The sequence below is a fragment of the Accipiter gentilis genome, chromosome 11 (assembly GCF_929443795.1).
Source record: "Accipiter gentilis chromosome 11, bAccGen1.1, whole genome shotgun sequence".
Classification (NCBI taxonomy): Eukaryota; Metazoa; Chordata; class Aves; order Accipitriformes; family Accipitridae; genus Astur; species Astur gentilis.
Window position 1 is genome coordinate 35,489,080 of NC_064890.1, and position 72,089 is coordinate 35,561,168.

Below are 72,089 nucleotides of genomic sequence, written 5' to 3' on the forward strand. Positions count from 1 at the left end.
TGGTATCTGATCATCCCTGTTCCTCCCAGTCCGCGCACATCTACATGGCCCAGTCCTTAGATTCCTCCCGCACACGCTCCTCCCTCATCGTTCTCTTTTTCTTCCCCTTTGTTTGCTCCCCTCTGCATTTATTGAATCTTCCCACCCATGGAGCTTACCATCCATATTCCAACCCTCACCTTCTCTGTGCAAGCTGGAGGTCCCAGGCAGGAGCCTCGCCAAATGGAAGTTAGTCTTGTGTGGCTTCTTGGCACTGACACAGAAGAGGGACCAGGAGCGGCAGCAGTAATGAGGCGCTATCACTTTACCACTTAAGGGAACTCATACTAGTTTTGGTCACCTTTTGGACCAATCGGTTTTAAGTCATACATGTTTCTAAGTATGCCATTTTGCAACACGCAGGGTAATAATTTTAAAAAGTAGGCTGATTTTGAAGTCTGCTGAGAATAGACTTATAAATTTTCCCTTAAATCAAATACTTTGATGGATAAAAGGAGCTAGGTTGAAGCGTGCTCTGTTTGGGAAATGCTGGTATAAATACTGATAATCATAAAACAGTAGATAGCAGAAAAAATTAGAATACTTACTGTTTGGTCTTCCAATTAAGTTAGCTGATTTATTCTGCAAATTTTAAAGTCTAATTATTCTTGTCAGTTGACAATCCTGTTGCATATTAGTGGGTAGACTGTATATGAAATAAATATAAGAAGTGAAAATACAATATACATAGATTACCATATTTAAGAAATTGCCTGTTTCCAAGCAGACAAAGACAGAAAGTGCATGAAGAAAGGCCAAATACTCATTTTTACCTTTAGCAGTACCTGATTTTAAAGTCTGTAATTGTGAAAATAAACATTCTTTTTGTGCGCAGCTCAATGTTAGTCACTGTATCTGTGGACTACAAATATTGCTGTGTACCGTAACTTGGTATTTTGTTCTAAATCGTGTTCCTCTACCGATGATTGAAATAATAGCTAAGAAATTGGTTCTTAGGCAGAGCTTATTATTTGGTTGTTAAGCAGTAATACTTCCTAGCGTTGATTGTAAGAAGGGGCGATATTCATAAAATCCTCTCAGGTAGTTCAGGGGAACCAGCTCATCAAATTCTCTCCAAGACACCTCCGAATGTTTTGCCCTCAGCTATTGTCTAACAACTCCTGAGCAGTCCTACGCTGAAAGGAGCAGCCAGAAACTCTTTATCTGGGGGGGGCAAGGTGGCCTAACTCCTTGCCAGGCTCAGCATGCGTTCGGGTGAAGGTCAGTTCCCGCAGGGGAGGCAGAAGGATCGGCACGGGCCATTCCATCGGATTAGCCGTCTTGCTAAACGTGACCCTACCTTGAAGTGGCCTAAGGACAAAAGGAAAAAGGAAATATCCAAACGCCTTGCCTCTCGGAATCGATCACACCAGGCAACGGGGAAGCAAAAGACGTCGGGACAAGGCGCGTTCCCGTCCTTGCCCCGCACGGTGAACCACCGGCATGGAGCTCCAGCTCTCCGCGGATTTCTCTTGAAGACAACGGGCGGCTCGGCTCAGCCCTCTGAGAAGCAAAAGCTCGTGGTGGGTAACTGAAACGGCTTTTTCATCATGATCTGAAGCACTGCTGTGAAGCTTGAAATGGCTTCCCAGGGCCGGCTCGTAGCCGTAGCTGCAACAGCCTACTCGCTTCAATTTGCACGCACGCACTCTCTCTCCAAAACTTGGTTAGCAAGATTATTTTGATTTTAATGAGGGATTTCTTTTCTTAATTCACTTCAAGTAGCTGAACTAAATCATGGATGCGGTGAACCACCTGGGGAACTCTTGAGGAAGAATAAGTAAAGTACACGCAACCTCCACTCCCCACCCTCTATGCACACACGTGCTCACGCACACACACGTTATTTATGACTTTGTTTCCACCTGTGTTGACATGGCTGGAAATTTACAACAGCATTGAAAAACTTACAAGTAGTACCTCAGAAATTCCACATTTTACTGAGCTGCGTTATTATGGCCCATTTGTCAGGCAGCCAAATGCTATGTCAGCCCCATAATTGATTTACAGCAACATCTGTAAGAATATTTGAGGAAGAGGAGGAAACCAATGTCCGCTTTTGAATCCAGTGTTTCAAAGAAACTAATGGCGGTGGGAGATTCACAAAAAGAAAACACAGAAAAAACCCAACATGTTTAAATGGATATATGCTAAATGTTATAAAAAGGGGGGGGGGGGGGGGGAGAAAAAGAAAAAAAAAAAGTGCATTACTTGTCAGACAGGAGAATAACCACAGCCTTTCCAGGCATGTTTTAACTTAGCTATATAAAACACCTGGCCCTAAAAAAGCAGACCTTTTTCTTTTTTTTTTTTTCCTCCTGAGGAAAATATGAAGCTTAAACAGGAAGGCCACATAAGCTCAAAACTCCTTTGTGAAAGACCTCATTAGAAAAAAAAAAAAAAAAAAAATCCCACCAAATTTATATAATAGTTACTTTGTAATTGCTATGAACTGTATGAACAAATCCCTATTTTTTCATTTGAGAACATGCGGTGAGGAGAAAAGAGGTCCAACACTATCGAAGAGCTGGAAAGGTTCAGGTAGAGAAAAGAGGTAGGAATGCCTTTCCCAGATCCGCACCTACAATAACTTGCTTTTCTGTTTGCTTATCAACCATTTTCTCTGCAAGACAGCAAGATGTTGAAGAAAGCGGGGAAGAGAGCTGATGGTATTTGGGAACGCCGAATATTATTTCCATCACCCTGCAACACAGTGCTGTTTAAGTTCTTGGGGGTTTTTAAAAGTAAATGAAGTTGATCAAACATTATATACAATTCTCAAAGTGTACAGAAAGCAGAACATTTCTAATCACCCAGAAAAATATTAAGCCTGACTCTTTACAACTACAGAAACTTGTTGAGTCAGAACCACTAAGAAGGAAGAGAAACATGCTCTGGTGGCAAGGAGGATCAATCCGCAGAGACCTGCCAAACTCAGGGCAAATGGATTTGGGAAGAGGGATGCACGGTGGGGAGAGAACAAGCAACAACTCTGCCCACGCCAGCCTCTGCGTCTGGTCTGTGCTGCCCTGATAACCCAAAGGGGTCTGCATTCTGTATTCCAGTTCTGAAGGGAAAAGCGAGAATTCAAAACCAAAAATGAAAATAATTTTGCAACAACAAGAAATTTCAAAGTGAAAAATCAAAGCGTTTCCATTTTTTCAGATTTTTTTTGATGTTCTGATCTAAGCAATTTAGTAAAACGAGTTCAGTGACTCAGTGTCACAGAGCTGCTTTTTGATTCCATCTTCTCTTTTTTTAAAAAAAAAACCCCTACTTTGAATGAAAATGCTATTTCATATGAAACTGCCAGAGTGTGCTGGTAGGTGAAATAACACAATTGTTACAAGCTACAGAGCAATAAACAAGCACATTTTTAAAATGAGGCACTTAAGAACCTCTGTTTACATTAAAGCATAATTTTATTCATTAAGTTAATACAGCTTTCTGATTAGTCATATTTTCCATCATTGCCATCATTTTACTACGTTACCTACTGTGTGGTCAGTTACATGAAATTTCTTTCATGCTAAGTACTATTTTACACACAGTTTTTTGTCCCCTTGCCAAAATCCGAGAGCAGATTAACTTGTCCCTCCTTACAGCAAATACCCACGAGGCTGCTGCGAGCGCCCCGACACTTTCCATTCTTTAGCTTACATGGAAGGCTCTGTAGCCTAATTACAATGGAGGCCACGTTTCCCCTTTCCTGAGGGAAGGTTAATAGAGAAAGAAGTTTACGCTAATAGAGAATACGATCAGCGTGTGGCAGAAGCCAGGCTGTGGGCAGTTGCCTCCTGCAGCCCCGATGCTTTCTTACAGACCTGCAGCAGGTAGCAGTGCCAGTACAGTTTGTTTTAAGAGCGTAGATAGTTTCAGTTACCGGAGCTGGCTCGCTAATATACGTCTCCTACCATTTACTCAAATAGTAGCGTCTTCGTTGCTGTGTTAGCGAGCCACGGCTGTTAAAAAGCTATTGAACAAAAGCCTCATTTGGAGATGCGTTACAATTATTTTGTGGTACCAGTGGATCAGATATTTTTGTCTGTGAGCTCTGGTTTTCAACTATGTCAGTCAATAGTCTGCAAAATCTTTCTGGATGCAGTTAGGCAGGTCATGAGGGACCTCAGATGCCCAGGGAAGGACCAAGTCTTTCCGGTTATTTCTAAGAGTCTAGAATCACAATGAGATTGAAAAGCAGTTTCAAAAACTCCTCTAATGTTTCTGGGGAAACTGTACCTATCTCTTCAGATGCAATTCTCCCTGGCACCTGGATGGCTCTTTGTCAGCAACAATTCTGCCATACGTGGACCGAGCATCAGACAAGTATCTCGCCAAGTATCTCCAGCCCCAATGTCCTCTGTGTCCTGCAGAAAATGGCACAGCTGCCCCATTCAAGGGCTGATAGAGTGGCAGCTCTAGCTCCTCGATAAGCTTATTGAACTGTGTTACAGGGAGTAAATGTTAAAACCTGCACGAGTTATTCCTTTATTAGTATTCAAAATCACCTTACGATACGACAGGAACTCTAGCCTTCCGCCACTGCATTCCCTTTACAGGATCTCTGTGGCTCGGACTACTTCCCTCACACGTGGCGCGCCAGCACGTTAGCAGCAGGACAGGATTAGATAGGGTTGTCAAGCGCTGGCACATCTAAGAAACTCAGCATGAAACCCTGCCAGTTGTTGATGATGGAACCCCGAGCCCCAAATTCTCCGTGTTATAGCAACGCAAAGTGGAAGAGAGCGGCATAAAGAAAACCTAAGGACATCAGCGTCGATTCTTCCATTACAGTCTTTTTCAGTGTATTTCTAAAATAAGTAGACTGGACACCAGGATTAGTGCCAAAGATAGATTAACTGGATAGGAACTGATGTGGCTTTGCATCATTTTGCCATAAAAGAAGCTGAAGCCTCACCGTTCAAGAAGACGTTATTTCAAACGGCTGTATAATCAATACCTGAATTTTGATTATCCAGCAGTGGACCCAAACCCTAAGTCACAGCTTCCCCACGCACATCTACAAAGGACGTGCTGAAAGTAAGGAGGATGCACGTTGCTGTGTCAAATGAGGGGGTCTTCAGACCATGCTGCATCCAAGTCTTCCAAAGTAAAGCCCTCACAAAATCTCAAAGCCTGTCTTATACCTCTGTTGCGTAAGTAAAATCTTAATTTCCAGTGCCATCATACTTGAAATTCACAGGGTTTACAACTAGTCACTACTCTTTTTGGAACATGGCATATGTGGGTGCTCAGACTGCGAACTCATGCACTGCACTTGTTGGTCAACAGTCAAGCTGAATGGCTATCATACGAGAGCACTTGCTGATAAGTGCCATCGGTAGTCCATAACCGAGAGTAATTTATGGTTCTGTTCTCTGTTGTGTGGGAAATGAAATCCTGGACTCGAGTCACAAAGCCTAAATTTGTTTTACAAGCAGTGAACTTAAATTACTACCAACTTCACTCTCAGGTCCTGCTGTCCCATGGCATTCCTGAGTCACATTGATCACAGCCATTCTGACACAGTGGACCCCGTGGACCACACGACTCTGGGAAACTATGCATTGCACTGGCAATATTTAGTCTTGAACTCAAAACGCAGAATAACAAATGGATCTTGTTTCTCGCCTACCAGAAAAGGAGATTTTTAGATGCAGTAAGACATAACTCTCCCGACGACACGCTCTTTGGTGCACAGCTGGTTTTGGCCTTTTAAAGCCCAGAGGACAAGAGGAATTAAGTACACAAAAAAGTATTGTGAAGAGCACGGGAATGCATGTATTGTATTTGAAATATTTTGTATCCATCTTATCGATTATGCATTTACTGCATATTCATACCAAGAGCTTCCTAAAGCTGTGGCTAAGCCTGTCTCCCCATGCTTCCCCTCCTCTCCCCCAGCACCCAAACCCCTGCTGACTTCTGTCTGCAGCAACGCCGTGCTCTGTAAAATGACCACAGCCGTCCTAATCTGTAACCACAGTCACCAAGGCAAGCGAAGGAACTAGGAGGAGAGCGGTGTGGGTTCCCGAAGAGGGAGCCCAAAGGACGCGGGAGCAGCGCTGAGCTACGAGAGGAAAAGAAGCATGGGAAGGCGGGGAGGCCTCCTGCACCTTTCCGTAAGCGAGATGATGTGCACGTATGCCATTTCAGCGGAATTACGGACCCCTAAGACTTAGGCACAACAACCGCCAGAAGCGCTTTTCGCCACACGTAAGTGGGCAGACACTATGGCTTTTATTCCCCTCTGTAACGCTTCCCTAAAATATAATAAAGGAAAGTACCCGGTAAGCTCTTCATCTGAGTAAAACCATATGTACAAGAACCGAACCTTGTTATACATTGGTTTTCTCCCGTCACTAAGCAGGCTGAGGCTCTCCCCCTCATTTTCTTAATAAAATAATTTCACACAGCTGCTAGACTAACATCCAACTAGTAAAACACATTCTATATGACAAAGCAATACAAAAAGTGAGGGGGAAAAAAGGGAGAAGAAAGACATCACTGAGAAAATATAATTCTGAGATGTGTCACATCCGCAACAAGAAGTCTTGCAAATAGCAAGTAAAATTTCTGCTTACATTTGTACTTGAAAAGAAACACAATCCCCAGTTATGGTCCTGGTTTGTAAGGCTGGCAGAACACAAATGTTTGCAGTATAAATCTTTGCAAATGTTTAATGGATCTTGAATCTTAAGGCTTAGTTTTAAGCTTCTTTGAAGCAGTTCATAAAATAAGACCTAAGTGTTCAAGAGATCCCCGAGACTGAAGTAAGAAATGTTTGGTGACACTAATGAGTCCTCAGTTGGAAAAGCGGCAATAATCTTCAGCAGAAAGTTTGAGCCTAACTCTTTGCCATTGTGGCCCTGTCAAAATCCATTTACAGTTAAGTAAAGAGTTCTAAATTAAAGCATTTGGTCCTGAAATACCGTAGCACTCCTTAAGGTTTTGTGTGTTTGAAATAGTAACAGCCTTCAGTTAAACTATGCAGGTATCCCCCAGTGTCATCTCAGACACACCACTTCCATTATTCAGCTAGGAAACGCTTGCTCCAGAGAGATTCTGGTAAACAAGCAATTCCATTTATCTAAAACTATTAAAATTATCATTCAGGGCTTACAGAAACTATACTTCAGAAATTGTTTGTACGAGTTCATCGGGTAAAACATTTTGTTGTGTAGAGCACTAAGCGGATGCTGCCTTTAAAGAACATTTTACAAGTTTTAAGTAAGCCCATGACAAGACTCCAGTTGCTGCTGCTCATAAAACTGCAGAATGTCTGTTCTGTCATTCAGAAACACTTGTTTCTCATTCTAAGACTCTGAGATGCAGCATAAGCTTTGCTCAGTGTTGGCCACAATTTATTCCCCCAATCACATCAACTTATGATTTAGCTTTCAGCTGTGTAAATATCAGGCTACCCGCTCCCTAACATCTGGATCTTCAGAGGGGAAAAGGAAAAAAAAAAAAAAAAGGAAAAAAAAAAAGAAAATAGAGGGAAGAGAACTTGCAAGCCTTTAAAACAGATGTTCAGTTACATCAGTGGGCTTAAAAAAACCCATATTAAGATAGTGTAAGTATCTTGCAATTTACAGATTGCCACTGTATTTAAGCACAATCAACTTACTAAACATGAAAACTCACACTGGCAGAAAAGAGGACTCGAGCAGTCATTTCCATTTCTGGGTATTTAAGGCAACAAATAAATTCTAAGTCATTCGTATTTTTAGGATGCTAAATGAAACTTCATGGGAAGCATTTAAAATTCAGTCATTGACCCTGCACGTTTATTTGGGTACAGAGATCCATGTCCTTGAAAGATCAGGATCTTTATACTATCCAACAGCAAGTCAAAAGTATTTAAGGGAGAAGATGAAAAAGGAATAAAATGACATTGCCACTGTTCCCAATCTTCCCCCACTACAGAAAATAAATTTAAACTTGTTTTTCATGATGGACCTTTAACATGGAGTCTTAAGGATAAACATTAATTCTAGAGTGAAAGATGTACTTACTGTTTTTAACTTTCATTGTATTTTAGATAAGTCAAAAAGCAATATCTGGTTACAAGCTGTCATGGCCCCCAGCTCTCCTCCCCCTAAAAAAGCTAGGGTCACTGGGGAGGGGATGGGGAGAAAGAGTCGAGTGACTCAAATTTAAGATTTCTTGCCTTATTGACTTATAGCTTTGTGCTTAACTCGGGAAAAATTAATCTCTTTCAAAATGCACTTAATTATAATCAAATACCCATATCAATGTCTGTCACCACATCAGCACATCTGGCAGCAATGAAGACAAATTAACAATCAGAGTCAGAAAATCTGGCAATATGATCAACTAAAGCACGCAAAATCCATTCTCTACACTTAGACCACCAGTGACTAAGGATGGATTAACTTCCTGTCTCTAATACTGGCGCCTAAATTAAAGGGAAATTGCGTTGCAATCTGGGTACCAGGTTTCTGGCTACAAACAACAAAAAGCCCTTAGCTCAGCTACAGCAGGCAGCGAAACCTTTGCTCTAGCTTTAGCCATGATGTCTGTGATGGCCTACTCCAACAGCTGCTTTTAGTTTAGTTTAAAAGAAGCTATTTGGCAAGCATGTAAGTTTGCACCTTCAAAGTAGGCAGATTTAAAAAGCTGATGTCCTGTAATATTAACCATTTTGAGTCCTACTGTTTTAATGCAGTGATGACGACAGGATTCACATTTTTTAAAAGTAGTAGGCATCTGCACATAGAAAGACAAAATAGAGTGTTTTCACTTAGTTTTAATTACCATTTTATAGTAAGCAATCCTCTTTCTCTGACTTCGTATCAAGGCATTGGGTACGCTACCATAAATTTAATCCAGCAAGAATTCACAACTGCTGAACTTGACTGAGCAATTGAATAAAGCGCAGATCTCATCTATAACCACAAAAGGGCAGCCGAGTAAGGAACAGAAGCACGAGTTCAACCAAAGAAAACATTATCTTGTACTTGGATTACCTTCTCATGTCAGGCATGGAAGGGGTTGCAGAAGCAAAAAAGAGGGAGAAAGGGTATGGGAAAGCAAAGACTGGGGCACGCACTGCATATTTGGCAAACACTTAGCCACTTAGAAAAGAGTGATGCTGCCAGGCAGACATCCAGTGCCTTTTTTTCTTCTTTTACTAAATAGCTCGACAGCGATTTGTGCATCTCCTGTGCATATCCTCCACCAAATGTACATACGCTATTTGCACACGGGCACGGGCAGACTGTTGGCACTACAGCCCCGCGTGCGTGAAGACCCGAGAACGTGTGCACACGCATCTGATAATGGCAATTCACACAGTGGAAGATTTGCATACTTATTTTGGCACAAATAGCTTCAACCCACCCTACCAGTAGCTGTGGCGGGACCACACCCACTTCTAGAAGCTGAACATGGGGTTTAACACAGTAAATCTAAAGATACAAGTTTTAGTCAAATAAAGGTGCAAACATGCAACAGAAAGCACCTACATATGCAACACTATCTACAGACATAATTCACGCTTTTCATTCTTCATACACTAATGTGGGTCAGAGACCACATGGCAGCATATTTTATTAAAAGTAATGTGCAAATAAGATGCATGATACCTGCAAACAGCATGAAGTTTCCATTTGTAAAAGGGTACAAGTAACAGTACAAAATTAGAATGCTTACTACTCATTTCAATAAAATGGAAGTCTGACATAGAAATACATATGCTGTATTATTTACACCGTTAATTTACAAAAGATATTATTTGCATAAAACAAAGCTATAAAATAATTAGAAATATAGTATTTTATAAGGAGTGTTTTCCCTGTATAAAACGTAGAGCATTTTTGGCAATTATGCTTTATTTGAATAAAAATGCATTTATTTGTTCTGAATTCATAGCATCACATGGTTTCTTTCTTCCCTTCTTCCTTTCCTTATTCCCTTTTAAATAAAATTCCACACTGAGGTAGTAGTATGTCAAAGTATTTCTTTGGTTCCAGAAATCAATGGTAGGCCCAAAAGGAGCTATGTATCCAAATCACAGGACGGGAAAGTAGAAGTCCTAAAGTTTTCAAAGGACTGTTTGTAAGTATAAATGCTATTTTCTCCTCTAGAAACTGTCCTTTCCTTTCCATCTTCGTCTGCCTCTGCATCAAAGTCCAGCGAGGCATGAGGATTATTACGGGAGGTTTTTGGCTGGCAATTTGCTGGCTGTCTACAACTTGAAAGAGAGTCCAGCTGAGACCTCCATAAAGGCTTTCCAAATGTTCCTGAAAGACAATAACTGAGTAAGTACAGAAATACTGATGCTAACAGTTTTGTGTCTCACTAAGGGCTGCACATTAGAATGTAAGCCAAGGATCAACACAAGCAGAAGTTCATCACAGTGAGGTTTTACTTAACTTTTACCCCTTAAAAGAAAACATCCATGTGATCATAAGCATAAGGCAAGACTCTGCCACCTGAGACATTAAAAACATTTCCAAAGTAAATGTACGGCCACACACATCTTCATCACTTCTGTTTTCAGGACTACTCCCATGCTCATTTTTCTTTGGGGAGGGTGGTGAGGGGGGAGGTGGGCACACAGACCAAACTGCAAACATGACAAGACACTTTTGAATGCGAAAGTCACAACGGTCTCCCCGTTTTGTTCTTCAGTGAACTAATGGCACATGAAATCTGCCATGCAGTACAGCAAAAATTAAAAAAAGAAAAAACCCAACATGCATAAGGTTACACAACATCCTCCCACTGTGCAGCGTGAATGCTAAAACAATCTTTTTCTGGCTAGCATCTCCCATTAATAATAAAGGTCCCGCCAGCCAAATTCTCTATTCACACCTCTTCATCTCTTTGCCCACAACTGGCTAGAACAGACGTAGCCCAGAGAGCATTTGGCATTTCACTTGAATCTTTATTAATAATTATCTTGGTTCACTAGCCAGAAAGTAATTAGTCTGCCTGTCACTCTTCACCATTGGGAAGGTGTTAGCATCAACACCTCTGCAAGAAGGGCCTTCTCTTTTTTTCACTGAAGAAAGATACAGCCGTCACAAGTCACAGTGTCTGTAAGTGACACGCAAAAGACTCATTTTCAGAGGACAATGAGCCACAGGCTGATTTTGAAGAACTCTGTTTTTATTCATAACACTACAATCATTAACAAATTTTGCACTCAAATAGCCATACTTCTAGTTTTGCTTAGTTGCTAGAAGCGGAGGTTTCAAGTAAAACTGTAATCTGAGAAGTTACTAAAAATGGATTTGGACAAGGTCCATATTTGCATCAATGATTTGCAGAGCAATTTTGCTCCTAACACAACATGAAAGGATGTTCCTCACAGCACCAAAGCTACAGAAGAATCCTGTATTTAAAAAAAAAAAAAAAAAAAAAAAAAAGGAAAAATCCAAGCTGTGAACTTTCTGGCTCACGCATCAACAGTGATGTTAGTGCCAGCTGTTGTCTTCATTGTGATTATAGAGGCAAAAAGGGGGCTGAATTTGAAGACGATGCTGAAGAAGCGAATCCACCGCTAAAGGCAAGAAATCTATCAAGACGTCTTCCACAGCCACCACCACCAAGATCTAACCATAGGCTCTTTGAGTGAAGAGTGCTAATGATTATGAAGCATCCAAGGCAAAGTTGGGTGGTAGCTCAGAGACCTGACAGAAAAAAGTAGCTTTGCATAGATTTTTAGGGCTGAAAGGGGAATATGAGCCCCCGAGGCTGCATTAACTCCTGGGAGCCCCACATACAATGGAATTACTTTCTGCAGGAGAAGTGGAAAGCCCTATCTGCACAGTCCCACCACAGCAATAGTGGCAGACAGCCAGGAGGCCGTGTGTAGTCCCAGGGCCTCTGCCAGATGTCATGGCATCTGCAACGTTTTACAGTCCAAACATCTGGCTTTCGAAGGGGGGAAACTTCAGAGCTTGTACCTCCCTCCCCACCCCCTGAGAACAAAGACCCCAGTGATGCACATTCCCCCAGGTCCCCTCGATCAACCCTGCTGACACACCAGCCGGGAGACGACCCACAGTACCAGGGCTGCACTGAGCGCTCAGCTATCACAGGGATGAAAGCAGTATGTGGGTTTATATGTGTTTGAAACCAACCAACCAAACCAACACCCAAAATTTAGGGAGCTTCAAAGGTAAAGCAACGCTCTTCTCCTTCCTCCCACCTCTCCCTGCAATCTGGATTAAAATTGTAAACCCTGAATTAAGCTTCAGAACTCTTTTGCCATACGCATCATGAGAAAAGAAGACAAAGGAGGGGTAGAGGGCATTTTGCCACAGTGCCTTACTTTGAAATGAAATAAAATGGCATTATGAGCACTTAAACACTATTACAGAATTACCTATTGCAGGAGTGGGAAAGAAAAAGCTGAGAAATCAGTTTTGCTTAGTGTTGGAAGCAGGAAACAAGACAGCAAGAATACCAGCAGCTTGAATAAATGGTAAATAGTTCTGGCTCACTGTGTTATACAATATGTCCTCATACACCAGAGTTCAAGTCTCCCCACCTGCCCTGAGCCCTCCTGGGGCCTTGCACACCTTTTGCCTGTCAGGCAAGACTTCTGGTATGCCTGAAGTTTGTTAAGCTGTATTTAAGTAAGTATCCCAACGTTTATGGAAATCTGCCAACTATATTAAGATAAAAGAGAAGTATCACACCACTGATGAGATTTTCATGTAAGTGTGAGCTATTAAGATCTCCTGGTAATCTAAATATGCTCACTATGCAGTTTCACTGCAATCACTTTTCCGTTTCTGAACTTCAAACATTTGGGACTTTGGACCTAATGGTCCTCAGAAGTCAGGTTTCCTGAGAAGCAGAAGAGGGCTCACAGTTACACCCAGAGGTGAACCACCTCACTGGACTACCACGTTTGACCTAAGGACTCCTTTGATGTATGTCAGTTCTGCTTCTGACGAAGCCCCAAGCTGGTCCCTTTGCAACACAGGATAGGGCCCATCTCCTGGCTAACTCCCAGTAGGATCCAGAGGGCACCCTGAGTTCTGGGGCACCCAACTGTCCTCATGCACTGCAGTGGAAAGAGAGTGAGCCTACATGTACAGTTCAGTTGTGTGAGCCTTAAAAAATAGATACTGCAGTGCTACAGGTTACTCAGGGAGGAAGAAAACAAGACAAGAACACATGCAAAACATCAAGGACAACTCTCAAACTGTCTTTCCTCAGCTACTTCCTGTCTCTCCTCTCCTTCTTTCTAAAGTATTTATATTCCACACGCTGTATTACCTTACTAAATTCACAGACACATGCAAAATTGCAGAGAATTAGTTTTTCCACAACGCTAGCTATATAAGCACTTAAAACACTACTACAGAATTACCTACTGTAGGAGTGGGAAAGAAAAAGCTGAGAAATCAGGTTTGCTTAGTGTTGGAAGCAGGAAACGAGACAGCAAGAATACCAGCAGCTTGAATAAAAAACAATAGCTAGAACATACCCATGAAAGTGCTGTTACTGATAATAGATGAGGGTTCCAAACTTCTGTTTAAATCAAATGTGTCCGAGTTCAGACTTTTGCTTTTTAGTCCAGTTCCTTCATTTTGAGTATAAGCGGAGTTAATCAATTTGCTACTAGTAGCCTGCATCCCAATAATGCCAACACAGTGGTCAAAGGGATCTTCCAGTGGAGGTGAGTATTGATAGCATTCCTTTTTCTTTAAATATCCAGATTCATAAGGGTCCAGGCATGCTGTTCTTTGGTCAGGGCTGCAACCTAAAGAAAATGAAAAATTGTTTTTATATAGATTCATCATAGCACAAGATCAGATTAGGCCTGAAACCCCCTCAACTTACTTGTACTGTATGCTTCAAAGGCTTCAGAGCCATATGTGTTTCCTTTTAAATACAAAGTCCCTGAAGTCCCCAGATAGTGGCAGAGGAACGGATCTGCAACACCCTCCAAGTCTGCTTCACTGCCGTTATCTAGATGGCAAATGCCTTAAAAATAAAACCGACGTGTCAGCATATGGTCTTTTCTTAAGCTTCAGCTTACAGTTTCTTCAGTAAGTTAAGAACCCTGTCTGTTCAACTGAATTTCATAGAGTATTTGGAGCTTGCTTAAGTTTAACCTAAGCTTTTGATGAGAATTCTAACTCTAGCAAGTGTTCAATTAATTAGCTTGACAGAGTCCTCATTATACAGTCCCTGGATAACAGAACAAACCCAACCACAGGGTTCAGAACCAGGGACTCCCTTCCTCTAAAGCACTGGGAGCCAGGCTCATGCTGTCTCACACAGCCCCCTTTTGGAGCACAGAGTGCTAACAAGAAAGCCCCAGGTGGAGGAATCGGAGGGAAGTCACTGGTTGCTCTAACAGCTATACTGACTTTCAGCTCAATGGTTCCTGAAAGCTGTAGACATGGTCTGTGGTTCTTGCTCCACAAAAAAGCTTCTCCTCTCACTACCCTACAAATGCAGAATTATCTCACCACTGCTCCATTCCCACCTGCCCCCACTCCTGCCTTTATCTTGACCCCAACCCCTTCCCAACAAGGTGCCTTTTCCTCCCTAACCCAGGTATGTTCTGGGTTCTCAGGCGCCAGTATTGAGTACTGCAGCTTTTAACTTGCTGTCACCTTAAATCCTTTATTGACTCTGACCCTAATGACTTTTCTAACAGGAAAGTTTAATCAGTTATATTATACTAAAGTTACACTGGTATTACCACCCATGCCTACACTCCATTAAAAGCATCCTTTTTAAGCTATAACAGAGGAAGACATGCTGTTGTAATTCCTTTTGGACACTCTTGTTTTGGAAATGTGATCATCAGTTTAAATTTACCCTTGAAACTAGAGAAACACTTCATGATTTAAGCGAGGCCATAACATCATTTGGATGAACAGAACCAAGTTTCCATTATTATCTCGCTGAAGCAATCCCAAGCGATATATTTCACATCCTCTCTTAAACTTCAATGAAGAAGTTTCTTTAGTGTTATTTCTATTAGTTAGAAAGACAATAGCCAAAATGCAGCTACTCAAGCAACATGGAAAATCTGCTTAACATTTTACACCTACCATTACTGTCCCTCTGCTGCAAGAAATACCCTCCCACAGAAGATGTGAGGAACTGATGATGACTGCCGTTTTCAGATGAACCATATCCATCCTGCCTTTCAGCCAGTGTCCCCTGGGATGACAGGTAACTTGGAATGTCAGCAGGCAAATTTGTTTCATCTGTGGGGAAGCAAAACACACAAAAAGCCATCAGCATACTTCAGAGTGCGTAGAAGCATTTCTAAACCTGTCAGCAAAGTGCTGAAGGTAACAAGTAATTCACTCTTCTGACTGTGACTCAAAGCACACAAATGTTCCTACAATGAAGTCATTGCAAAGCAACCACAAGCATTTTTCTTCCTTTCCAAGGGAAACCTTCAGTTTACACACCTGTATTTGTGATGCTGCAATCTTCATTTCTCCTTCTGGTGTGGTAGATGATGACCACCCACACCAAGGAAGTGCCCACCACACAGCAAACCACAGCTATGATCACAATGCCAACTGTGGCCCATCCATCATCGTCAAGTGATGGGGCAATGTTTTGAGGAGAATCACAGGTGGGAGTAGGAATTACATTAAGGCGGATGTTGCCTCGCTCCGTTCCAAGCGTATTAGACATTTCACAAGTGTATTTCCCAGCATCTTCTACATCTGTATCCACAATAATTAGTAACTGATTGCCTGCAGCAAAGAAATGTCTTTCCGTTACCACGAGAGGGCTGTCATCCTTAGTCCAGTTCAGTCGGGGCGGAGGGCTACCACCAGCAATACACTGCAAGACTGCAGTTTCACCTTTTGTTACAGTTCGATCGAGCAAAGGCCGCAAAAATGATGGTGTTTCTAAAAAGAAAGCATAAGCCTTATATTCTAAATGACCTTGCAAGAATGGAAACATGTCCTTTTCCTTCACAGCTCAAGAGGAAAAGCTAAATTAAATGCATCAGTAAGGTCTAATGAAGCTTACTCTCATTCTCAGAAAAAACACACTCCAGGAATTTCAACTTAGAGCCTACAGTTTACTTGTCAATTCATCAGACCTAGAGACCTAGACGCTTGATTACCTTGGAAGGTAAAAAGGCCAAATCATACAGGCTCAAGATTACAAAGAACTACATTAAAAATGGTTAACAAAACATCAGGAAACTAAAAGTTAAACAAAATCTCCTGTCTCTAAACAAAAATAACAGCCCGCCCCGCAACCCTCCCTATATGTCAGACACTGTGTACACACTTAGAAACATAACTAACTTTTATTATTTTGCATCATAATAGTGACTGTGAGCTGGAGTACATATTTCTAATCTATAACTGTGTCAATACAAATTATTTCAGAATATTCTTATTTCTGTACAGCACTTTCATAACATTGCTATTTTTAATCAGCTGACAATTTAAAAGTGCTCAGCAATAGTTCTGGTCTTCAAGGAGATTATGCCATTAAGGATTCCCAGTGTCTTACCTAGTACTGTTAACGTTGCGTTAGCTGAAATGCTTCCAGCAGTGTTTTGAGCCGTACAGCTATAAACGCCTGTATCCTCGATCTTTACGTCAACAATAAAGAATACGTCATCTTCAGGCATGACATGCATGCGCCTCTTGCGCGCTGCAGGAAAATCTGTTCCACCATCTTTCTGCCAAGCAATCTGTGGGACAGGATGCCCAACTGCAGCACATTCCAAACGTGCCATTGCCCCAGCACGAATGGTTAAATCCATGGGGATCTTTGTAAATGAAGGCAGCACTAAAGAAAAGTTAGTGATACCAAAATGAATAAATGAAACATATTTTTCCTATATTGAACAGCATTTTCTTAACACCCTCCTTGGGCCTAAAAATGCCAGAGAAGCACACAATCTAAATTTATCAGTAGCCAGCAAAGAAAAAGGGAGGAAGCTGTGGAGTATGTGAGACGGCCTAGACCAAAACCTCATTTCTGCTAACAGCCTCCTACATGACCTTTCCATAGTACCTTGAAACAAGAGCATACTATTTACCTCCTGTGAAGAAAAGATTAATGTTTTTCCATCTTATTACATAGATTTTGTCAGAATTACTTCAAATTGGGTCTGTTATTTGGTTTTTTTCTATACTATGGTTCAGCACAACGGGGCCAGATGTAAAACTGAATGGTGATCTTGGAAGTAGATCTATTTTAAGAAATAATATCAGCTTATTAAGGGATCTTCTAAAAGAAAAGATTATGAGAATGGAAATAACTATGTTTACATATCTTGATTAAAATCATTCTACTGTAAGTCCACAAGCAAAAAGTAACATACTTACTGTTTACTGTAAGTTTGGCTTTGACAGAGTAGGATGAACCAAAATGATTTGAAATAACACACTGGTATTTCCCTTCATTACTGAATTCAACATTGCGCAGCCGAAGGATGGTAGTGTACTCCATCACTTCACCGCCCTGTGCCCGGAGGTGTGCATAATTCTCCATTTCAGCATCCTGCAGTAATTCATTGTCTTTCTTCCATGCAAAAGTCATTGGGGAATCACTGCTGCTGGCTGCCGAACATACAAAACTCAAATTGGAGCCTTTGATTGCTGACTGGGTTTCTGGCTGGACAGTGATCTGTGGTTTAGGAAAATCATCTGCACAGAAAGGAGAAAAAGTAACACAGAGGAAGAGAAAAGAAAAAAAACACAAGTATGTGAGGCCTGAGGACTCTTTTTAGAAAAAGTCTGTAAGCCTTGTTTTATAGGTTTGAAAGAAGAGTCAGATAAGTATTTATAAAATGGATACACAATACTTTCGTTTTAAATTTCGTTAGCCTTAGGGCATTTAAAGATGCCGTATTTATGAGTTTAGTGTGCCAAGTCATCTCTTATTGAAGAGAAAGCACATTTAAAGCAGACTGTATGTACAGTTTGTTCAACAGCAGCACTAAAGAGGAAAGAACTACCCCCTGACATCCTTAAGAACTATTCTGAATGTCAGTCATGAAGCCTACCCTTCATCTTTACAATACCTCAGGCTGCTGTGAGTGTTTCTTTATTGAAAGCATAGTTCTTCTGCCATCAGAAACTGCAAGTTAAAGTCACGGGTTTTCCCCATACCCACAAAAAACAATCACGTACAAAAGTCACTGTTCCAGTGATTTGTGGCTGTTTGGTCCACCTTACGAGCACAGGAGTGCTGAAGGTCCCTTAAGCAGGGCAGCACACAAGACTTTTAAGAGGTTAGTTTCTGGAGGTCCCTTTACTATTGGAAAGTTACCTTCGAAGTGCCATATTGTGAATTTACAGAATTAGTTGCCTTCTGAACTATTTATTCTGTCAATTGCGTGTACATTACATGTACAAAAGGGGTGAGCAATTAAATGCTTGGTCTCCCAGAAGCAAAAGCCTTAGTGCATTCCCAACTTTCAAGATGTCTCCTACCACCTGACAAAGACACAGGCCCAAACTTCACAGCGACTTCAAGAAAAGCTGCGGGCCCCAAACACTCCTTACTGCTGATCCTGCCTGCACTGCAGAGAGCCAGGTTTTACCTTGCCCCTTTGCCTGCTCACATCTCATTTGTTTGGGAACAACATACCAGGGTCAACGCGTTACTTCCTTGAGGAACCTCCAACGCTGCATGTCACAAAAGAAAATGAGATGTTCAGGCAGACAGGCTGAACTTGAGCTGCCCGCAGAACACTTCCAAGTCTGGAGCTGCACTCCAGCGACAGGGCAACGTGGATCCTCTGATCTGGGACCCTCAGCATGCGCCTTTAACAATCTCCCAGGCCGTGTGGTTTTCATGCTTCATGCCCATGCCTTAAGTCCTCCATGACAAACTATACTGTTTGCAAATTGAGTTGATACTTTCACTGACCTCACACAGGGATAACTAAGTAAAGCACTGTAAATACTTAAACTAGCCTTGCGAAAGGACAGGGGAACGTATTTCATTCTGTTTTAGCTGTACCATCAATGGAATAATAAAATATTTTAAAATCTTAATTATTTGGCAGGAAGAGGGGATGAAAAGGTCACTCAAATAAGCAGATACTGCAGAATACAGAAGAACACTCTAGGATAAGACTGGCAATGTGTTTTGTCAGAATGGAGTACTGTGAGAGTGTATTTGAATACATGCATCACAAACGTGCACACACATATATACACACAAATACATAAACACATATACACACAGATGCATACGCTCTCTCTGAGAAATATATTTCTCATTTTATAGAAGCCATCTGACTACTATACGTAGAAGCCACTTGACTACTATGTAACAGAAAACAAGCTATTCATGACCTAGATGGTACTCTTTTAGCATCACTGTTAACTTGAACTAATAAATACAGGTGAAAAAAACATCTATTGTATTTTTCTTCCACAGTTATCTTTAGTACAGAAATGTCTCATGATTTGTTTCAGCTTGAAAGACATGATCTTAGGAAGCACAGATTACACAGAATTTTTTTGATTATTTTTTTTTTTTTTTTAGTTTCACATTTATGGAACCCTTGCCTAGCACATGCTTTCTTTTAACAAATTTAGGATGACTCCCTCCTAGTTCCTAGCTGCTTTCAAAAATATAACTTGGCACAATGTGGACGATTTATATACTTACGTAAATTATACGTAATAGATTATTTATTTTAATTTCAGACAGGACTTAGCACTCTCCTCTTGAAAATTCTATAAAAGCAAAACTGGCCATTGTAAACTTATAAGGCAAGGTATGTACACCCCAACGTCTAGTGATGGCACACTTTAAAGATTTAATGAACAGTGAAACACTCGTTGACTGTATTAAGAGATTCTAGTTACTTCTACATGACAATTATTTTACGTGTTAAATGTAACAACTTACTCTTAGTAAATCTCTTTTTGCTAATATATCTTAGAGGGTTTGAAATTAATTAATTAAAAATGGCATTCAACAGCTAAAAGAAAGATCACGATCCCCTGTGGTTTTAACAAATAAGAGCTACATCTTTAAATCCCCCAATTTCATTTCTTGCCAGAATGAGCTTCTCATAAACAAAGACATATACTTCACATATACTCCATTAGCTATTGAGTAATCTGTGATTTCCTGCACTATGTGAACTTCTCCTTTTCAGCAGTAGCTAGATTATGCACCATCTACTCATTTAACATTAATATAGTAAACATTTGACTGCTAATAGGAAGGGAGAAAACAACATTTTTGTACACTTTTATATTCTGTGCCTGCTTACCCACTGAAAAAAGGGCATGAAATCTCATGAAATGAGTGGCAACAGTAAAAATTAAGGAGTCATATTTGCTATGAGAAGAAAGTTATTGAGAAGACAAATATGGTTACTGTTTTGTCTCCAAAGCATATAAAGTTTGAATTTCCTTTTGTAAGAAAAATAAAATGTATACAACAAAAATATATGAATCTAGTTAGCTTTTAATTTCCTGATATTTTCAAAGTTCGCATTTAATGTATCAGAGTACTCGCACATCTTTACTCTGAATGCTTAGCTTCACTTTGCTTTAAATAGCGAACATAACATAGGTGATAATCAGTGTTACTAAACACCCATAGAGAAATTTCATTTTTAAGGCGGATGCCATCACCTCAAATTTTCAAGTCAAAGTAAAAATATTTTACTAGTATTTACTATCTAGCATACTGATATACAAAATATCAGTAGCATAACTGTAGTAACTGGATGTTTCAAAATACAGTTTACATACAGGCAACAATTTACATGGTCCAAATAATTTTTGAAGTAGACAACAAGCACACAAAAAAAGGTCAGAGCTGAGGCCAGTATGGCCATCTTACCTTCACATTTTCTCAGCTCTGGAGTAACCTCAAGACTGATAAAGCATGAAAATAATTTACAAATCATCAAAACCAAAAATTGCATCCTCAGTTTGGCAAAATATGTCTCACTTAAAAGTGACAGTTATCTAAACAATATCCATCTTTTGAATCTAGAGACATATACATTTCCAACACAAACTATTGAGCTTTCCCTTGCATGCTGTGCTATGTACTATGTAAGCAAGCTGTACGTGAAATAAAACTCAGAAAACCACCACTCCCCATCCTGTACAAAGCCACAAGCTTTGAGCATCTACATCACAGTTGGGAACAGAGAAGGAAATGGTAACAAATATTAAATCCTCTCCATTTTGTTAGAGAAATCAAAACATAGCAAAGAAACCGCAACAAAAATCAATGCATTCAGCAAAATTTGTTCTATGGAATGAGGAATAGAGGCTATACTCACCACAGACAAACCCATCCAGGCTGACAGCAAAAATACTTCTCCCTTTTAGCAGCTGAGGATGGGCACAACTGGCATTTACAAAGCTCTGAAAGTTGTTCTCAGACATCCACTGTGGTAGCCATTTTAACTGGCAGTCACACAAGAGACTTGATGTGTTTAAATGCCTAAGAAAAAGCAATTACATTCAAAGCCTGTCTGCTTGGTTTTTTCTGTTTGTAACACAGATCTATATGACCATATCAGTAACAAAACTAAATTTTTAGGCTAAATCCATATATCACAAAAGAAAGACAGCAATATTATTTAGCTCAGATGTGGTGACACCATTGTCATGACTCCTACAATTCTACAAAGCAGACGTTATCCTGAACTCCCAGCTTCTACTACGAATATGAGTACGGGCAGCCAGGCATGTTTGTAGAGTCTTGGGTACAAAACTACAGTCAGCAGTAAGTAGAACACACGGAATGGGCACGCAGGAGAAGAGTCCAGAAGGGAGGCAATCTGGAAGCTAACATCAAAAAATTCTGAGACAATTTCATTCCCTCATTTCCATTTCAGTCAGAATTTATCTTGGGGAAGACATTTAAAAAGGGGAGCTGGGAGATGAAGAACAGTCAAGTGCTGAAATAACAAATGCAGAAATGGTTATCAGCTTATGTAACCTATGCGAATAGCTACATTCACAGAAGGGGAAAAAATGAGGAAGCAAAGCGATATTCTGTGAAGCATCTAGAATCAGGAGTTGAAGCAGGAAGACTTCTCGGTTTTGGATGAAAACTCAGAATCACCCTTTAAAAAGGTATTAAAAAACACAGTCAGTAATAAAATTCCTCTCTTCAAATCTTACCTGTTCTTGGAGGAAAAGCGAAAATAATTTATGGATCCAGGGAGAGAAATAGCTTCAAAGATAAATGAAGACATATGAATTCTTGTTTTTTTTCTTGAAGAAAAGGAAGAGTGTCTCTGTGCTCTTTTTTCACACTAACACTGCATGGATAAAACCTAGGGATGCCAGCTCATCAGTTCACACTGAGATGAAACAGGTCATCTCTCACTGAAGTTCTAGGGGCATTCTTGCTATTCTTAGGAGGCAGAGAACACACAGCAATTTTTGCTACCCTGATACAGTGGGTATCCATCATATTATTTTCAGATTTACTCTCTAGGGGCTGCAGAATAAAATTACTAGATGGGAATTCATATTAAACAATCCTACTTCTGGGAAAGTACTTTCTACCATCTGTCTACATCTTCCTCAGATATAACGGATGTCTACCAGGTGTTTCAAGAAAAGCACAGAAAAATACCCCCAACAAATCTTGAATAGTTATTTCATTGAAGTGTTCAGAGTCTGGTATCTCGTAGTATCTTACAACTCCTGGAACAGCATTAGCCAGTCATTCCATCACATTTGATCACTCTTCATAGGATCTGTATCAATCCCTAATTGTCAGCACTGTGCTCCCAACACTTCTCTTGTGCCAAAACTAGCAATTGCCCTGCAGATGGCTGAGTCAGTTCAGCAAACTAATCAAGCAACACAGCCAGATCCAACTCAAGGAAAAGGAAAGGCAGAAAACTCCTGGCTATGGGTAGAAGCATGGCTGCTGCTTTCTAAAGCAGCTGCAGCTACACCAGGATATGGGTAACATCAAACTGAACTTTGAATGAACCAAATATTGTCCTGATACAAGAAAGAAATATTTTACAGTGTGAACAATCATACAGTGGAACAACCTCCCCAGGGATGTGGTGGAGTCTCCAACACTGGAGGTTTTCAAGACACAACTGGAGAGGGTGCTAGATAATCTTGTCTAGGCTCCCTTTTCCACAAAAGGTTGGACCAGATGACGTTTTGAGGTCCCTTCAAGCCTGAGCTGTTCTATGAAATACACAAGGCTCCTCATTACTTTCTCTATGGCACCCAACATGGAGTAATACCATAAGATGAAGTAGAGCCAGCTGCTAGGGTGATACTTGATAGAAGTCTGGAGAACACAAATGAAAATCTCCAGACAAGCTTCCGGCAGTTTCTACTCATAATGAGAGCAGCATCTTTTTGTTATTCTTTAGTTTGTTGACAGATTATCCACAGAGCAGCTCAGGACAACAGGTCTGACTAGAGAAGGCTTATATGAATAGAGGAGACATAAGATATATGCTCGAGGAAGAATTAGCTGTGCTCAAAACACAGGGAACAGTGACAGCATTTTTCTGCATTGATCAACAGAAGCAGCAGGTAAGAGGACATAAAAAACCCCAAAACTCACTAGAAGAATACACTCTTCTAAGTGACCGCTTCATGACTTCTCTGAAGATCTGCCCCTTTGCTACTACAGGATAGAAGGACCCAATTACAAGCACTGACAACCAGGTCTTTACAAAAGAATTACAGCACTGCATTTCACTGGTCCAGTAAGCTTTAGCTCAGTGATAGCACTGCTGATCTTATAGCACATTACATCAAAGTCTCCCTTATCTAATACCTATTAGAGATCAGCCAATTTAAAATAAGGACTCTAGACACCAAATGTAGCAGAAAATGAATGCCTCCTATCCTACACTATCTCACTTAAATACAGTCATCACATAAAAAAAAAAAAAAAAAAAAATCAAAACACTGACATACCCTTTTTACATGACTTCAGAGAGATTACAGTGGGAGTTTATCACTGCATCAGCCAACATCTTACAAGGTTTTTATTTATATACTTATATGGATTTATGTATTTAATAGAGGTGATTTCTTTAGATAGAAACTTACAATTCTTTGAGTTTCTTCATTTGTGAAAATGCATTTCCTTGAACTGACATAATTGCATTGTTACTTAGATCTCTAGGGAAAAAAAAAGAAAAAAAACATTAGAGGCAGAAAGAGTAATTTATTAAACTGAATGTATTTAAGACTCAAAGAATAGTTTGCTACCCTAGTGATACACAAAGGATCCCCTAGCTCAAAAACTGAAGAGACAGGATTAAGGAGTTCTATAGCATGCCTAATACATAACACTTTCCACATTAATTCCAAAATTCATATTCAGCATAACTCCAAAATAAAAGAACCTTCTTAATATCACAGTAACAACCAGGGTAAGTTTATTTCATTCAAAGTCATAAGTAAAGCTTGCTAGTCCTACTTTTATTTCAATTAGTATCAAAATTCACTTTTTCCAATGTGGGGTTAAATGTGAATTTCTACTACTTACAAGTGTTCAAGTGCATCCAAACCAGAAAATGCTTTCTTTGTAATAGAGCGAATCCTGTTTCCTTGGAGTATCCTAAAAAATATAAGTACATGATGCAAAAAAGATGCAGTAACATGGAAGCATTTTTTGAGCTGAACAATTGCATTTTTGGCATTTATTTCTAAATTGTGACCAATATTCACAATTCAACCTTCCCCAATACAGCAAAATGTCGCACCTCTAAAAGACACTCATTTGTTCCCCTTGAGTAAACATCTAGATTTTATAATGATTTCAGAAGACATTTAATGTGTACAGTTCAGTGATATGGATTATTCTAAATGTATACACATAAGTATCTTTTTATTTCATAGATATGCATTTGAAAATTTCAATGCAATGAAGCCACTTCCATTGGATGCTGCGTTACTTTATCAAAGACTATTCCTGTCACTATGCCATTGTCATATAATGCACTTATTACTTCCTATTATGTGAAAACCTCATTCTTTTGAGAAATGTTTCCATAAATAGCAGTAATATCTAAAATATTTCAGATTAGTTTGAGTTGAAAAAAATCTGGAATTTCTTTTATAGAAAAGGAATGTTTTATAGAGAACAAAATGGTAAGAGAGGAAAAAAAAATAATCTCAGCTATGGAAAATAAAACATCATTAAGTGTTGGGCTTGTCCCTTGAAACACACACAACCTAAGCTATTTTTAATTAGGGAATGATGAGATACAAATATTGTAGCAATACTCACAGCTTCCTAAGTTTATCTAGGCCAGAGAAGGCACCATTCATATCTTCAATAGTCCATGATATTTCATTGTTTTTCAGATCCCTGTTTAAGGGGGGAGAGGAAATCAAACCACAAGAGCTATTAAAACGAACAAGGTACATACTTCTTCAAGAGCATGTATTATTTAAAATAATTTCTAAGATAGCTTTCTGGTAGGTTTGGTTTTGTTTGTTTGGGGGTTTTGTTTGTTTCTTTCTTTCTTTTTAAGAGCAGCTTTTCCTGATTAGCTATTTCATTTCAATTTTTAGCGAGAGACTTTGAAGATTATTAGTACTTTTTCCATTGATAATTAAGAAGATCACAAACCCAACAATTTTCAGAATCATTAGAAAACAAACCCACATCCCACTACAAGGGTATTCAGATACAGGACTATGGTAAGAGAAGGAGCATCACAGGAAGGGAAGGGATCAACTGTTGCCCCTTCAAAACAAAATATACTCATGCCTTTTTAAGTTCCTAATATTAACACACAAAGATTTATTAACAAGTGAAACATTTTTACATCATACACCATCCGCAACACTAGCTTAATTATCTGTGAAGCATAAACAGATTAGAGATTTGTGAAAAAACAGTGTGTCAGCAAAGAATAAACAGGGTAGGGCTAGAGGAGAAAAAAAAAAATCTAGGATGAAAAGTCTAACACTTAATTCCTAGACACCTTGCAAGTCTGACTTCTTCTCTTTATGATCTGTATCTCTCGGTATACTTAAAAAACATAGCATACACCCCTCTGAATTGCACCTTTGCTACATGCACAAAGTGTGAATATGTGAGCAAACCCCTGACAGCAAAGTGTTAGCACCCTTTTCAAAGCCTAGAGGGAAAGGCAACCATTTCATTCATCTGGCTAACAGATGGGTCAATGGTACGCAATTGGAAGATTTTAATGAAGTGGAATATAGATTAGTTTACTTCTTTCTTCCCCTTCCCTTAAGAAATGCTATTTCAAAAAATGCTCAAATGCTTAAAGCAATTGCCCAGTCACGACAAGCATCAGCATCCATAGTAATAACAGTTTTGAGTTTTGTCTTATTTCTACCATGAGGGAAAACGTTGATTCAGTTAAAGACAAAACTATGATCCAGATCCCTAAAGCTGTGGGTAGCAGTGCTGCCTGCTGCCTTTAAATGGAGACATGCCTTTCCTGTAACAATGCTACTTAAAGTTCATATCATAATTATCACCATCCATTGTGCACAGCCTTAACGAAAGAGGAAGTCCTCCCTCTCCCAACTATTCTGAAAAAAAATCCTACTGTAAGAAAAACACATGCTGATCTGGGAAAGTTAACAAAAAGGTTATTGTATATTTCATAAGGGAAAAAAAAAAGAAACTATAAACACGGAGGGTTTTTCTTAAGGTTTTTGACCTTAAAAATTGAGTTTGTCAACTTACAGAGTCTGTAGACTGGAAAGTCCCCGGAAGGCACAATCAGCAATGTAATTTACTTTGTTGTTTCCAATGTACAGTCCAACCAGCACGCTTAAACCAACGAAGCTTGAATCATCTAACCTTGCTAAGTGATTGAACGTCAAATCTCTGCAAATTCAAGGAAAAAACATATTCTCATGTTTATGCTGCACTGCTTATTACTCAATTCAACCCAGGTGAATTTTCAGGTGGGGAGAAAGTCCCCCCCCCCGCCCCTTACAACTATCACAAAACCTACTACACCATTTTTGACCACACAGCTTGCGTATCGTTTCCAACAATTCACAAATTACTGCAAAATGAATTTCTTTCATTTGAAAATGAGTGTTACAGCTTTAGTACAACTGCCACAGTGAAATGAAGCAGTCATGGTTGGCTTCAACTTCTTTCAACAAAATATAACTGTCTTACATACAAAAAAGTTATTGTCACCTTGGAAACTTTGTTATGAAAAATTCACAGATCAGTGGTAAGAAGCTCATGCTTTGGCATGTACCTGGCTTTCAAAACTGGAATAGAATAAAAGCTACTCACAGCTCACTGAGTTTTTGGCAAAATTCCCAGGCATCAGGACTGATCCTGTTGATGGCATTTTGGCTGAGATGGAGTTGCTGCAGCATCAGCAAGCCATAAAGCCAGCCTTTCGTTACCTCTGTTAAGTTGTTATGGTCCAGCTGCCTACAGACACACAAAAACGCACACAAACAGATAAAAGACATAAGGTTCAGAAACTCAAATGGGGTGCATGCTTTGCCACAGGTCTGCATCTGACTTCATGATACTGGCTAGATAGCTGCAGCCTCTATTTGCATTTAGAGCTGTATGCATGCATTCAGAATGTGCTGTCCTACACACTCACCAATGACTGCTTGCTGCTTTTCAAACCACACTAGAACAATTTAATTCAAAAAAATCTTTAAATTTTATCACGCAATTCTATTGATTTTGTGCAATTCTACTTAATATGTTATCAGCAAAAAGGTGATACTTACAAGACTTCCATGTTGGTCAATCCCCAGAAAGCGCCATCCATGAGCCTAGTAACGCCATTTCTCTGCAGTTTTAGTGATTTCAAAGCTGGAAGTCCTTGGAAAGTAAGCCCATCTATTTTTTTAATTTTGTTGCGATTCAGCTCCCTGCATCAATAAAATTTACAGTTACAGCAGAGTAAGTTCACCTGCATGCGAACAACCTTTCTTCCCTCTCTGGAAACAAACCTTATTTAAATGCTTTTCTTGCACATAAAACAACAGAGACAAGATGTAATAAAAATCAAACGTTTTACTGTAATACACTATGTTTAACCATGCTAACACTATTCTGCTGTTCTGACACTGAGGACAAGTACTTGGTAGTTCCTTGATTTTCAGATTTAAAGAAACCCTAGAATGTCATGGTTAAATCTGTTCACAAATTCAAAAGTGAAATCAAGTTCCTGATGTTTATCCAGCAGTAGAGCCATAAGGGTTAGCTTGTAATTGCAATCAATAATCAGTCAGAAAGAAAAAGTTAAAATTTTTAGTTGTGATAACTAGGCAAAATTAAATACCCTGGGTGATCCCTCCCTTTCTTAATCTGGAGCCAAGCATTCATTACACATTCCTCCCTCATTCTCCACAACTAGTTACAAATAGTTTCTTCCCTCTTTCTCAAGCGGTCTTGGCACTCACCCTTCTGCCACTACACACACCCCTTAGGTCAGAAGCTGGGACCTATGTGTATCCTGGAAGGGAGTTATAAGGCATAATTAGCTGGAGAGCAAGCTGCAGTGACAGTAGTACTCAATATTTTCTATTTTCCTGCTCTCCTCACCACTTTCTTGGCTTTGGTCCTTTTTAACTCCAAACCCTGCACCAGCCCCAAGCATCTTTCTGACTTCGAGCTAAATGAAAAGGGAAGTCTAACCTCACACAGGCACAAAGAACAATGTTAACTGTTTTTTATAACAGTGGATTTTAAACTAGCCATCATTTGCAAAATAAGCAGTTTATTTTTTAGCAACAACTGATGTATGGTATACAGAGACAGGATTAGACAGTACTCAGAAAAGGCCCTCATACAAGTAATCATCTGCCCCTTCAAGAAGGTCTTAGATCTATCAGTCTGTATCCTACCTAACCAAGAAGAATCCTCTCCTTCCAAAACTTACTTCCTCATGGGATGTAAGGGCCTAAATAATTCTCTCTCCATAATTATATCACAATTATTTTTCAGAGTCTCAGTCTTGTAAGAATTCAGCTTTGCTCTCTGGCAGCCTGATACCTGAACCCTACCTGATAACAGACACCCAACAGAGAACCTTACTCCTCCTCCTGTGTTTAAATGTGCATAAGCAGTGAGGAACAGTCAGGAAGAACAGCCTTCAGTTCTTACCCACTCCTCCTTCAAATACTTCTTTTGGGTGATAACACAAGTTTTTGGCCTTCATTGCAGATTAGCTACCTAACATAACTAGGTCAGCCTATTGATTAAATTGTGACCAAGCAGAACTTTTTTAGGCAAGAATATCACCAACTTCCAAAACTTCAGTTGAATCTGAAGATCAGAAAGTCTACTAAGATCATTATTAAATACCGAGCTTTACAGGACTGTTCTCACACTCTTTCTACTGAGGCCTGAGTCAAACTCTTCCTGCATTTGTATACAGAAAAGACACAGTCACTGTTTCCAAATGTGTCGAGCACCCTAACACTTCACTGTTCCTATGACCTTTTACTTTCAAGGTTAACCTAAGAGAGTTCATCACTTTTAACTCCTGACTACCTAATATGGAAAATAATCATTCAGGATTTGACAAAGTGCAGTCCTAGCCCACCCTCTTGTCAAGTTCCTGCGCTCTAGATTTACCCCCACCCAAAAAAAAGCATTTCCCCAGCCTCTTCCATATTAAAATAACTTTATATATTATTTATTCGGTAAAACATTTATAGACAGCATTGTGTCAGTGAAGCTGGTGGAGGTCTATTTACTCAAGCATATTGCTTACTGTCATACCTTCTGAAAGCAAATTAATTCCCTTCATTTCACCGTGAAAGCACAAAATAAATAAGAGACTGCTGTAGTGAACTATATAAGTTTACTTCACTTAGTATTTTTCCAATACTTTCTTAAAGGAATAGTGCTATTACCCCTTCGCCAGTGTTTTTGTGGTGGGGTTTTTTTTTTCCTTTTAACAGGCAAACAATTTTAAACACAAAGACTATTCACATCTCACCAATATATAGGACTAGTTTTGTTCAGTACAAAGCTGCAGTTAGTAAGGGTTGTAGTAATATGTTTTCTGTGTCTGTCTCATTCTGCCTCTGGTTAAATTAAAGGCTAAAGTTCAACCACTGCCAGTGCTTTGGAAAACCTGAAAACAATTAGTCAATTGTAGGTTGCACTTACAGGTGCTGCAGATGGGAGAGTTTAAACATCTTTTGAGGGATTGCTGAAATTTTGTTCCTGTTCAGTTTCAATACTTGAAGTGTGGTAGACAAATTGTCAAAAGTACCAGGCTCCATGGAGGTTATTCGGTTACTGTTAATGTACCTGTTGAAACAATGTCTAGAGGGTTAAATTTACAGTTATTTAATAAGTTCTTAATACCAAGTAGTGAAACACAAAGCTCTTGCGCTGCCTACTCCTTGATAAATGGAATTTCATTTATTGTATTAATTAGAGCTCTTGACAGCTCAGTCTACAGTCAAATAGTATTTCATCACCAACATTTTGCTCTACTCTGCAGGAGCGTATTATTGGCAGAAGATAGCATGTTGCAACCCCATTACTTTATTCTCACTCAGTATAGCACTGGCATTGCAGTATTACTGAATAAGGATTAAAGTAGATTCAAAAAAGTCCACCAAACTCCATGTAGCTCAAGACTAGCCTAACCATGAGGAAGGTAAATTCATTTTGTTCCATAATTAATTCTCTCAAGAGACACAGCTATTTGTTTCATCTCAAAATAATGACCTTCACTTTTTATGAACTAAAACATCTCATCGTAACAACTCATGTATTTAGGTTAGCAGCTTATGTTAAACTGAACAGGTGAAAGTAGAAATAAATATGTAATGCATGTCTAATTGAAAGAAGATTAGTACCCTAACAAACAGCTGCCAATCTAAGTTTTCCAATAAGTTTTTTGAAAGTAACCTGAAAAAAAAAAAAAAGCATAATACTTTTACTTACAGATACTTGAGCTGTAACGATGGAAATGATGATATTTTTAGCTCTGATATGTTGTTGTTGCTCAAGTCCAAAGTTTCTAGACTCTGAAATGGCTTCAGATGTTCAGACAATATGTTGGCAATCTTGTTACTGGTCCTGAAATTTAAGGACAGTAGTCAAAAGACTGTCATCTCCAGAGCAAACACTTGTTAAATACATATGACTCTGACGAAAGTTAGTTCTTAATTCCCCTACTTGAAAATAATTTCTAGTTAAAGAAAAATCAATAAAGAATGTTCTCTAGACATAACATTCATTTCTAGCCATCCCAAATCACAAATTGGAATGCTCTACATAAATGTGTTCATCAACATTTCTTAAAACATATTCCCAGCAAACAAGATGAAAAAAATTGCATTATAATCCAATTACTGCAATTCATGGCTTTTAAAACAACATATAAAACTCTATGGTCATCTATTTCTGCACAGTAGAAATATCCTGTATTTACATTGAACAGTATGTCACAGTATTGTAATAAAATGAGATTAGAGTTGCTCTCTATTTTAACCAAATTAACATGATAGTAGCTAGACGTAATGTTTTGTTTTCTTGAAAACTCCTACGGCATGAAAATCAAGCTGAATTTCCAGGAAAACAGAGCTAAATTAGAAAAGATGGATGACGGTGCGCCCCCTCAGAAAGATATTCTACACTTTTGCAGTTAGACCTAGTATTTAATCCTAAAGCTTTTCTAGTGTGTTAGCAAAGAATAAAATTTCCGCTTATTACAGCTCATTACAGAGGTTCGGGACTTCATGTCTGGTCAAACTTCAGCTAAGCGTCACCCAGTTCCACAACAAAAACTCTGAAACTGTTTAAAGACATGGGTATCCTAGTCTACCAGAAGGAACACCCCTTCTTTCACTTCCAATGAAATTTACTTTTTCTAGCGATCATATTTCATGTTCATACCCAGCAACCTACCAGTTTTTCCATCCCAGTTGCATAATGTACAGAACCATACATGCACATCAGCAACATTAATAGGGTTATTTGTTTGGGGCTAATGGTACATAGGGGAAAACAGATCGTGACCAATTAAATGAACGTAACCTGAAATGATCCTTGTTACCTTGGGAAGTTCAAGTCAGTTATGGCTGCGGTACATTCGGTAGGCTAGTATGATGAACGATCACAATTTAGGAGCTCTCCCCAGCTCCTAGAGATTGCAGGCAAAGGTCATTTCAGTAAAACTATCAACAAGAATGTTGATTCTGGAAGGTGTTTGCCTTTATTGGAAATACTTGCTCTGGATCAAATAGTAAGCCACACATTTAGGATAGCATGGACAATCCTCACATATTCAAGGCGTGTGGGGGGATTACTGCTTGAGACAAAGAAGTCCTGACTCAAAAACTGAACCAGAAGTTAAGATTAATGGGCCTTCTGACCACATGTGGGAATGGGTAAGTGATCTTGCAGCCCCTCCAACGCTGCACTTGTATCATGTTTCATTCCTCAGGCTGTCTGGTAGAGGTACACTGCATTTCTTTAACTCTTAGCTGAAAGTATTTATAATAAATGGAAACAAATTACTTTAATAAAAAACAACAACAAACACCACCACCATGTGTCAGCTCCACTGGCCAAATAAGACTGTGAGTTAGATAACAGGTCATAGAGCCTTGCCTTTATGCATTAGTTTGTTTATAAGGTAATTACTAACAAGGTATTAAAACTGCCAATTACTTGAGTGACGAACAAAATTTTCCTTGCAGTAAAAGTGTGCTTCAGCAGAAGCCAGCAATTTCCTGAACTGCACGCCTCCTAAATTGCAGTGTGAAAGTGTTCAGTTATAGAGACGGCTTGCACAGTGCTGTCTTTGTGTCAGCATTGCTCCATAAAACAGAAATTCCTCACAACTGGCAGGATAATAGCCCCTGTATTACAAAGTTTAGTTGGACCTAATGGAACTGAATAAAACTCTTATAGAGCCTTCAGATTAGCGCTTAAACTAACTGGCAAATTACCTGACACAGACCAGGTTACAAAAAAAAAAAAACAAACAAAAAAAAAACCAGCTTGTTTGTTTCAGGGAACACTTTTCTTTTTTGGAGATGGAGAAGGTCATACTGTGGGGAGAAAGCAACTTCTTTTGTTCACTGAAACAGAGCTACACATCAAAGTCCTAGCCCATCTCACAATGAAAATCAAACCAGCCCTCACTGCACCTTCCTGCTTATTCATATTTGTAGAAGCTGCTCAAATGCAAAATATCTGAATGGTTCAGTCCAGTTTCCTCTTCAAAAAAAATTTAAGTGCCATAATTCACACCTGGAAGGAGGTTATCTAGCACTGAACATATTTTTAACTCTTTAGTTAAAATGAGAAACTTCAATTCTAATTTGATTTTTCTTCACAATCATCACTTAAGTAAAACAAATAAAAACAATGCATTGGCTTCCTCATAACTGCCAATCACCGTCAAAATTAGTCAGGAAGGACATTTTTGAAAAGAAAGCCTATCTAATTGTCAAGGCAGAACCAAACAGTATCCTCTGTGTCAGCACAATGACATACAAGTTTGTTCTCGGGGGGGGGGGGGGGAACCACCACAAAAAAAACAACTTTCCAACAAAGTGCTGTTATTACCTGCTCAGACAAAAGAAGCTGCACACACCACATTGGTTTCATTTCACAGACCCTCAAGGGGAGATCAGAGCAACAGAGATCCCCCGCAACAAGAGAACCAGCGCATCAAGTTCTCACAGAAGCGGACCTGCAGCGATTTGACCACAATTTCTTCGTGTGCAAGAAACAGCAAAACACTACAGATTCCTTACAACTTCTCCCGTTACAACTAAAGCAGCAGGAGCACCGAGGAACACAGATAAAACCACCAAAAATACCTGCATGAATTTCAACATGCCTTTTGCAATTTGAGTGCCTACACCCTGACTTGCAGCAAAAAAAACCCCCAACAACCCAAGAGTGCGTGCAGATTGACTGAATTATTTTCACATAAGCCTGTGTGAATAGAAGCTTAAGACAGAATATCAGTTTTTCATTACAGGTATGAGAAACCTTAGCTTTCCCTCTCAGCATTCATGACTTTAACCACACCACTAGGCCAAAACAACTCTAACAGCCCTATCAATCACGATCCCAAGATGCATTCTACATAAACAACAGCTACAACATATCTGACATATTGACTTGTACTTCCTTGCCACTGGGGAAATACAAAGCAGGACAGCAACTTCCGTATCCATTTTGATAAGGATCTAGTTAACACCATTTAGATGTAATAGTTCTTCTGTGCTGAAAAAAAACCCCAATTTTTAAAGATCTGAGATAGTATCATTGAGTATCTCTTGATAAAGATTGTCAATATGTAATGTTTTCTACCTAAGAGAAATATCTATGCAAGCTTCATTACTCTGATCCCGTAACATGGAAACCCCAACTCAGAAACAGATTAAGACCTAAAGTCCTATCTTTTGTTTCTATTCAAAATCTCAGCACCAAAAAATACCCTTGCACTTCCTTCTCCAGCATAACTCTTTCTTTTCTTCCAGGTAGATCTTGATCTGCTGTATTTTGAGAACGTTCTAGTCTTATCTCACACCATGATACCGACAAGGAGCATGTGTAGGAGCCTGGAGGTGGAGCAACCTGGTAAAAAACAAGTCGTCTAGAAAGACAGTTTTGGAGAGCTGTCTGTGCAGCCAGTTCTCCGAAGCTGTTAGTTGCAAAATAACTGATTTAACATCTGTGTGACTCTGGACTAATACAGTATCTCCTGTCCCTCAACTGAGCCCTGAGAGGCAGGATATATTGAATACGCCTCACGAACAGGCAAATGAAATCGTATTAGAGTCTCTTGCTAGAGACTAAGAGGTATATAAAGAGAAAAAAGCACTCTGCTAGGGCTAGACAAATCTTTCTGAGCGGTGCTGAAGCCAAGACACTGGGGTTCATGGATGTTTAGTTTGACCGTCTTGTGTTTACATGGCTTCCAGATTAGAGCTGGCTTGGAGGCAGCCGCATCGGAGCACAGGCAAAGCAGACGTGACTGTCCACATCTGAGCACATACCGGGTGGTCTCCATTACGTGCCACTACAGCTCGCAGCCCCCTTTTTCACATTTCCTCAAATCTTTGTGGTTGCTTCACCTGTTCTTCCCTCCGCTCACCCACTGACATCATATGACTCCTGGCATACCATCTATTGTTTCTTGCACTCCGCCTCCTGTCCTCCCAAACTCCTTTGGACTTTTGGAGCTCTTGTAAGAAACAATGATGTCAAGACACTGAGTTAAAGAAAATTTAAGCAAAAAGAAAAAAAATAATTGATAGTAAAGATGAAAGATCAAAACTGTCATAAACTTCCTCAAAAAGTGCTGAAAGCCACATGCTTTGCGGTTTTTAGAATAAAGCTGGACAACTTTAAGGACCACATATCAGAACGAAGAGTCTCAGTAACTCCTACAAGAAGAAAGAGAGAAAAAAAAGATATTTTTTTTTCTTCAATTTCTACTCATTTTACTACTAAAATTAGCCATGCTGTAATGAACAATTACATAATTTAAGATATTGTAATTATGGTTTCAAGCTGAACACTACTCTTACAAAAAATCCCTTGATATGAATGGGACTACATGCTCTTCTCACCATTAGACACCCAACCACACTGAACTAAGAACATCCAGTGTTTCGAATCTTTGCAACTGTTAGATACAGAAATATTTCAAGTGAAACTGTTTTCCTCCAAGTTGAAGATGCCAGAAATAGTCAAGATTCTGGCTCACTTCCAGTCCTACTGGTAGGTCTACAAGTCTGATGCCTCCTTCAGACACAGGCTTCTTAACGTTTCTTGCAGCAAGCAGTTGTTCTTTCTTTTGAAGGTCTTCATTCCATGATCCATGCCTGTCATTGCTCTTTCAGGCCACATGTCAGCAAGTCTCTGCTCTTATTTTTTTTTTGTGCTTTTTGCAGCATACAGCTGTCCAAAACTTGAGACCAAAGGTTTGTTGATTCCCAAACCAAACATAAATTGGGAAAAGGGGAAGAGAAAGATGCAGAATGAAACAGCTCTGGGATCAGAGCTTCCAAACTTCCAAACACATGATACTTCCATAGCAATTCTCTTCTGATTCCAGTCATAGTACCAATATGTAATTAATTAAACTTTCCTTCCAAACTCTCTTCTTGATACCTGGGAGTCCGTTTCCCATTCCACTTTCTGGCCTTTCCAAAATAATCACAAGTTACTGAGCATGTCATAGCCAAGTGAAGGTGTAAGTTCATCACTTTATTTTAACAACAGTAAACAAAAGCAGTACAGGCATAGCTATTTCAGCATGAGCTGACAACAGGAATAATAACCCACTGCAGATTTGGTGAGCTCTGTGACTGTTAGTGAATGCTACAGTCTTGGACAATTATAAGTATAACCTAGATTAAACCCAGCATAGTGCCCTCCAGTATTATAAATAATCTTTCTAATCTGATGTACAGACTAGTTAAGTAAAAACACCTATCCTTTATTGTTACGGAGCCAACCCTCCCTTTTGGAGGGTACAGACCGAAGTCTAGGCACTTCAGACCGCACACCCTTCTACATCTACCCCCAATCTCAACTGTTAGTACAAGTTGAGGGATGCTCTGCTATCCACTTCTATTTCACTCAAGACACTGAGTCATTACATTTCACTGGTCTACTGCAATAACCACCTACCACTTCTCTAAGATATAAGCCCAATACCTATTCCTGACCTCTTAACTTCATTCTGACTTCCATCCTTCTCTGAACTGTATGCCCTACAACTTGGCACCTCCTCCTTGGTAAAATTTCCTACCGTTCTTCCACTTTGTCACATGGGAACAGTGTTCTCTATTTTTCTGATCCATTCTTATTCCTTTTAATTCATCTTTTTCTTTAACACTGCTGATCAGAAAATCATGCCAGTTTTTTCCACTGCAAATAGCTCATAAAATTTGCATTCTTTTCCATTCTCATTGCAAAAGCATTCGTTTAGGCTGTCACTACTTTTTATTTTTGCTACAACAAACTCTGGGTTTCTACATACTTCTTCCTTTTCCCATCATTCAGCTTAAATTGCTGCCATAAAAATCTAGTTTCCATGTCTGCAACTCTGACTAAGACAGGTTCCTTTTCAAATTCTTTCATTTACTTCCTCTTAGTCTCCACACCAAATGTCAAAGACTGCAAGAACTAATTCCAGTAAGTTTCTTCACTCTAGCTTTTTGCTCACAACTTCAGCCCAAGTCACACATGGCTTACCACCACTCCCATATTTGGGACTTTCTCCAAGTAGCCTTACGCCTGAAGCCCAGTCTGGCATTCCTCTATCCTTTCTTTCAATCCTTCTTCAAAACAAACTCTTCGAGGCAGCATCCAAATCTTAATCCTTCCCATAATAAAGTGGTAGCTGAAGAGATGACAAGGATGTAAAATATTTGACCAACATTTTCTTAATATTGGGAGCCAGACTTCAGTTTAGTATGCTAGCTTTATAAACACACAATACCACCTTCTCTGGCAAGCATAGAAGGGAAAGGCATCCACTCCTCCTGAATGTAAGCTTTCATTTCCAGGAGTTGCATCTAAACTTCTTTCTTGTGACTAGCTTTTTCTAAATGCAAACTGAGACAGTGTTTTCCCGGATTTTACACAGAACTTCCACTCCCAGCCTTCTGTGAGATGACAAAGAGGCAGATTTCTCGTACCTACCTCTATTCCAAATTATCTTGCAAACAAGGATTATGAAAAATCTTCTATCTTTACAGAAGGCCCTTCACAGGCATTTTTCTCATCAAGATACTGCCACACAGTGCAAACTAACACTCTTATTTCCACATTGCCAGCTGGGACAAATGTATAATCTATTTTACATGTTTGGTTCAATTAGTCGAATTTTACTTCTCAGTATGACTATCTGAAGCATGATCTGGGATGTCCACTATCACAAAACATCTTTAAATACATTCTTCCATGTTTTCAACAGAAATGGACACATAATACTAAAATAAAATCCCTTCTAAATAGTATAAGGGATTAATCACCACTTTTCTTCAGTAACTACATTTGTGCATAAAGTTAGATAGGCATTTAAGCTGTGTGTTGGTTAATCAAAGCCAGGATGCGACAGCACACATTCAAATTTTGGAAGAGTACCTTTTTGGCGACAAAGATTTATTTTTATTTTTTTTTAACAAAGAATGAAAACCAGTGACCAGTATATGCTCTATTATTCCCCCCATATGAAGAAGGCAAGACTGTTTTGTTCTTCCTTGTTCTTCCTGGTAAGGAGAATGGAAGCAAGCAGGAAGCTGCCTAAAATACAGATGAATTTACAAATCTTTAGTCACAAGTTCAGCGTCTTGTTTAGCAAAGATCTAAGATAAGCCACTTCAACTTAAGAGTTAGTTTACTTAGTTTTAAGAGCTATAAAGAAAAATCCTTTTTCAGATTATGTATTTAAGTTAGGTAGCATGAACAATCCCATTCACCCCGAAAGCCCTGTAAGTAGATAGTGACACTGCAGTATCATAAACTCCACATACTAAAGGTTTGAGTCACATTGGAGTTAGCTCTGTCTCCACTGTGTGACAGCACAATGCTTTACCAATCTCAAGAAACAACCGCGTTGTAACTAGCACTTTCATCAACAGGATTTTATTCAGATTAGAGCAAAGCATGCTGTCCATTGAAGAAACTTTACTGATGACTGAAATCAGGATTAATGAGCAACTAAGCAAGGTAGCAGGAAGGAGCTAATACAGGAAGACACAAAGCTGAACTTGGGCTCTTCTGATAAACTCTGAAATTTCAAAATTAAGTTATTTATGAAGCCTAGTATACACTAAGACTTGCAGATCATCTTCTCCAATAAATTCCTTGCTGCAGCTGTGTGGGTTAGTTGAGCAACAAGTAGAACCTCCCATTCAGAGCACAGACTACCGTCTGGACCTGAAAAAAACTTTTTAGGCATTCCCTGGGTTTTTGTTTGTTTTCAGTGATCAAATAATTTTTTTTAAACAAATCATTGTTGATGGCTTAGGTAATTTTGCCTTTTTTTTTTTTTTTCCTTTGAAAAGAATGACTGTACTTTTCCAGTACAGCAATTCACTTCTAGCTTTTAAATTTGCTTTTCAGACGTGTTTGCTGAACACCAAAGGCCTGAGATTAATTATCAAGTCATCGTAACCAAGTCAGAGTCATTTTATACTGACTGATCAGAAAGCTACATTTAAAGTTCAAACAATTTTGCTTACTATGAAAACTTGTGACCCCTGCAATCACGTAAGACTGGCTACTTTAAAGTCCTTTTGTCCTGTTTTTATCTCCTGACCAATCTTTTTTGTTAATACTTTTTTGTTCGTTTACTTTTTTAAACATCCAAGACACAAGACACCTGTCTTCAAAGACGATGCATTTAAACTCGGCATATACCGACAGAAAGACATTACAAACTGATGACTGTAGAAAGCCTTCAGAAAAGTGACTTGTGGATTCAGTCCAGCACCTAACAAACAAGTGGGCACATTTCAAGAAACCTCCTCAATACTGGCAACATTCTTCATCATCTCAGAACTCAAAAGTGAATGGCCGTGCGGCTCCCTGTTTTAACTGCCTCAAAGGCGTCCTGTGCAGATGGGGTTGGAGGGTCCCCTCAGCAAAGCAAGGGAAAACCTACACGGTGCGTATTCTGTATGCCTCTTACGAACAGAAGATTTCACATTCTGAAAAAACTGAAGTGGGAACCTAATACAAACCACATATTAATGTAAAACTTGAAAAACATTACTGAATTGTGAATCATTCACACTCCTTTCACTTCCACACCATGAACTTCGTATTGTCCACTCCGGCTTTACTAAGACCAAATATTTTTTTGTGTTCTAAACTAACATGATCAGTCTTTACAATGTAAGCTACAAGGACATTTCCATCTAAATCACCTGAACCATATGTACTAGTGCTTTTAAATAAAATAGTCTCTATTCAATAAAATGTAAAATCAGAAGTTTATATTTAAAACACTCCATCGTTTAAAGCTAGCCTAACGTTAGAATTTCACTATATGCACTAGAGACTTTGGCATGTACAGCTGTTCTAGTCCCTACAGGGAGCATGATGATTACTATATAACATATCCTCGATGTGGGTAATAAGAAACATGTTTTTTTAATCTTAAGTCTAGTTCTACATATACATTTTGATAAGAACAGTAAAATTTAGTTGGGGGGGCAGGATTCTTTAATACTCAAAGATGTTCTGTCTCTTTAAAATCACTGCTGCCTTCCTATTTCCACAGTACTCAACACTGACGATGTTGGGTGATGTCTACGATTATGTATTTATAAAAATTCTGCAAGTAAAGTAGCATGCATTTCTTATTTAAACTGTATATCCTTAAACATCACCTTAAATAATGTTGCAGAATTTGCAAATCAGTGTTGTTCTTCCTTACAAAGCACTAAACACACTAAAAGCAGTTAACATTTTCTGAAGTTTTAAAGTAAAACCCCTATGCAAATGGTAGGTGGTAGTTAAACACCATGCAGGACTTCCATACAAGGCTACTGTACTTATATTACTCGGTTTCAATCTATTTCTGGATTCAACCTAGGTGCAATACTTTACAGCAACGACAGACCTAAAAAGGCAATACTAGTTTTCTTCTCATGTATCAACATCCCAGATTTTCAGGATAAACAGGACAGGACTGGTACATCTTGGAAAAGGAATGCCATTAGAATGGGAACCAAATTGCTTGTTCTCCTGGAATGAGGGCATTAGTGCCCATTTCTCTACTTGACACAAAAGCAATCCACCTATCTAGAAACAATGAGAAGTAACTTGTTTATTCTCCCAGAGCTGCAGAATTTTCTACCACAACCATTCAAAGCAATTCTACATTAATTTAACTGTTTTTACAAGCACTTCAGGAATGCAAATTAGGAAACGTCTAACATATTTTATTTGTAGGGACAGATAAATACACCTACATTACTGTGTGTAGCATCTGTACACTATATATTTGTGGCAGTCGGTTGTTAAATCCAGTACTCTCCCCAAAAGCTTATGTTGTCCAGCACTTGGGGGGACCTGGCCTCCTGGCTAGAGCTACTGTGCTGACTGGAGAGCTGGCAGTCTCTGGCAAATGGTTGAACTTCTCTCTTTCTGCCTTGATAAACTGCTCTCTTCCTGCCTACTCTCACAGAAGTCAGAGAAGAGGGCTGGGTGGCTGAGCAAAAAGAACACCCTGCAATTTTAATTTCCAATAATTGACTTTAAATGGTTCAACATGCTGAAAGATGCAATCAGACCTTTGCAAGTAACACCACTGTAAAACAGGCATGCCCAAGTACATTGGCTAGATATTTCAAAAAGAACCTAACTTTAGACATCTAAAAGTTAGTTTAAAATAGGTATCTAGATGGATATCAGTAGGAAAACCATCTGAACTATCTTAGAGAAGACAAATCACTTCAGAGAGCCTTTTCCTCTCCACTCATCCTGAAGAGGATCTACAGTTAGTAACTCGTATTTACAATGTCAAAACCTTTCAAGAATTTAGGGTAGAGAAAATGAATCCTATTCTTTGTCTGGAACATATTATATCTCTTAGTGTCAGGCAAGCCACCACAGCTTCCCAGCCTAAAGCCTCCTGACCAGACTTAGCCCAATGTACCACCCATTTAGTTCACAAGTTTCCAGATTCCCAGGAGACTCAGAAGCTCTCCTATGCCATGTGACAAGATACATACTCATCATGTGAATAAAATCATAATGAGAGTGTGCCTGCATATGCTTGTCTACTCCCCTCATGCAGATATAGGGTCTTCCCATGGTGGTGGTGGGGCGGGGGTGCCTGCTTGATACTTTTCTCTCCCATGGTGTTCAACTCCCAACTGGCATCCATAAAAACAAAATGTTGGCATTGTTGTTTCATGTTACAGACAGAGCGTGACCATGAGACTGGGAACATCTACTGCTCTGGGGATGTTTACCCTGCATAATTCAACAGTATGCAAACATCTAAGCTAGATAAATATCAATTAGATAGCGAGAATTGAGGTAGCTCCAGAAATGGAAACTACACTAACATGATAATCCACCCATGCTTGTTTATATTGCTCAAAGAATTTAGACATACAGTGCTGTATGGAGATACCTGCACTATTTTTCACTGTAGACATATCAGCAGTGTAATTTCCTCTGCAGGGCAAGAAAATTCTTGCGGAACAGGTAAAATTCTAAGGCTCCACAGCTGAATGACAAGTACTACGGAGTGAAAGCACTGGCATTCCTTGAAGACTCCTTGGAAAAAAAACGAACTGGCTTCTCAACCAACAGTAATGAACCAATGCATATGATCTCATAAGAAATGTAACCAAATCAAGTTTCAGAAGACTAGCACCCTCCTTTCTGCTATTATTTGAAAGTCGGAGCAAAGACCCAACAAGGAAACAGTCGTTTGTTTTGGAAAGGCTCCACAAGCTCCTTTCATATAAAAGTTTAAAATACTAAAGAAAGTCATCAGATATTTCGAGTACAGTTATTCTTTGAAGAGTGGTTCTAAAAATTATATTCTAATTGTTCCACATGTGTTCTTTTTGCATGACTTAGCTATATTAACTTGGTTTGATTCAACTCCTCCAAATAACATCCAACACAGAAAAAAATAACTCAACATATTTTTTCACTTCTTAAAAAAAAAAAAAACATTAGATTGAATATTTTTCCATGATACCATTATATTATTTTTATGCCAGACAACTGCTGTATGTCTATTCCTCTTTATTTAAATCTCATTCTACATAAAAGAATATAACATATTTACATAAATAACTTCCAACCTCTAAGAAAAGGAGGCTGAGGGAAGACCTTTTTGCTCTCTACAACTACCTGAAATGAGGTTGTGGTGAGGTGGGGGTCAGTCTCTTCTCCTGAGTGAGTGATAGGACGAGAGGAAACGGCCTGAGGTTGTGCCAGGGGAGGTTTAGATTGGATATTAGGAAAAATTTCTTCACCAAAAGGGTTGTCAAGCATTGAAACAGGCTGCCCAGGGAAGGGGTTGAGCCACCATCCCTGGAGGTATTCAAAAGACGTGTAGATGTGGTGCTTAGGGACATGGTTTAGTGGTGGACTTGGCAGTGTTAGGCTATGGTTGGACTCGATGATCTTAAAGGTCTCTTCCAACCGAAACGATTCTATGATTTTATGATTCTATTCTGTGTTTTAAAGAGAAACCTTTGCAAAAGAAACAAGATGCTTTATTTTTTGAACAATGCAATACCACTCTATAATTTTATGTTCTATATAAATCTGTTTTGAAACAGAACAAACAATTGTCTTAACTATTATACACTGACATTCATAAGTTAACATGAAACCTTCAAATTACTTAATGAATTATTTCTACCATATTGATATCAAGGAATCTGTGCTGTGGTCATAACATAGGTATTAAATCTCAGCTGGAGCACACCTACTCAGTAATCTCCCAACACCACACAGAAGTAATGGAAATTCGAATAAGAACAAGCTAGCACCCAACCACACCAGCTTTAACTGCATTGGTAGTATGATAACAGCTTTTAGAAATACTTTTTTTTTTTCTTTTAAGTGGCAGTATATATAGTGCAGACCACAGATCTAACAAAGGTTTTTCCATGTTTCACCACCGGAATAAATGAACCAAGCTAGTGACCTAAGGAAATGGAACAACCAGTCCTGCAGTGACTGATTTTCATTTATTCTCTCGAAGGAATACAAATATCTTTGCTCAGCTGCAGGATGATTTTAGGTTCATCTAAATTAGTTAACTTTCCATGAGAAGGACTAGAGGAGATGCTAACACAAATTCTCAACTTTGTATTCATCAGAAGTAAGGCAGGAGGCTATATAATCCACTTCATTATGTTAGTATTTCCAACCTTGTGGTAAAAAGAACCTTAGCAAGGTGGTATTAAAAAAAAAAAAAAAAAAAAAAAAAAAAAGAAAAAATTCTTCAGATCAATTAGATGCTTAAACTACAGAATGCTATGCCAGTGTAAAAATAATGTCAACACTAACGCAAAATAGAAGATATGCTTAAATTCAACAGCTATTTGTCAGACACCATCTGCTTTTTCTTTCATTCTTTTCTGATTCTGATCTTTAAGAAACCACATCAGTATCAAATGTCACTTAGTTCTTATTCAAACAGAGCAGTCCAGACACAGCGGCTGCACCAGCTGACTTAGCTGACCTGGGCCTAGAGTAAAAACAAACCCCTATAAATCACCAGATGTAAGCAATTGAACAGTGATCAATTTAATTAACTGAACAGCTTTCCGAAGTTTACTGTATTGTTTTAACCCTTCAGCGTTCTTCCAAGAAAGGTAACTTGCAATTTGTATTCGAGGGCAAGATTTGGCCAGAGGGCTACATATTACTAGCTTTAGACACTTTAGATTCCCATTGATAAAACACAAATCCCACACATGAAAAACATGTCTTTTCTTTTTTCCAATTAATAGTATGATAGTAACTATTTTTGTTAGCAGTTCCTTCAACATTTTAAAGAAATTAGATTATAGGGGGGGAAAAAAAAAAAAAAATCAAACTGATTTCAAGTGAAAACCTCAGGAATAAAATTTCCTTTAAAATCAACTGGTTTGGTTATGGGCCCTGTATGCCTTTTGCAACTTTATACCCGTATTACAGATCCCACATCAACTAACCTCCTAATTTCTTTCAAACAAAACAATGAACATAGACATAATCATGTGTCACAATTATATGTATTAACTGCAGCCGTAAAAAAATTATGCCACACATTCAAATGAGCTCAAAAAGACATTTTAAAGATATTGGCAAAGCATATTCTAACCTAGATACTTGTCCTGAAGCTGCATCTCGAGGGGATTTCCCCATACTGCCCACTGAAATTAAGGGAATTCTGCCATGATTTAATGCAAGTGGGATTTCAGCCAAGATGCATAATGATAGAGTATAACTCTTGTTTTAAAGTCTACATTGTACAAGTTTGTGTAACATTTACTAATGTTTGTACAGTGCCTAGCACAACAGGGCTGAGGCTTCTGGGCACTACCACAACATAAATTAATTCTAATGCAGTCTTTGTATCTGAAGGAAGCATAAAAACTACAAGGATTAAGCTCAATTATACACATTTTAAACAACCTGCTAAATAATATGACATAATCAACTTCCTAACCACAAGCTGCTCTATTTCCAATTATTTCACTTTAATCTCTGTAATGCACATATTTCCACAAACTCTGTAGAGTTAGTTCCACTAACTAGGGACAAGACTAAGATCTACTTACAAAGACAGAAGAGTTATATTCGCAGAGACTGGTCCCAGATCTGGAATGATCTCCAGTTCATTGTTGTTCAACTTCCTATTAATATCAGAAAAGGGAGAGTCAGCTTTGATGTTAATCAGAAGCAGGTACATTGGACTTGCTAAATTGCCAAACAGTGTCACCCCAAAATTCAAAAATAATTCCAGTTTCATTTAATGTAACATATCACAACAGCAAACATCTCTTTTGTTCAACCAATTATCCCTAGAGACATATCTATACAATTAGCATACACAAATACTGGTTGGGTTTTTTCGGCTTGGTTGGGTTTTGTTGGGGTTTTTGGGGTGGGGAGGGGGTTTGTTTTTGTTGCTTTTTTTTTTTAATTAAGACAAATTAACTTACACTTCCTGAAGACTATGGAGGTGATCCAAGAGACTGGTCTTGATTGAAGATAATTTGTTGTGACTTAAGTCCCTATGAGGTTACAAAAATAAACAGCCTGTCAGTTTTGCCATAAAACATCAGGTAAAGCAATACAATTTTAAACCAAATTATGTTATCATTTGTTTTCAAGTACATAAAAAGTTCTTTCTCATATTAGTAAGATTAGAATAGAAACTCATTTGAGTATACAAGGTATAAATAAGTGTAAATACCTTGATCAATGCCAGCAGTGTCCAAGAATTTCCTATACCTCTGAAGAATTTAGAACTGCTCATTGGGATGTGTATAAGACCCATGAAAAACATTTTAAGATTTTAACTTGTATACACCAACAACCCCTCTCCCCCCATCCCTTCACAACAAAAGATCTGGCTAAAGCAACCTCCTGGTTACAAGGAAAATTCATAAACCAATACCCATTGCAGTCTCATTCCTTGACTCATAATCATAATACTTGTATCATTTACTCAGTTACTTTTCTAAAGCAATGCACAGATCATAAATGCACAATGAGGACTGCCCATAAATCTCAATTATATTTTCATGCTTTCACACAATTCAGGACTCCATTCCTACATAACCAAATTTAATGGGGATCCTAAACAAGCAATATCAGAAGAAAACAGACATGGGGAAGCCTAATTCTATTCTGAGTTTTAAGATGTCGGTATACTAGTCACATTAATACTGCACTTAATCATACTTGAAGAAGTAGCTCGAGCACTTAGCTTGTGCCACTCTGTACTGGAGATCCCAAATATATATTGATGCTGTTTATAAGAAATCTTGTTAGCATCTTTGCAGTGTTGGCTGCAAAACAAGCCAGAGTACTGAGAATGCAACGCGTCTTCTTGACCGCTGTCAAGAATTTCACTTCCCTACAGACACCATGCATCTTTACCATATGTCCTCTCAAACGTTTAGCAACACCATAGTTCTAAGAAACTTTTGCTGTAGACTCATAAGTACTGGAAACATCACAGAAAGAAAAGTACAATAGAAGGCAGAGAAGGTAATTACAGCCGCTCAAAACTCGCACATCTGTAGAGATCTGCACAAGTGGTACAGATTCACAACTGGCCTTGTAACCATGGCCAGCCCTGTTGAAGATCTCCCTTCTCAGTCACTCATCCACCACAACATGCGCCCTCCTGCTCCCATACTACAGCCTGTCACTACCTCACCTGCACCAATTCAGCCATCTGCAAAGTGCTCCCTACATGTTCTAACAGTTTATCCAAGCCAGCAAACAAAAACTGCACTATTTTTAAGGAGTTCTTAAACTCACTCCAGTAAGAGTCTGCAATGCAGACGCATGAAGAATTTCATCAGCATGCTTCAGCAGTGAGCTGTTGAAGCATCAGGTAAAGGCAAAGAACTTTCTTACACTTCATGACACTTTTCCCCGTGCTAATTAAGCACTGAACAGTCATCCACCATGCCTGGGGTCCTCGTCAAGCCACGCAGGCATGAAGTGTGTTTCAAGTTGAATCTATGAGGAAACTCCCAGGATTCATTACTTTTTCTGGATAATATGACTTAGTACAGTCACCTATACTGAGCATGCCAAACACAAGCCTGACTGCCATGGATGTGTCTACTCTCCATCTACAGTTCTGGAAGCGAAGAAACCTGATGATCGGCGTATCCTTGCTGCACACAGACCAGAACTGGCTTAAATCAAGCCAGGTTCAGCGTCCGTGCTAGATGTTCTGCTCTGTGACTAAGCCCTGAACAACTGAAGATCCAGAGAACTCAGGTGTCTCTGCACCCACCATTGCATATCCTTGGACACAGGTGAAATGCTGCAACCCAGCCAGGCATCTAGGTTTCTTCGACAGCACATGGGGACGGTAAAGCCACATTTTAGACTCCCCTAACTGTTTGGTGCTTTATGCAGTACTTGTTCAATGTTGCCAGGACAATTCCACCATCCCTTTTGTCCTCCCCTGGAGTCAGCGGTTAAAAAAAAAAAAAAAAAAAAAAAGAAAAATCAAACATTAAAAATAATCCCAGGCACGTACGGGCATTACGAGGGGTACCACCAGTACTCGTTTACGAGGTGTGCTCTGAGCCAGCCAACTGGATCAGGCCCAGCAAGCTGCGGAGCTGTGGCACCAGTGCCTGGCTCACAGCCACGGGCAGGGAGAAGATACGTGCTACGTTTCCCAAGCCCGCGCAGGGCAGGCCCGCAGGTGCGAAAGGCATTTTCCAGCACAAAAAAGAGGGGTTGAGGGCTTAGGGCAGGGGGAGCCACCTAGAGAAGGGGAACACTCTCCACCACCTTCAGGTGGCCACGGAGGGGATGTTTCTGAGACCCAGCTCTGGACTCAAACACCTAATACATATCTACGCCTTCTTCCAGGTGTCTAAACCCCTACAGATTTTCCTCTTAAAGATGGAAAACCAATACAGTGTTAACATTTTCAAAAACCCACAAAAGTTAGTTTCATCATTATGATTTTGAGTTCTCCTGTAAATGAGGTTAACCACACTTCAGTTAGAGGACTACATCTTTCACTGCTTAAAAATCTAGTGCAAACATTCCTCTGGCCGTAGACTGGAGAAAAATCCCTTTGTCTGAAGGACATTAGCTGCATAGATTTGAAATTCTCATACTGCATTCTTAAATGTCAATAATGAAAAAATATGCTGTTACAAAGATCTACACGGGAATCTAACTTGGTCCTTTAAAGCAGACAGAGTAGAGACAATTTTTACCCTCAAACTTAATTCAATATTTGGCTTTAGTCTGTAGGGATTAAAAGAACTATGCAAATAAACAGCCAAAATTTAGTGAAGTTATGGCCGTTAGTACCTAATATGTTACTGTTCTTCATGCTTCAGACAAGACTGAGGAATCAGTAATTATTTCAACAGAGAGTTTCAACATTAGTGCTAAAAACCTGCATTTCTTCATTTCATCTAAAAACCCTGCAAAAGGTTTATTTAAAACATGTTTGCCTAAAGGACCTACCAGACAGTAACAGACGTGAGTAGATTTGTTCTGCTGGAGTTACAACATGTTAAAAAAAAAAAAAAAAATCTGGCAGAGTCCTTAAACTATAAAAATCCTGCAATTACAACCACTGCTGTGCATGATCACCACACTGGAGCCAGACACTTTCACTCATAGCTCAAGCTCACATCCATCTGGAGTCTATCAAGGCAGCCGTGAGCGTAACAACTTACACTATGTTTCAAACTAATTTTTTTGTGTGTGTTTGTTTTTTAACACTAAAGATACCCTCAGATTTTCCACATAGCACCTACTTTAAAAAATACATACATACAAATTCCTCATTCCTGGTTTACTTACAGCAGGTTGTCAAACACAAGTCACAAAAAAAGCCAAAGCAAAATGACAACAACAAAAAAACCCTCCAGACAATACTGAATTGCCTGTTTCACACAGCTGTATACATGCTTGTCTACCAACCGTTGGATAAAATATGAATTATAAATATTTTATTAAACACCATTTGAGTACTACTGGCATGAGAAACTTCAGGACAAAAAGCCCTGCAAGTTAGATTTTTAAGTTAAATCAGAGTGGTTGGAAGTGAACCAAGAGTTAAAATATTTGTCTTTTACCAATACTTTAAGTGAAGCTTAAGCCTATAGTTTTCGAAACTTCTAAGCACTGGATCTGAGGCATTTTTCAAATATAAAAATCTATCATCCCTGTCGCAAAGCTACAAGTACATTTCAGTCCAGTACATTTCTCAATGTATCTTAAAACAAGTATGAAGAAAAGATTTGAAAATGAACTGGTGTTTTTCCTTCACAGAAATGGAACTGACAACATTAAAACACTAAGATTATTACTATGCATTTTCCATTTCTGAATTTTCCTTGTCTGTTAAAACCACTTCACAAGTGGGGAGAAAATCTCCTCTGTGATTACTTTTGCTACTAGAATTTCAAAAGCCACGAAACATATAGCGGTGAATGCACTCAGAAACTTCAGAAACCAGACTTATATTAAGAAATTCTTTATAACAATAAAAAGTATATATACCTGTTCTTCACCTCAGATTTCTAACAGAAGTGATCAAGCATTTGAGTAGAATTGCCTCCACTTGAAAAAGCATGCCATAGTTTTTGAGGCCCTTTTAAGAACCCGTTTTATGAAAAAAACTATTTTCTATATTCCATTACGTTTGCATGACCATCTTTCGTAACTCGCAAGTCTCTGCATCAGAAAGCTGAAACGTAACTCTGAACATCGATGCTCATGTGACAAAAAATTGAAAGGAAGGCCTAATGCATAAAGGGAGAGGGCAAGTGTTTCTTCACACATTTTATAAATATAACTTTTAGACTCTAACTTAATTTACAACACTTAGTCACAATTATCATCTTCTTCCTTAGAGAACTCAGAAACCTGAGCCCCAAGTCAAATTTTAAAATGCAAATCCAGCAACAGCTTCTTAATCAGTCCCACTGGGGCCTATAGAGCTGCTAATTCAGCAGAAATCGGGAGAGCTGAAAAACAAAAAGCCAGGCTGTAGCTGTTTTAAGACACTGATCCAAAGTGACTCATAAATCAGCTTGCTATGTTCAAGTTTTAGTCTGGAAAATATTGAAAAACAGCTGTGAAAACCATACGGCCCTTTTTGCTGGCAATGCTGGTAGAGAACTAGAGGATTTATAAAATGTAAATACTAAAGATGTAATACAAACACAAGTGAAAACCATCTTTCAGACTTTCCCTCCCACCCCACCGACAGTTTTAGCATTCCTCGGTGAACCTGGCGAGGGGTACGGCAGTGCCACCGGGAGTTTGCACACCCGGAGGACACCGGCCAACGCTCAAACACTCTTCCTCCCTCCCTCCGCCTCTGCTACACCAGCTCCAACAAAGCCACGCTCTTGCAATCCCGGGACACACATCCTGGAAGTAAATGGAAATCTAACTTCCAAACTATTTCCACACAAAGCCATTACAAATGTTTATCAGTTTTCAGCAGACTGTTATCTTCCATGAAGGCGGGGTTACAGAAGATGGTCTTTTCAGCTAAAATAACAGTAAAACTGGCAATTATAGCCTGTTTACACCCCATTTTGTGAAGCCACTTCCGTACAAAGCAGTAGCCTCACACTTGCCACCAAAAAGAAGGTGACATAGCTCAGTACTCAGGCTCTTTTTTTTTTTTTTTTTTTTATTTTTTATTTTTTTTATTTCCCTCCTGTCCACTCTGAGGTCATGCAGCCTTTCCGCATTAGACACTCTCATTTTATTTCACTGGGGGACTTGACCACAAAAGGCATGAAAGAGTGAAATGGAGCTTCAAAAAACCCACTTCATCCAACACGCTCTCCATCTGGGCAAGCAGACAGACGGGCAGAGGAAGGTGTAAAGCCTAACACGGGCCTAGACCTTCTCAGGCACAAGAGCTTTCACTCTCCTGCTTGGGAGATCTCGCCTGTGTACATTAAGAACGTGGTGTAATAGTTGTTGTTTTCTAAAGAGGACTGGAAAGCCTGCAATTAAACTACTAGCCTTTGGCTATACCCGCTATGGACTTCCATGGAAAACCCAGTAAACATACACCAATAAAATTCATAAACAGTCTTTTACAATTTTTAAGTGCGCAGTTTGTTGCAACAATAATCCAGGCTAGTCAAACCTTTTTTGCGCATGTAAAACTGAAACGCATTATCATCTTAGAGATTGCGCAATCCCAGCTCCAAGTGCTGGGGTAGCTGGAGGTAACAGACAAGCCGCACTCTTCCTTGTTCTCTTATTAAGAAGAGGGGAAGGAAGAAAGAGCAGGGTGCTTCTAAGGCATTTGACACAAACAAAAGAAATATTTACACAAAAGCGGCCAGACCACATGGTTTGGTGACACCTACAAAGATGTACTCCTCTGAGTTTAAGAGCGAGTGACACAGCTGCCCAATGAGTAATCACAGCAGGGTTTCTTACAACAGACCAAAGGTTATTTATACAAGTGGAACTTATTTTCTCACACTTTTAAAGGAATGTGAACTTACATAAGGACAATTTACACTACCATGGGAATTCTAATTATAAAAACCTCCCTTGTGCTAACAAAAAAGCCCTGCAATGTGTTTTATTGCCTCTCAGTAAAATAAGTGGGAAAGACAAATTTGGATTACTGCTAGTGCAAAATGCTTTTTAAAGCAAGTCTCAAAATGAAAGTTCTGTGACTTCCCCCCCCCTTTTTTTTTTTTTTTTGTGTAGCATGCTGTCACACCTGAATTTTTACTTAACAGTGCTGAAGTAAGCTTAGCCAAGAAACTAAGCTACGAAGCTTAGCTGAGTATCAAAAAAAACCCTTAGGTTTTGTCAGAAAACTTATGTTAGTGTACTGAAATAGTTCAAAAGAACAGGAGGGATGAAATTTAATAGGAAGCAAAACCAGTTGTTGAATGTAGAGCAGATCCGGTATGCGATTCGTATACTTCAATCACATAAGGAGGGAAAAAAAAAAAAAAAAAAGTTTCTTTCCCCTCACACTTTCCTATACCAGTCCTGGAAATATTCAACTCCCAGAGCCATTCCTATGTTCCGTTCCATATGGTGTCAATACAGCCATCCACATTTCATGAGTAAAGCAGCATGACCTCCAGACGAGGCAATTGAACAGAATTAGCCACAACTAATTGAAAGTCTTCCTGTTTACTTTAAAGTCCTTATCTCAATCTGCTTTGGAAATGTAATAGAAAATTAATACGACTAATATAGAAGATCTTTGAGTGACAAGAGATTAAAAACAAATGTAAAAAGTCCCTCAGCTCTTCTCAGGCTTTTAGAAAGCTCCCGTAATTTATGCTTTGCCCGTAGAAGTTTGTCACCGAAAGTAAATTTGCCACCGGCGGCGTTTCAGCACGCCGTACTGCGGGTTCCCTCAACCCCAGCCGCCGGACCCGGCGGGGCGAGCCCCGGCGCTGGTAACACCATCAAAGCCGAAACCACCGGGCAACCGCGGCCGGTTTTCCCGACACGCCGGTCGGTGTTAACTCGACGGCGGCTGCTCGCTGCCCGCCAAAGTCGTCGGAACTTTCCCTCCTCCCCCTCTCAGAACGCCGAGGAGCGCTGCCGGGCCCGCTGTCAGCCCGCCCGACGGACGGACCGACGCCGTCCCGCCGAGGCAGGCAGCCGCCGGCCCGCGAAACCCCCGCTTCCCTCCCCAAAAAAGCGCCGGCCGGCCGGCACCGCGGCCCCCCGCGCCGGCAACCTCGACCCCCGGGGGTGAGGAGAAGATGGCGGACGGGCGCGGGCCACCCCCCACCCCACCACCACCACCACCGGTGCCCACCGCCCCGATACTCACAGCTGCACCGCTCCCCGCGGCAGCCGCTCGGGCAGCCGGCTCAGCTCCAGGCGGCTGCAGGCGACGAGGTGGCCGGCGCAGCGGCAGGGAGCGGGGCAGCGGGCGGCGGCGCGGCTCGGCCCCCCCAGCAGCAGCAGCAGGAGCAGGAGCAGGAGAGCGGCGGCGGCGGCCGCGCGGGGCATGGCGGGCTCGGAGCCGCTGCCCGCGCTCCCTCACTGACAAGAGCCGGGCGCGGAGCGACCTCCCGCCTCTCAGCGCGGGTGGCGGCTCCCGCTCATACCCCGGAGCCGCCGCCGAGGGGGGTGGGGAGGCGGTGAGGAGAGGGGGAGCGTAGAAAAAAAAAAAAAAAAAAAATAAAAAAAAAAACCTACGGAGAGAAAGCTTGGGAGGGGGGGAGACAGACGGACGGACGGACGGGGGCGGCCCGCCGCCAGCCACTCGGCAAACTTTCCGCCGCCTCAGCCCGCCTCCGTGCGGCCGGGGGAGCCCCGGGCGCGGCCCGCCCCGCCGCAGCCCCCTCCCCCTGCGCATGTGACGGCCGGGGCCGGGCTGGTCCCGCCGGGCTCGGGTCGGGGGAGTGAGGGGTGGGCCGCCCTCCCGACCCGGGTGGGCCCTCCGGGGAGCGGGCGGCGGTGGGTGCCGTGAGGAGGAGGAGGAGGAGGAGGAGGGTCGGGGCTCACCCGAGGGTTTCCCTTCGCCGGTTTTGAGCGGGAGTCGGGGCAACGCAGAAGCCGCTGCGGAGGCCCCGGCGGGTTCCCAGCCAAGGCCGGGGTCACCGGCATGTAAAAGGTGAGGTGAGGTTAACTCCTGCCTTCCGGGTCCTGCGCGGCTCGTCCAGACACCGTAATTAAGCCCCATTATGTTCCCCACAGGATCCCAGCTCCAGAGGTTCGGGGAAGTGGGCAGGGCGCGCGGATTCCACATCTCTGAGGTAATCCGTGTAATTCAAGTAAATACCTATTGTTCGAGTTCCATATGTAAGCCGGGACCCTGCGATGGAGTCGATTACGGCGGGCTTTGCACCCCACTGCTCTGCAGCAGCCGACCTGGGGCTGCCCACAGGCACCCTCCGTCCTCTCCCACCTTCCCACCCACACGTTTCACCTGGAGGGCTGTCGCCCACCCTTAGACACTGGGAACCCGGAGCCTCAGAAGCCTGACAGCTCCCGTACCGAGATTTGCAAGGCCGAGACTTCGTCCCTGGTCTTGTTGTTCCCATGCGTATCTCGGGACGTGTCTTAAACTGAAGAAACGCAGCTACGTGTTAGTCGGGAATCACGAATTTGCAAGCCAGGCAGGCAAGTCCTGGGTAACTACAAACAATCCCGTGCTCCTGTCAACACGGCTATTTCGGGGTGCGCAGAGCTGTGCCCTGTTTTATCGGCTTGCGCTCCGTTGACCGCTGGTGCTCCTGAAGGAAATTACTGCGGGAAAACAAACGCTGCAGGAACACACTTTTTTTTTTCTACACGTGAAAGCGAGGAAGCAGAGAAGCAAAATACAGGAAAAAGCGCTATATTTACAACTTACTCTCATTTATTTGTTGTAAATGAAAACTGTCTTGGCGGCACTGGCGTGTCATAGTTGTTCAGTTTCTCTGCAGCCGCTGCCGCCTTCCTTTCAAAAACGTTAGGGTGACATTAGATGAACAAAGCCCGTGAAACACTGAGCTGTCCTAGACAGCCAGCAGGACAGTGCCAAACTCAGATTTTCAAAGCTATCTGTCCTTAGCCTGTACCTGTTCCCACTGAAGTCAGTGGGCAAGCTTCCTTCTGTTTCAAAAGTGCCAGCATTTGTGCTAGCTGCCCAGTTGTTTCACGTCATTATACCAAGATACAGGGGCACTTGATCGTGTCGTGGTCATAGTTAGGTAAAATGTGCTATACTTGCTACTATTGCAAAGTAATCAAAAATTCAAGAGGAAGACCTTCATGTTTATGTTGCTCCCGAGATTTATGGAGCACTTTACTAAAATTAAAATGGATTTAAAGTAACTAAGCCCTGTACTACAGTTCCCAGAGCGCACAGCAAAGGACCTCTTATTTGGGAAAAGTGAGCTTGTCTTGAGTGTTGGCAAGGGCAGTGATTCACTAGTAGGTGGCAACAGAGTAATTAAGCTGTCAGTTTCAACATCCAAGGGAAAGGAAAAATAGAAACAAAGCATTTTGAACTTATTGTATCGCAGCAGTCAATAATATACACGGTGCGTATGTGAACTGCAGAACAAAAGAGAACCTGAGAAAAGAAAGCAGGGAAAAAAAAGTGATGAAAACGTTGAAAAGGGCAAGAACTTCTGGTTTTGTAATTTTGAAAACCACTCATGCAGTCGTGGAATACGGTGCCCTTATAAAAACCTAATGCATATTTAGTGCTAATAATATATGAAGCTGCTTTAAATTAAGCAAGGTAAATCAATTCAGAAAATTAATCCATTTGTCTTTGCAGCTTCTTTTCTCAAAATACTCAATAAAACATTTTAAAACTGATTATATTATGAATTCTAAAATGCTTATATGCTCTACTTCAGAGCCCCTGAGGGAAAGTCTTTCCCCCCACAGGGGGATGTGCTTTCTTCAGAAGTCTTCGGGACCGATTCCGCACCTGACGCGAATGCTGCAAGCACTGGCATCCCCCAAGCCCAGGGGTCTCTTCATCATGACTTTTAGGTTGGGAGTGCACCATGACTGTACATATGCAAATACTGTTGTCTCCTTCACGGGTTTGGCTCGACTGTATCTGCCCTAAGTAAGCTCGTATCAAAATGAGAGGTCTCGCGTTCCTCTACCCTGTTATCTCCCCACGTAGCAAGGGATTTCTGCTGACCCTCATTTGGCATCAGCGTTAGTGTAAATGCGTATTCAGCAGGATTAAGGGACTGATTTGGCTGAAACCCCACCAAAAATCATAACAGCCCCCCCCCCTTCCCCCCACTTTAGTTCCAAGGTGGAGTAATTCCCTCGTCCAGTTTTCCATGTAGCTGCACAAGGAAGAGGACTTGTTCGTGGTGGTTACGCAGACAGGCCCTTTCCATAGCAGCCTGAATATAGGTCAGCCTGAGGGGATGATGTTGAGGAGGGGGAAGCATGGCTGCAGAGAAAAATTCTTGTAAAACTAGACCCTCAAGCTCTCTCTTTGGCTGTTGAGATCAGTTTCCTCCACCAGACTAGGGAGCATAGCAGTCTGGGTGAGTTGGGAGTGGAGGAAAGGAGGTTGCATAGTGAACTGTGTGTAGACCCTTCACTGCGATGTTACGGGTTGACTCTAATGGTGTCTTTTTCAGTCCCTGATTATTTTAAATCAGATAAACACAGGTTTACAGATTCAAGTCCAAACATATGTTCTTTAAAATATGCATTCACTTCAGGCGAAAGACACACCCAGAAGCTGTCTAAATGTGATTTTTTTTACATATTATTAATGCATTGAAATCAGGCACTGCTTTCAAGTAACCTACCTCCAGAAAAGGTCAACCTTAAATCAGGCTGGTTTTAGCAGATTATTAAAAGTAATTTACCTATTGCTAAGTTAAGCAAAACCAAATTTAGATACTATACATTTTCTGTTCTGAGGTAAAATTAGAACATCTTTTATGACATTAGGCACTTTAACAGCTTGATTAATCTAAATTCAGGGGTTTTAGTCAGTTTTCAAAGGAGTCTCAAGCCACTACAAGAGACAATCACATCTAGTTGTATATAGCTGTGTATAGTTAAATCTGCAGGATTTATGTCAGAAGGTCAAAAGGAGTGAACAGTTACACCTACTAAGAGATTATGTCCATTAAGGCCACCCTGGAAAATAAGAGTCTCCCAGTGTATTCCTGGATCACCAGGTAATCTGAATCTGTGTCTAGTATTCATTTCTTATTTTCTACTTTTCATGGTAAATAAAGTGATTTGGGCAGTGTTCAGCAGCAAAAAGCAGAAGCAAAGCAGAACAACATTGCTTATGCTCTGACACATCTCACTTCTGATAAGATCGAGATAGAAATCAATGGCCCATCTATCCACTTCCCTATCTGTAAATGGCCCTGTAGGAGTATTGGCAGAATTAATGTCCTGTCTCTTTATTCCTAAACTTTCCCAGTTCCATTTTATTTCTGCTCAGAGAAGAACGTTTAGGACTATCTGGGAGAAGGAACTGAAGAGTTCATCCTCTCAAGATTATCATTCCCTATTGCACGTTCCCCAATTTATTCTATTTAAAAAAAAAAAAAAAAAAAATCTTAAGGCTAACAAAACTTTTTTCTAAAGCCACAGCTGGAGAGAGAGATGAACCAGAGAGACCCATCCTGCTTAAAAAACAAAAGTGGAGCAGGACATGCTTTTTGTGGAGGCTGCTTGTATATGTGAAATAGCTTGTGATAGGCAACAGAAGGTTTTGTTTCAGGCACCTGTCTGGAAGTTACTAGAGACTCCCACGAAAACTCCCTACTGGATGCAGAAGACCCTTTTCACTTCTTCACTTTGTGTGTGTGAAGAAGAATCTCATCCAATATCTGGAATATTTCTCATGGAAATGACTCTAAGGTTTCCCACCCTCCTTTTCTTCTGCCCATTGGGTATAGCAATTGATATTACTTTTATTTTATAACAGCACTAAGACTTCATGACCACTTATTTCAATTCCTGTGACTAACCACTGCAATTTCACTTGCATTTGAGGGAAACAATAAAATGTTCTTAAATAATTTCCTAGTAATTGTGAATCTCCTACTAGTGTGTCATCAGTCCGCGGTGAATATACCAAGGTGCATACAGAAATTTATTTTTGGTAGTAATTATACTTGACTTTATGTGATCCAACACTGAAACCATGAAAACCAAATTATGCATAATTTGAATGCACTGATTACAACCAGAAAAACCATCTGAACTCTTTCTGAAAACTTTGCCTAGGGCAGAAAATGTTCAGCTTTTATAGAATTCATCCAAACAGTGAGCGTTTGCCTCCACTACAAATAAACTTAAACATCCTAAGGCAATCCACATTAGTGACGATTGTTAATGTCTTCAAGTCATGTCCTGCATGGGACTAAGTGGGAAGTTAAGTGCATGATTGGGAGGACAATTAAACAATCAACATCTACAATGATGTAACTTCAAAGAGGAAAAAAGAAGAGTTAGTTTTATGTCATTAAGGAACACTCAAGTGGAAATGTTGTCAATTTGAATAAAAATAAGTAGATGTAATTTCAGGACGGTGCTACTGTAGTAAAACACCTGCCAGGTCTGTTCCACTCGTTGTTTTAGTTTGTTTGGGTTTTTTGAATAACCTCTTAAAATAAGTAAATGATTTGCGGTAAGAAAGATCAAGAAGTGGCCAAAAAGGGAATCCGAAAAGAGATGCTGTGTCAAAACTGGCGGTGGCTCTCCCAGACAGAAATGTGTTCCCCTCCTCCCCTTCCGTGGGGTTGGGGGGGGTTACCGCACCTGAAACGCGAACACATGTTCCCTTCTGCAACGGGGATGGAAATTTCTGCCAGGGGAGAAGCGTGGGTGCTTTGAAGGCTGTACCTGCTTAAATCATCACGGACAGATTTGGTAAGATTTTTGTCAGTGTTCTGCGGCCCCCGATGTTAAGTATTCACCACGTCTAGGTGTGTAACTCTCATTGAAGCCAACGGCTAAAAGAATCTCACGGTGAGAAATCAATGGGAGTTAAGGCCTAAATCTTTGAAGAATTTAGGTCTGATTGTCTGTTCCAGGGGGGTAACAAGCTGCAGCTGGGACTCATCTTGTGTAATTTTAGCAAATTGGAAGTTTGGTATCTATTCTAAAGCAGTTGTCTTGGCTTCTTCTGTAGTCGGTGGAGAAAGACACATCCAGAGAGTGATTACTACCTTTCTAAAATAGGCAATCAAGGCATTTGGAATGAATCAGCCTCTGGAGGATTTTCTCCTTCTCCGTTGACTAGAAAAAGCCTTATGAGTAGTTTAGATTAGACCCTGGATTTTTAGATGATTCCTACTCTGTGCCTTCAAACGTACACATTGAATAGCTAAATAGACTAACATGTAAGCATGTTTCTCAAATGTTTTCTATTATAGATACCTTAAATGTTGTTGTAACAGTAATAAGCGAAATTTCTCACAAATTGAATTGTCATAGTTTTTAATTTCATTATACCCCTGTAATAGTTTCCTTTGTTGTCTGCTGATGTAGCAAGTTGTATTAAGGGTTTCTTAACAGATCAAATCTTAGGAGATTTAGTAAAACAAAGGGGACATCGTATGCTTGAGTGAAGGATCATGTACAAATACAAAATGAGGACCCTGTGGAAAAGGACGAACTAAATGAGCGTGTGTCAACAACGGAGCATCGGAGAAGGCATTTGGGGGGATATCAGTTGGAGTTTTCTATGTGAGGGAAAGAAAGAATGTTCTGGTGAGGGCTAAGGTGAACTACTATATCCCATCTGGGGGTCAGATATAAGAGGAGAAGAGTGGAGAGCAATGGCGTGGAAGGGAGAGGGGCTGCAGAAAGCCGGTTACAGGCTCAGGCGGACACAGTTTACAGCTCGCACCAAACGCCTATCCAGCATCGCAGCGCAGCGAGCAGCACGTGAGATTTTGCACAAAGCTGTCCCGTCGCCATCGTTGGGAAACCAGTGAGTCACAGCAAACTGCAGTGTCGCCTGGACTTGCTCCCCCCCTCTTTCCGCTGCCTGCTGCCTTCTTGCTTTCCCAATTATTATACAAAACAAAATAAGCAAGCGCTGTCCCGGCTAGAAGTTGGCCAAACACACATTGCACCACTCGCACAGCTGCTCAAGCGGTTACTTGCGATAGCCGTGTTTGCCAATAAAGTCTGACTTTCTGAGCCGGAGCATCAAAGAGCAGGCTGGATCAGACAGCAGCAAACACAGCCTGCTGATCTGGGTGGGCTGGGCGCCAGCTAGAGCCCAGCGGGAGCTGCAGCAAGCACCAGCGCTGTGCACCAGCTGGCCAGATTGGCAGCACCCTCTTTGTATTCGTCTCGTTAATATGGCAGGGGGAGAAGCTGGAAGGGATAGCGGTGCGAGTCTTCTTCGTGGCTCTGACACTTTGGGGGAACCTTATGCAAGCGAAACTTGCTGTGGCCTCTTTTACGTCTCTCACAGTCAGGCAACGTGGTTCGGGAAGCCTCTGAAATGCAGATGTCGCCTTCCAAATAGCCCTGTTAGCAGCCGGCTAACACTGGGACACTGACGTTTGTCCGTTTCCTAATGGCCGTGACACTTCTCTTGGCCCTCGGTGACTTTCTGAAGTGGGTTTTCTGCCAGGGTAAGCTAAGAGAAGCAGCAGCCCACGTTTCTGTGAATGTTGCCCGTTGTGAAGTTTTTCCTTTGTTGTTTTCCCTCCCAGGTTTGCAGCCTAGTCATCTCCTCTCAGTCGTCGCTCCCTTTCGCTGGCCTCTCGACGCTCTCCCATCTCTCAAAGGAAATATTATAGCGGCGCAGAGAGTTGCGTGTGTTGAATCTTGAAATACTTTTCTGCTCATGGGCTGTCATCTCCAAACAAGAAACTTCTGGTTCAGGGACTCTCCTTGCAGTTGTGCTCTCTATTGCTGTGGCAGCCTATGGAGAGGAAATAAATAGGACAAAAGGGTGCAACGCTTGTGGCATCGCTACGAGGCAAATAGCTCGGTGTGCAGTTCTCTTTGGGCTGTAGTGACCTTAGCAGTAGAAAAAGCAACCTTCTAGAGAGGTGCCAACAGCAGTGCCAGCATCCCACCACATCCCGGGTGGATACGAGCACACGGTGCCGCGGTGCCTTGGCCCACACGTACGGTGTCAAAATCAAAGCAGTGCTACCGCGTACATGATCGGGCTGGGCACAAGTCTGGCAGCAGTGATTAAGAAAGCGTGGTTTTCATTGAATTGCAGACACTCGATAATCGAGTTATCCTTTGAGGGGTTTAGAATCAGAAAAGTCTCCGTAAGGTTGGTTAAGATACTTCTACAGTAAGTATTTCCCAATTTGGGGGAAAAAAAGAAATTAAAAAAAAAAGCTAGAAACTAAACAGGAAGAAGTTTGCTGACCATTTAAACTTTGGGAAAATTACGTCTTATTTTAATCCTAATGAAAAAAAAAATCACCACTAATACACCACGTTATCCACACTAATATTTTTCATTCTGATTTTTTGTTAGAAAAAAACTGCTCATGAAAACACGGAACTACTTTCCTAGAATTTTGATAAAATCATACACACACTCACCGAGTACCACATGTGAGTAATATTTCAGTTATCCTACTGATGTCACTGAGATGGAATTAAAAGTGCTGAAATTTTCAGTGATGGATATTTCACCGCAGCTGTGAGCAATGTGTTCCTCAGAGACTGTAATTCTCCCAGGGCAATGTTAAACCCTTGGACTTGCATCTTATTAGTAAAATAATACAATTTAAAAATAGTATCAAAAGAGATCTAGCCAAGAAACTTAGCCCTGTGTACATTTCAGTTTGTATATAAATTAATCTCTTAAATTATAAATAAATGTGCTTTTTACACATATATGGCTGCGTGTCATAGAAAATAAACCGTAAAGTACGTTCGAATAAAATCTACAAGAAGGCGTCATTCAGAGTTAAAACTAAAGCCGTAATCTCCTACATGGCTTTTGAATGTATGTCGTCTAAAAAATGGCAACAGTTAAATACGAAGTGGTAGGATTTTTTTTAATTTTTAAGTATAGCTGCTTGACTGCTTTTGCCTTTTAAATCTCTTAAACTTACTCTAATGCTTTCTGAATACTTCATTCTCTAATTTCTTTTCTTAAACAGATGAGTTTAAATGAAGTATATATTCAATGATACAGTGTGTTAGAGCAGCTCACACAGATTAATAATCCTACTGAAGAAGCTACTGCTGCCCACTCTGCAAATGCAAACAACCCTTTGTGGTTGTCATCGTTATTTGGTGGCATACACTGATTTCCAGAGCCGTGACGGACTGTTGTAGAACGCCCTGCTTCAGAGGAGCACTCCGGCCTGTATTTAAGAAGCAGGTTTGGACAGGGACAGGAGAGCCCGGTGGGGTGGGTGGTGAGAACCCTTCCTGACCAGGACCCTGTCATGAAGCAGGATCTGGGTGTGCAGGCTCGTGCCGAAGCGGACCTGACTACAGTTGGTGGGAAAGTCGTTCCAGCTGCAGAGCGTCCTGCGAGCGGCCCAAAGCTCTCTCCTGCAGCAAACCAGATGTGCCTGAATCGCCTTTAACCTGCGGCCTGAGGACCTTCCCATACCCGTGGACAGCTTTTCAAGTTGCAGTGCAAACAGAGTATCCCTGTGAACGGTTCCTCATACCATTTTCTCAAGCGGCGCCGGCTTCAGATTTTCCCGTCCCGTGTGCTGCCTGCTCAGACCTGCCCCTACCACCCTTTCCCCGGTGTGAGCACAGCTGCTTGTGGTGCCTTGCAGGAAGGCAGATCATCGGTGTTTTGGTGGAGTTATTTTTAACCTGGCTCTGTTCATTCGTTCGGTTTGTCTTTTGGCCCCGCAAATGATGCCAGGTGCCATAATATGAACCAGGGAACAAGTGGCAAGGCGTTAGGGGTCCTGGGTGCGCGTTAAGCTGTTGTTACCGCCGAAAACAACATATCAAATACATTGCGGCCTGAAGAATCTCATTTAATGTGGTGGTAAATCCAGTTTTGGAGCACTGAGTCTGAGATGAGAAACATCACAGTCCCTTGAACTTAAAAAACCTCACTCTGCCTCTTCAAATGCATTCAGCATTTTTTCCCCATAGGTCTTTGAAACTCCGCTGGCTCAAATGTTGTCTCCCTCAACTGGTTTAACTTTGTGCTTAATCAGAATGGATCTCTCTGTAGCTCCAACAAAGCTAGTATAAGATCCTAAAGAGAGCATTAAACATCATGCTGTCCAGTCTGGCAGAATGCAATTGCACATTCACACCTGATCTGGCTCCAACGTGCGCTTCCATTCACTCCAATAATGAGCAGGTCTGGTATTAATGATCGTGGAGCCTGCACTACAAGAAAAGCAAGCTCATTTTCTTAGGCCTGACAGGCATTCATATTGCCAATAAAATATGTATAGGGGCTCAAAACGTGAAAAATACTTGAAAGCAAACCAGAGAGCGTGCATCAGTGCCTGTACTTTAAGTTCTTTTTCCATTTCTAGTGCTGTAGAAGCTTGTCTAAAGCCACAGAGTTTGCATGTTCTTTAATGCACGTTTTTTTAGCCTGGTTTCTTGATTTGAATTATGTGCAGTTAATGCTCAGGCCCCCATTTTTATATTGTACGTGTGAATTCATATATACACACAACTATATCTACATATACACGCAAATATATTTTATACGTACTTTGACTTTCTGCACACGTGATATTTAACTTCATGTACTCTGTGCATTTTTGTCAGGTTCCAAGCACACCTAGAGCAGCTTTCAACCCAGACTATCTATGGCAGCCTCAGGCTCAACAGCCTGGCAGAAAAAACCTGCAAATCCCGCTGCACCCCACAGATTTCTGTGACTTGCGGTGCTGGTAGAAACATCCTCTCCACTGAGGTGTTAGAAGTTCCCAGATGAGGAACCTTCACTTCACTCTTTCAAACTCACCAAATTGTTATACAGCTGCAATTTTGAGTCTCTTTGATGCTAAACTGGGAATATGTGTTATTGCCACACGTACAGTAAATAAACATCAAGTAAAAGGGATAACACCGAAGCTAATGGGTGTTTTATTGCATGGCTTTAAAGAGGGTGGCATTTGTCCCCATGAAAGAAAAGGCTGGCCATTTCTCCCCATCAGAAAGATGCTGTTCTGTCCCACAGTTAATAGTACAGTGCTATCTCATAGTGTCTGACAGTGACCTTAAACACAGTCCTACAGCTGCCATGGACTTGGTGAATTATTCTGGGAACATAGTTGGGCCATTCTGGGAAATGACGTAGAGCGCTCAGTACACTGCATCACGAAATCTGATTTATTTGGGTTCTTTTAAACTCATCTGTCGATTTTCAGCTGGAAACTTCAGGAAAGACCAGCAAAGGGTCTGGAGAGACACTGGAGAAACATGTCCTGTAGGATGGCAAGGATTGTGTTCCGTGTTTTCATTTGTGGTCTCAAAGACTGGGCAAAAAGCATTTTATATATATTTATATTTTATGTATCTTTATAATTGGTAAGGACTATAAACACAACAGAGGACAGCAAATAATAAATGCAACCTGGAGATACTAGGAATAGAGACAAGAGATAATTAGGCCTCTGTTGTGCAAACAGTTATACACCTGCTTAATTTCAGGAGTGTGAGTGGTCTTTTAATTCCAGCAGACCACTCCCGTATCTGAAGTCACAGAAAGACACCAGGGCAGTGTTTTCTGAAGGAGATTATTCGTACAAAAAGTTAATATACATAGTGAATTGTACTCTGAAATTTAGATTGCAATAAAGGAGAATACTGAGAAAGGGAGGAAATTAGCACCGAAGTAGGTGTACAAGTGAGAGATGAGGGAAGAACGGGACATTTGACATCTGCTTTTCATTAAATTCGTATCAAGAGGCGGGTATGCCAAGCCACTTAGGAGTTAAGAAGCCTTTGCAAATAATTGCATTTATTTATAAGAAAGAGGCAGACTATTGCTACTCTCCACTGAATGATACTTATAACTGGGCTTTTAAAGAGGAATTTCTCGGCTATTTATTTGCTTTTCGAGGTTGCCTTGGACGGAGAGAGAAGAAGCTTTCAGAGCCATTTCCAATGCATAGGACTAATTAGGGCTGGAAGGAGCCGGCCTATTAGCACTTCATTTTGCGAAGTGCGAGGCAGTGTGCTGAACGCCCTCCGGCGCTTCTCGTGGAGCGCAGGCACGGCGCGGCTGTCGCGATACGGGTGTATGTCGTGGGGAGGCGATAGGCTTTTCTCCGCTCTGAAACTCATTGCATTTGTACAACTAACCACACTTCAGGGAGCGATCGCTTTTGGTTTTCAAATGCCAGTATCATATCCCGGCAAGGAAAGACATTCCCTTTGCTTGGAATGACTTACTCAAGGATCTTCCCGATTTAAAAGCTGGTTAATCAGCATATTAAAAGGCACTAATCCTTCTAGAAAGCCCCTTTGCTAATTACTTCTTCAGACCATCACTGGCAGCTTCAAGACTGTTTATTCCTCGGAGCTCGGCACACCAAAAAGCTTTCGGTATCGCGAAGTGTTTGCACCTTTTTGTTTTAGCTGAACGAGGTGGTAAAGATGTGGTTTAACTACACAAACGAGAGACCTGTTGTGAAGTCTCAAGATGTTTATTGCTTAAGAAAGAAAAAAAAAAAAAAAAAAGGCAAAATTTTTAACACTTCTCTTTAGATGTTACTTCAATTTTAAATTAATTTAGGATGACTACAAAATATTGAAAGGAAATAGCATGAGGAAGTGCGACCCAGAAAAATTTTGAAGTCAATGGGAAGACTGTCACCGTTAGGATTTTTAAAAACTGTAAACTGGTAAAAAAACCCCTTTTTTCTCCTTAGGGAATACAGCAAAACGAAATAAAACCAACTGTCTTTACGTACTGAAGGGAGGCATGACCAAACCAATTGCATTTGAGGACTGCAAAGGCTTGACCCTGGTAGGTTTAAAGGGAACCTCTAGTAAGAGTTATTAAGGGAAAAGACAGTTATGAAAAAACAATCCTATCTCTGGTTGTGCTGGTGGGACATTGCCAAGGAATGTATTAATCAAATGTTTTACTTTCCACCATTCTACCACTAAAAGGGGAGGACCTTGTTTAGGGGAACAAGGTTTTGCATTTAAATAACGAGAAAAGAACACACAAACTTTTGGTAATAGAATCTTTTATACAAAAAACCCCCACCAATTCAAATGTAGCAATGGGTACCAGTAAGGAATTTGCAGTGCTTCAGTTCAAACTAGTTTCTTTCCTTGTTTCATGCCCAAACAGCCTATTGATCAGACAGAGGATGATGCCTGGGAAACAAATGGAAAAACAGCTCATAAACCCCCGAGTCTGGAGGATGAATTGTGAATAGGCAGATGCCTGTTTGCTTCACGAAGGTTTTATGATTGTTGAGACTTTTGAAAGGATGGAACTCATGGCAGGATTAGGGCCCATGTGCTTTAGAGCCAGGGATTTCATAGGAAACTTGTCAAAGCTGAACAAAATAGAGGCAATTCCTCCATATTTTTTGCCTTCTTAAGGAAAAAAAGCAAGAAAAGTAACTTCCTTTGCTGTTTCTGAGTTGAAATTCAGAAACTGAAGTGCTAGGACATATTTTTTTTTTAAATAAGCAAGACCCATTCCCCATTGCCTGCAGAATAAACGTGGTAATTTTCAAGCCAAGGCAAGTCAAAGGTATAAAACAGCTTAAAAAAAGGGCTGCCTAATGGATGCAAACCTAATTACAGATAGTCTATAGCCTCTCCAAAATAAACACATAATAAAATAATAAGTAATAAATATGTAGTAATTACCTCATACCTGTGTATAATAAATCAGGTATTTCAGTGCAGTGACTGATGGCGCTGTCTGGGAATCACGTAGCCTGTGGAGGCATAAGTTCATTTCTGGAATAATTTTGTCAAATTTCAATAACAATAGGAGGTTGTGCTTTGTTTGTTTTAGACGCAGGCAGGCGTTCTGTGATTCTTTGACTCACAGGAATGAGGAAAGCTAGAGTCCGGCATAGAGCCTGCTCTTCGCTGCGCCCAGCCTGGTCCCAGCAGCGCGGCCACCGAAGCTGGCTGCCACAAGCTGAGACCCCAGCGGCTCTGGGTCCCAGCCAGGTAGAGTGGAAGGGGAGTTATCCACGCCTCAGGCTTTGAAGCAGGCATTAACTCTTCCTTGGATTTCCAAGTGGAAATACGTGGGGTCAGCAGGAGCTAGCAGATGGGCTCCCTCTCCTTCTGCTTTCCGTCTCTAAAACTTTGTGTTATCCAAAGGCAGGAGCTTCCACGGAGTGAAGGGGTCAGGGAGAGACTTGATATCCATAAACAGATCCAATAGGGCTCAGTTCTCTCCCTTACAGAAGCTGAAAAGACTGTCTTAGCCTCAGGCAAAATAGATGTTACAAGTTGATCAAAATCTTATGTACAGAAAAGTAAAATCTGTATTTGCAAAATAATTTTGAAAGGGAACTACTGATGTCCTCCTCCTCGTCCTCCTCCCTCCCTCCCTCTCTCTGTCTCCCAAAAATCTAAAAAAAAATAAATAAAAATAAAGCACATACTTAAAAGTGATGTATAGAATGAAGTCACTCTCAGAAAAGAAGGCGGAGAGAGTTTATCTCTGCTTTAAGACAAGTGAGGACACTCTTCCACATATATTTTCTAGGTCATGAACCTGATAAGTTTGGCTTCCATTCACTCGCATAAGAACGGCCCCAGCACAGAGTTCTAACACATAAGTCAAAACTCAGTTTCCAACTCGGCCATTGACTTCAAATACACCTTTGAATAAGTGACTTAGACCCACAGAAGCAGCCAGGTACCATAAATTAATTGAGTTCCTAATCCCAAGACTACTGTTACCAAAATCCTGCCTAGGTTTTGATTGCTGGAATTCCTTAGTGCACACTGTGTACTGCCTGGAGCGGCATGCTAAGAACAGTTTCTTGTTTTGCAAGCAGTTAATTCACCAAGGGTTCAGAGATTCTTAAAAAATATAGTTACTTGTAGACAAACATCTGCAGCCAACATCTGAAAAACTTATGATAACTTTCTTAACCATTTCCCTCTATCTGTCAGCACTCCCTTCATTGATTTCCTCATTTGCTTGCTGTAAATCTACTTCAGTGTAATGTAAATCCTAATACACATGTAATTAATTGACTCTGTTTTAGTAAGGGATGCTTTCTCACTATTTGTTTTCACCTCTGGATGAAGAAGGAAAAGTGCTAGCTGCCTCCAACGCGACCATCAGAACTGTCTTGAGAATTTCAGAGAGCCAGAGAAAACCCTCTCTTAGCACTAAGAGTGTGTGAGGTCTGCACTGGAGGCGTTTCCGAGATGCTGCTTTTAGAGAATGCACATCTTCATACCGATCCTTTTTCAGAGAAAATATAAACAGTCCTCATTGCATACTGTTTATAACTTATCCTCACTGAGTTAGTACGAGCTCAGCATATCCTTCTTGAGCAGCTTTGCCATAAGGGAACCTCTCTCCACAGCATAAAAGCAACCGAAGAAGAGTTCCAGGCTGTTGCCCTCCGTCTGAGTTGTACCTACAAGTTCCTTTAGTAACTATTGCGTGTCCTCTGTGAAAGCCTTTCTTGACTTGCTGGGGCCAGACTAGCAGTGGGCAGATGTTCTAGGAAGGCATCCTTTCCCTTCATGCCTTCATGGTTTTACTAGTCTTTTCTATGAGCTTGTTTGGGTTCTACTTCATGTGGCCTCTGGCTTGCTCCTGATGTTGTTTGCTATTATCTGATGTCGTTTGCAGAAAAATCAGAAGCGTTGGGCCACTGATCACCGAGATCCTTGTTAAGTTCAGATCCTGGCCTTGGCCTAACTACATAGGAGAAGACAGATCACTGATAACTCTCCTCACTCTTGTCTCCCGTGTTCTCTGTTCCAGTGCAGCTCTGGCTTTTACATCCTCCCATTCCCTGGGGGCTGTACGCAGATCTGCTGACCTGAGTGCATTGGCCTTGGATCTTTGGATCCCCTGTCATTTACTGCTTTTTTGTTCTGTCATTCATTCTTCTGCTAGGGTGTGAAACAAAAACACTGTTCTTTTTGATCCACCCTTTTCTGAGGTATCCCTGTATGGCTGATAACTACCCTGACAGTCTAAGGTGTCTTGCAACTCTGTCTTCATTTGCTTTCAAAGCACCTATTAGTTGATAATTTGTGCTTAAGTTCCCAATTGACACTGACTTTTTGTTGTGTTCTATCATGGGGCATGGAGGCCCGTTTTCTCAAGAACTCAGGTTTGCTACGCAGCTTTCAAAGATCAAAAAGAGAGCCTCTGCCTGAATTTGCGTGTAAGCTGAGAATCAGTGCACACAAAGTAGAGGTGATGGTGGGGAAGTGCAAGGGAGCAGTGAGAATCTCTTGTTCAGCGTGGTGTTAGTGGTCTCAACACAATCAGAGCAACCAGTCGACAGGCTTTGTAAGCAAACCAGACATTTTTGCTGGTGACCTTAGTTTTGCCCTCCATTCAGCCCACTTCCTAGAAAATGGAGTCCTAATCTGTTGCTATCTTGTAGTTTCTGTAACTTTTAATAATGGACAGACCTATTACAGCTCTCCTGGTTCTGTTGAACATTTTTTCATAGATCTGCATATGCTACCGATTTAGCATTTCTGCTTGTGAAATAGCTGTTTCCCCAGCTCATCTCAGACATACCCCTTTCTCCGCGTGTGATGAATGCATTTGTGTCGTCTTCCAAATCCTCTGGAACTACTGCTTTATCCCTGCCTTTTTAAACAAAGCTCCCTCTTGTAACTTTGTCTGTGACAGGGACTAACTTCCTCAGGCGTTTGCTCCTTGAGACATGGCTAGCTCTGGAGTATGAACTTTTCTACTGTCTGCCATTCTCAACACTCTCAAAAGAGAAACAAAGGTATTGCATTTCGCATATATTTTCTGTTTTATGGAGCTGGAAGAAAACTTGTCTCCAGAAGGCATGCTTTGATGTGTACCTCTGTCATTAGTAATGCTGTTAGTGAGTTGTTCTTTATCCTTGCAGCACAACTCTAGCGTCTCAGTAACGTGAATTCTGCTTAGTCTTGCAGTGTGCGGTGTTTTCTTTGTGATGGTTACTGGCGATGAGATCACACATCCCACTAAGTCATCTCTTTTCAGAGAACATGACCTTGGGTTTTCATGCAGAGCTAATGCTGCTCTGGGCAGCGTAGTTCTAGCTGTCCTGCAGGGATTGCGTACCTTGGGACTAACACTTTGCTTATGTTCTGTTCTTGTGTCTCTGTCTGCTTTTACACCGCATAATTAATTGCCTGAAGGATGCATTGATTTCTCCTAGGTAATTGCAGTATCTGAAAGGATACATCACTACAGTCTGGTTTTAGTTTTTCTTCGGGGCACTGCACCCGTGGCTTTCCGTCTCCCGCTGTTTAACTGGAATCTGAACATAATTTTCCCTCAGTTTGGTTTCAGCCCGGTATTTCTACCTTAGCACCTGTGTAGGCATCTGCTGAAGCTTGACGCTGTCTGTGATCATGGGCTGTTTCTCTCCAGACCTCTCTCCCCCGGTAACGAGCAAGTTCCCAGCTGCCGTCTCGGTTCGTGGGAGTCCCCTTGATGCCTGCTTCAGTTTACAGCGAACACCTTCCGGGGTTGGGATGATGCCCGTTGGCATTCATACCAAGTGCTACCTGCCAAAAAGTGTGGGAAAGGTTGTCAGGTGGTGGGGTGGCTCATCTGGCCCGACGAACAAGAGCCCATTCTTGATGAGAGCTGGTTGGGGATTTTCCAGTGCAACTTGCTTTATTGGAAAATATAGAAACCGGTATGTATCGACCAGGTGGCATGTCTGGTCAAACCCGAAGGCAAGAGACCCACCACAGAATAGTCTGGCCGGTTACACAGCCAGGTAGAAGAGTACCATTCATACCCTCGCTTTGCACAACCACAGGATCACTGAGAACTCAGTCACACCTCTCGGCCCCTCGTCGTGCAGCTGCTCAAATTTGTATAAGCAGTTCAGGAACTTAAATCCAGGGCTCTTAGGCTGTGCTTACCTCTCGCCGCTACTGGCTGCTCTGATGTCTTCTTTGTGCTTGTTTTGATCAAAAGCCTCCCTGCTGAAAATCTCCCCTTTAAAGCTTTTCGTTAAAGCTTCATTTTCTCTCTCAAGAGAGATCTGAAACTACATGATATTTTTCTGAAAATTGTCTAAAAATCCTAAAGGTCCAAAAATCCTGGATTGTGTCTACCAGTGCCCTCATCACTGGATCCATTGCTGCTTTGTAAATTCTTAATATGACATTAAGATATAATGGAGTTCTGGTTTTCATACTTTTAATATAGGTATTTTTTTTTCTGTCTTTGTTTTGCTTTCCACAATATGGAATTGTACCATCCCAGCCAAGACGTTTGCAGTCAGTCCGTCTCTGTCTTGCGTTCCTTTATCCTTGGTTCTCCTCTAAAAATAACTTCAAATTAGAAATTGAGGAAGGAAAGTTTGCTCTTTGATTCAAATCACTCGTTACTCTCCCAGATAGATCAAGAAATCATCTTCTTCGATAACTAGTATTTGTTAATATTATCACTTCCAGACCGATCTGTAATACTTTATTCTTACATAAATGGTGTATTTATGCGAGATACTTTCCCTACCATCTTCTAGAATAGGAACTGCTGTTGACAGAAGCTCAGGAAAACCAAATACAGTGAAAGTTTTGAGTCATGCAGTAAAATATTTTCTAATTCCAGAAGAAAGTGGCAGAAGTGCCTTTACTGTGGTATATGAAACTGTAACACACAGCAGTAACGATTCCATTTTCCATGCAGGATATTCTTCCAGGACTTTGCTCTCGCCGGGGGTAGCTGCAGTTCTCAGATGGAACTGGCAATTTTAATTTTTTTATAATTTTCTGTTTTTGTTGTTTCAGTTAATGTAAAATAACTTACTCCAGAAAAGAAAATATTGTCTCTTTTTCTCTGTGGAAAACATAGCACTTCACATTTTCTTTAAGTTTGGAAACACTGAGCTGTCATTTGAACTTGTAAAGGGGAATTTCTGATACTGGCAGCGAATTACTCCGTGGAAATATCTTTCTCTCTGCAGTAATCTTTAAGGATTTAAATTGCCCAAGATGCTCAATACTTTCAAAGTACCATTAGCATTTTCACTTTTCAAATTTCCATTTCTGTGAATATGAGAAAACAAAGGAATGCCTTTTTCTGGTTTGTTCCTTTGCAAAATTCCAGTGCTTCTTTGCTTCAGCTTGTTCTTTTAGCTCCGTTTGCCTGTGTAACTTAAAACCAAAAAGTAAGTGAATGGTTTGAAATAAAGATTTTTTTCTTAACAGCTAGTGGCTCCAGCTAAAAAAATCAGCAGTGTCCCATTGCTCTCACACACTGGGTGAGGCAGCCCAGGTTTGACTGCAAAGTTTATAAAGCATGGAGTACTTCTTGTTTAAAGTAGGTACTTTTTTGAGTCTTCTGC

The 72,089-nt window shown here is 40.7% G+C and overlaps 1 protein-coding gene across 1 annotated transcript; it reads right to left on the reverse strand.

Moving 5' to 3' along the window:
• Window positions 1–9,617: 9,617 nt before the first annotated feature.
• LRIG3 (leucine rich repeats and immunoglobulin like domains 3) lies at window positions 9,618–53,169 on the reverse strand. Its single transcript, XM_049813805.1, has 19 exons — window positions 52,988–53,169; window positions 45,642–45,713; window positions 45,258–45,332; window positions 30,907–31,041; window positions 30,118–30,261; window positions 27,723–27,866; window positions 27,265–27,408; window positions 26,695–26,838; window positions 25,255–25,335; window positions 24,511–24,582; window positions 24,069–24,140; window positions 21,302–21,465; window positions 17,361–17,681; window positions 16,537–16,818; window positions 15,465–15,917; window positions 15,096–15,254; window positions 13,870–14,013; window positions 13,514–13,789; window positions 9,618–10,307 (listed from the first exon to the last, which is right to left on the reverse strand). The coding sequence occupies exons 1-19, from the start codon at window positions 53,167–53,169 to the stop codon at window positions 10,063–10,065; spliced, it is 3,309 nt and encodes a 1,102-aa protein (XP_049669762.1). The 3' UTR covers window positions 9,618–10,062.
• Between the last annotated feature and the right edge of the window lie 18,920 nt (window positions 53,170–72,089).

Excerpts from the sequence above, each read along its gene's own strand:
- LRIG3 (XM_049813805.1), bottom strand. The coding sequence starts at position 53,169 with ATGCCCCGCGCGGCCGCCGCCGCCGCTCTCCTGCTCCTGCTCCTGCTG. Across the intron at positions 27,409-27,722 it reads TTGACCAACATGGAAGTCTT|GCAGCTGGACCATAACAACT; the intron begins GTAAGTATCACC and ends GTGTGTCTGTAG. Across the intron at positions 17,682-21,301 it reads CCTGGATGGGTTTGTCTGTG|ATGATTTTCCTAAACCACAG; the intron begins GTGAGTATAGCC and ends CTTTCTGTGCAG.